This window comes from Vicia villosa, unplaced genomic scaffold, assembly GCF_029867415.1.
Source record: "Vicia villosa cultivar HV-30 ecotype Madison, WI unplaced genomic scaffold, Vvil1.0 ctg.000881F_1_1, whole genome shotgun sequence".
NCBI classification, from domain to species: Eukaryota; Viridiplantae; Streptophyta; class Magnoliopsida; order Fabales; family Fabaceae; genus Vicia; species Vicia villosa.
This window is the reverse complement of record NW_026705397.1, coordinates 135,610-207,698: the sequence shown is the minus strand read 5'-3', so window position 1 is coordinate 207,698 and position 72,089 is coordinate 135,610. Positions and strand designations below refer to the sequence as shown.

General features: G+C 35.1%; 3 protein-coding genes across 5 annotated transcripts; 2 read left to right on the top strand and 1 right to left on the bottom strand.

Moving 5' to 3' along the window:
- The first annotated feature begins 20,734 nt into the window (after positions 1-20,734).
- LOC131631908 (uncharacterized) lies at positions 20,735-21,496 on the top strand. The gene has a single exon (XM_058902667.1). It carries the CDS (start codon positions 20,735-20,737, stop codon positions 21,494-21,496), a length of 762 nt encoding a protein of 253 aa, XP_058758650.1.
- Positions 21,497-44,825: 23,329 nt separating this feature from the next.
- LOC131631892 (DEAD-box ATP-dependent RNA helicase 10) lies at positions 44,826-52,791 on the top strand. Of its 2 annotated transcripts, none has more exons than XM_058902653.1 (14): positions 44,826-44,987; positions 45,748-45,892; positions 46,088-46,217; positions 46,328-46,397; positions 46,538-46,600; positions 47,443-47,517; positions 47,808-47,927; positions 50,469-50,510; positions 50,605-50,679; positions 51,576-51,722; positions 51,807-51,944; positions 52,092-52,203; positions 52,292-52,380; positions 52,465-52,791. In XM_058902653.1, the coding sequence occupies exons 2-14, from the start codon at positions 45,757-45,759 to the stop codon at positions 52,588-52,590; spliced, it is 1,323 nt and encodes a 440-aa protein (XP_058758636.1). In that variant the 5' UTR covers positions 44,826-44,987; positions 45,748-45,756; the 3' UTR covers positions 52,591-52,791. The 2 variants fall into 2 exon arrangements, with proteins under 2 accessions (XP_058758636.1, XP_058758635.1); XM_058902652.1 differs by having other exon boundaries at positions 44,831-44,987; positions 45,743-45,892.
- A 12,257-nt stretch (positions 52,792-65,048) lies between these two features.
- On the bottom strand, positions 65,049-67,661 carry LOC131631927 (calmodulin binding protein PICBP). Of its 2 annotated transcripts, none has more exons than XM_058902687.1 (2): positions 65,414-67,661; positions 65,049-65,249 (listed from the first exon to the last, which is right to left on the bottom strand). In XM_058902687.1, the coding sequence occupies exon 1, from the start codon at positions 67,467-67,469 to the stop codon at positions 65,439-65,441; it is 2,031 nt and encodes a 676-aa protein (XP_058758670.1). In that variant the 5' UTR covers positions 67,470-67,661; the 3' UTR covers positions 65,049-65,249; positions 65,414-65,438. The 2 variants fall into 2 exon arrangements, with proteins under 2 accessions (XP_058758670.1, XP_058758671.1); XM_058902688.1 differs by having other exon boundaries at positions 65,049-65,241.
- Between the last annotated feature and the right edge of the window lie 4,428 nt (positions 67,662-72,089).

Here is a 72,089-nt window from a genome sequence, read left to right as displayed (position 1 = left end):
TTAGGATGTTAGAGCAAGAATTAGAGAAAACAGAGTGGATATTCGGAATCTACGCGAAATTTAGAGAGGAGAGGTGGTCTTGCTTTTCGTTTTTGAAGCATAGCCGTTACCGGCGCCGCCGTGCACTCGTCGGAAGAGACGATGAATAGTACCACCGGGTACTATTCACGTGAGCTGCATGAGCTCTTTCATTTTTATGGATGGATGAAGCCCTCGACGTGGCTCTTTGTCGTTCGCTGAGTCCTTTTTGTCTTCATTCCTATTTCGTCCTTATTCTAATGATTGAGAGTAGCCGTGGCGGTGTGTGATTGGTTGCAAGAGTTTTTGTCTCCTTCTCACTTAAATGAGAGTTGTCCCATTGATATCATGTGTAGCATTTCAAGGTCACGTTTTTTTTCTTTCTTTTCTTTACATGAAAAACCACCATATAATTGATAACATGTCATTGGAAGGAAATAAGAGATATTGGAGGATAAAATGTGATTGGCCTTTGTTCTAGCTATTGGGCCTGGTATTTTCGTTTTCCCCACCCCCAGTAACAGGCCCAGACGCGCCTTTTGACTAAAATATAGTGCATCAAGCTTTTGCTAATGCACCCCTGGCTCTTAGGCAGATTTACATTTTATTCGAAACTTGTTTCTCTCCTAACTTTTAATTCGTAAACCAGTTTTCCTTCAAATAAAAAATAAGTAAAAATATGTTTTAAATAGAATAATGTGTGTAGAAATTTTTGATATTTTTGTTAGATTTTTAGAACTTAGTTTGTTGTTTTTTAATAAATCATTTCCTTTAGTATGTTCATTGTGTTTTTAGTTTGATCGGTTTTGCAAATTAATTTTGTTTAACACCTTAGGAGTAGAATTTAATTGCCATTTTTTGTGTGATATCAGTAGACTCATATACCATATTGTGTAAAAAAAATAAAAGTTTAATTCTATGTTTTGGTTAGGTTTTCATTAGATTTTCTATACCCAATTTGTGTGCGTTCCTAAACGGATAACCATGTGAATTTGACCTATAATTTGCTTTACCTTTATGCAATTGACTTAGTTTCTTTTTGTACATATAAGTAGGGAGGTTTAGAGGTCCTAAGACCTGGAGTTGAATTTTTCAAGTCATGTTTTCTTATTTTACTTGATTTTTCTTTTTCACTTGTAAATAACTCACCTTTGGTTAACGATTGCACTATAACTTGTCCGAATGACCTATAATTTTGTGTGAAACTTCTTGACTTGTTTTGTGATTGCTTAGACACCTTTTAGAGGTCATTAGCTACTGACTTCCATCATTTGATTGCATTCTTCTAACTTCACTCCTAATTTGAATTCTATTAACTAGTTTTGACCTAGTTTTGTATAGTTTTGTTAGAACTTTGTTTGTTTCAAGTTAATTGACTAACATAGATTGGTACAAGGTCTTGGACCTATAAATGAACTAATTGCTACTGACCTTAAGCTTTGTTCATGTTTTCATTCGCTTTTTGTTTCGATTAATGGATGTTTGTTCGCTAATTGTTAAGTGACGATTTATGCGATACTTTGGTAACTCTTTGTGAATATTTTCGTGTAATGCCATATGGCTTTTGTGTTTGATTTAGGACACTTATTTCCTTGATTTGCTACTGCCCTAGGGCTCTCTTCTCATCTTGTTGGAGTTGTAACTCCATTCTTTTGCCATGTTCCCTTAGATTCTTCCTTCTTTGTTAAGAGGAATTGAGATAGGTTAGGATAGTTATCCTTGACCTTAGGGCCATTAGACTTAGATTAGAATAATTTAGATTAGAGAATAGGTTAGTTCCCTTTGTTCATTCTTTTTCTTTTCAACTTTAAAACATTAATAAAATAAAGAGGCGAATCACATTAATAAAGTGATAGAGAAATGAGTGGGATTCATTCCCTAATCTGTTTCTCAATCACTTAGTGGCATAGAAATGAGTGGGATTTATTCCCTAATCTGTTTCTCGGTCACTACTTAATGGGAGAGAAGTGAGTGGGATTCATTCCCTAATCTGTTTCTCAAACATTAACTAATGGGATAGAAATGAGTGGGATTCATTCCCTAATCTGTTTCTTGAACATTATATAATGGGATAGAAGTGAGTGGGATTCATTCCCTAATCCGCTTCTCGATCATTATACATTGTATGTGATTCTAATCGCAAAGTAATTTCCCTTAAAAAATACCCAACCAAAAACATTTAAAACACTTAATAAAGGCTCGAATTAAAACAAAGTGACGAAGTGGTGCGAAACCTTGTATTGGGTTTTGTTCATCATGTAGTTACATAAAAAACACAAACCCAAGTTCATTCTTTTGCCTTGTTAGGCGCTTAAGAACAAGTTAAGTCCTTTCCAAAAGTAGGCGTATAAGTCTCCAAAGGTCGAGCATCGTGGATTGTGACCTTAACCGCTGTTCAACTAAAAAACACAAAACAAATGGAAAATATGGAGCCGAACTACGGTCGTTCTGATTCCTGAAAAGGATACGTAGGCATTGGGTCGCGGGGCCTAAGCGAACACACTTGTAAATAATTCCTTCTTTTCCCCGTATTTCTTTTGCATGCATTCGCATTTAGGTTTAGACATAGATACACCCTTTAGATAGAAACAAACATAGGTGGATACCATCGAGTACGATGGGCGTGAGGGGTGCTAGCACCTTCCCCTTGCGTAACCGACTCCCGTGCCCTATTCTCTGGTCGAAAGACCTTGTTCTTGTTCTGAGTTAGGTTTCTGATATTCCTTTCCCGCGATGGGATGAATATATTAGTGGCGACTCTGATTCCATTTTTCGCGGTAGCGACACACGCACCATCGTTTGGGAGTTTTTTTTTGTCGTCGTTCAAAATACAGATCTCTTCTTGACTCAGTGTGTATGCTGGTTTGTGGTTTCGATTTGCAGAAAAACGGGTGAAACAGAGAGAAGCCCACGCGACGGAGAAGAGAAAGGCGAGAGTCTGGAGAAACAGCAACAGCGACACCCCTCTCTTTCCATTTGTATGGTGGAGCGCGTGCCAAGGGGGACCCGTTGCTTGACTAATTCTATGATTGATTCTTTTATATTTATTGTTTCTTTCCATTGTTTAACAGAGAAAAAGCGCAGCACGACTGGTTGAGGGAGAAATTGGTTATCTTCAAAATCCTGGGTTCGAACCCAGGCTTTTGCAATTTATTTCTTTAAATTTCATGGCTAACGGATCAGACGCTTTTCAAACGTGTGCGCACACGATAGACCTTCAATCCACCACCATCAGATCAAGCCAGCATAAGATCCAACATTCAAGGATTGGAGGCTGTACCATAGACCTCACAGGAGGTGCCGCACATGATCCTGCCCAGGTTTCTATACATTTTGTTATTTATTTTATTATTTTAATATTTAGATTAAATGTTAAATTAATTATTAAATTAATTATGTTTAGTTTAATTAGCTCATTCAAATAGGGTTAGGATAATAAATTAGGACTAGGGTTTAGAATTATATTTTCCCGATTATTTTGATTACTCGATTATTCGATTAATTAATTTAATTAATTTTAACTATAAAAATCACAAGAACCCTAGAAAGGTTTATTCGTCCATTAGGGTTCGCCCAATCCCATTTGGGTAAAATTTTCAATTGATTCTTGATTAATTTTAAATTTTCTCCTCGAACCGACTATACCTATTAGTCGCATTAGACGAGAAATAATTTTGATCAATTCAATTTATTTGTTAATATTAATTTAATTACTATAAAAACCACAAACACCCTATAAAGGTGTAAGTATTAGGGTTTGCCCGATCCCATCGCCCATTTGGCGAAACACTAACTTTCGATAAATTTTCTCCTCGACCCGACTAAATCTATTAGTCGCATTAGACGAGAGATAAAAAATACATAAAATTTAAAACATATTTAATTTGTTGTCCGCGACGATCAATCTATCGATATGAGTAACCAGCAATGCCCCACTAATCCGTTAGCTATACTGACCAAATCTATTGGTCATCGCATCTAACGGTGACAAATCAAATCAAGGTTGTACGCCCAAATCTAAAACATTCTAAACACTTCAAATCAAACTACGGATTTTCATCCTTTTCGATCAGGAAACTCAAAATGCCTTTCAAATCAAATTCAAAACTACGATAGGCCATTCAAAAAGCCTTCAAACACCTCCATAATCAATTCTAAGGCGTACAACCCTGTGCCCGAACTACGTTGACTCTGATTCTCCCTAAGAAGATACGTAGGCACTTGGATAACCAATGCGAGTCCCCCTCCCTAAAATCTCAATTTTTACCCTTTTCACTTCTTTAGCTATTAACCTTAACTTTTAGCCATAAAACTTGACCATTAGATTCAAAGCCATAAGAAAGGGTCGAGGGTGCCTAACACCTTCCCTCAACCTGATTATAATAACTTACCCCGATCTCTAAACTGTGTAGGGTTTCCTATTCGCCCTTCAGAATAGGTGGCGACTCTAAGTCTTAATTTTTAGGGCAGGTTGCTACAGCTGGCGACTCTGCTGGGGATACACTTAATGGTGAACTATTATGCTCCTATAGGTTTTGGCAGGGTTTAGGTTTGACAAATTATTTAGGTTTGTGGTTAGCTATTAGGGTTTGGCTAGTTTGTCTAAATTAGGGTTTGGTTTAGGATTTAGGTTTTAGGTTTTCCTTTTTTTTAATTAAATATTTAAATTTTTATTTATTTATTTATTCATCTGCAATCTATTCATTCATTTACCGCAACCTCATTCATTTACGTTCAATTTAATTAAATATTTTTATATTTGTTATTTTATTGTATTCTGTTGGGATATATAAATTGCAGTTAAACCTAAGCGTGGGAATTATACTTAAGACCAGAGGGGAAATACATCGCCTACGAGTCTTATTATAATTCCACTCAGAGTGGGTTGAATATCCGGAAAGGTCTGATACGAGGCTTGACCTTGTTGAGGGCTGGACTTGGTGTTTGGCTGATCTCTCTGGGAACCTACCCCTAAAATTCGAACCTCATGGATAAAATGAGTTGTTCTAAAATCCAAAGAGACAAAAAGTCTCGGCGGCTACGAACGACCCCATGAGACCTTCTAGAACATACAATGGGAAGGGTAGGCACCCTAAGCCGTTACGTCGGACCTATGAACCTAGGGCTTATGTGCTTATGTGCAATTTATATACTGCGAATGTCTTGCGTTTTAATTTTTGCAGGTATTCCTACGTGTTCCCTGGCCTGCAGGGACTCTATTTCCAAGACCATGTCCTTCCCATGAAGGGCATCTACATTTATGCACGTTGATTGGCCTCCCGATGGCCATGGGACTTAGTGACTGTCATGAACGGTCACTCCGTGCCTACGTCTACGCATCCCTAACTTGTAGGGAGTTTCTTCTTAAATCTTTGTATTTTAACAACTATGTGTCCTTCCCACGAAGGACATCTTCGTTTACGCACGTCAATTGGCCTCTCGATGGCCATGCGATCTAGTGACTGTCTTGAACGGTCACCCCGTGCTTACTCCTACGTACTCCCTAGCCTGTAGGGATTTTCTTTTACGTCCATGTGTTTTTACAATGACGCTTCTTTCCCCTGAAGGACAACTTCATTAGCATGAGCTTGATTGACCTCTCGATGGCTATGAGATCTAGTGACTGTCCTGAACGGTCACTCCATGCTTGTTTCCGTGCACCCTCTAACTTGTAGGGTTTTTACATCTTTCATCCCTAGCCTGTAGGGATTTCACTTCATTCGATATCGTCCTTATATAGGTTGTGTTCCGCATAGAGAACCTTCCCACCAAGGACAACTTCATTGGTACACGTCGAACGGCCTCTCGATGGCCATGAGATTTGGTGACTGTCATGAACGGTCACCAGCCGCTACCTTCTGCATACTCCCTAATCTAAGGGATTTCCATTGGCGTGTGATAACATCTATCTTGTAAGGATTTCACTAGGGTCCAATGTCGCCTTTAAGGCTATCCCTAGGATTATACGTCACACGTCTGCATTGCATACACGGAGTTATAATACAAGGAGTCTCTCGCATACGCATGCATTTGCATTTTCATGCAGTCATACATTTGCATCTACATTTACGTTCGCATCTTCGCCCGCATCCACACTTACCGTGCTAGCCGATTTCCCGAGACTTACAAAGAAAAATCCAAAGGATCGTAGACTATGGAGAAAGGAGGATAAAATATCGAGAATGATCTTGGTCTGACTAAGGATAAAGACGTCTTTCACCATGCCAGCCGCATGTCCATGCCTTATCGTAACAGGATTATAAATACAACAAAGGTCATCGTCGAGCAAGGGTTAGTTCAACAAAAGAGTTCCCTCATAGATACACACAAGGGGTATCTAGTCATAAGGGGGTTCATCTATGAACATAGCAAAACTTACGTGGACGCTCTACAATAACCTAGGGGCAAGGATCAGTCCAACTGGGGCAATACCCTAGACGAAGATGCATAAATACGATGGAGGAAAGGCGACGTATGTTAACTCCACACCAAGGGGCAAAAGGGTCATAGGTGTTCTCTATCAATCTAAGAACTCTGAAGGTTGCATTGGTGTGATACTAACCTCAGAAAAAGCAAAAGAGGTTCAGTCAAAGGAAACTCATGAAGTTCCGATACGACGAAAACCCATCGCTAACAATTTATTCTCGACAAGTTTGACGTGCCCAAGGAAAATTTGAGGTTACCCTTACTTCCACAAGTCCATGAACTAAGGAGTAAAACAAGGTCAACGGATTTACAAAGGAGATTACCCCTAGGATCAATAGGTTTTGCCACGCTCAGAATTTCAATCCCTACGATCGCTAACTGTTACTCGAGATAAAAGTGGTACCTTCAGATTAGAAATTCTAATGGGATGACTACACAGGTTTTGGAATCGATTCACTCACACGCTTCTATTCTATTCTATTTCAAATTTAAGGTTATTAACAAACTTAAGGGAGAATGACGAATACAAATAACTAAGTCTCGCTAAACATATGCTTTCAAGGTAAGACCGAGCCGAGGATGTACATGCATTGTTTCAATTCCCAAACAATGGAGATATAAGGATGTTAATCCCTCGTTACCCCCTTGAGCCAGGAGTTGGAGTTTGTTTCTACTTTTCAAAAAAACCTTGATTTCAACCAGGGGCAGGGTAGATTTCGATTAATTCAATGACGTATTTTGGTTGTCAAGAGAATCAGTCAATCCAAGCATAAGGATCAGGCAAAGCAAAGGTTCAAGCATATTTTCTTCCTCGCGTTCATCCAAGATTGAGGAAGCAATAGAGATAACATTCCCAACATCTTCTTTCTCAATACATCATTCAAGATCGAGGAAGTATCAAAGTCAAAGCTTACAAATCAAAATCAACATGGCAGTCGCAACATTCAATATCCAAGGATCAATATTTCCAAAGGGGTATTCAAAAAAAAAAAGAAAACGCCCGCTAAGTCAAAATGGAAAATTCCATGAAAACAAATCAAAAGACTTAGGAAAAATTAGGGCATCCCGATGGATCAAATTCAAGAGAATTGGTTCATGCAAAAATAAGGGATAAAAATAAAACAAAGGCAAAATACAAAGTACGATCTTGTGACTGCTAAATCATCGAAGCTTCTCGTCTATGCTTGGATCTTTACAAATTTTTTTCACCAATGCTTGGATCTCTACTAAGGCTTCTGGGCAACATTAAAACTGAAACGATTCTCTTGCAAACAAAGCACATTCATTGGCTTAAGCGAATTTTTAGGAGTTGGAGAACATCAAGGAGAAATGGGTGGGCTAAATAAATTTTGAGCCTTATATCCGTTGTTTCTTAAACCTTGAACCAAGCCAAGTTACAACATTCAAAAGACCTAATTGAGGCAAGGTTAACTATGAAAGCATATTAAGTAGGATTTGTTATACTGACTCCTGAGTTTGTTGAAACCATTTCTAATCACTACGCTCTTTCAAACATTCATTTCTAATCATCCACTCCTTCGATTTCAAAACTTGCATTTTCATCACATTAGAGTTACTTCCCAAAGGGTACAACGCCATCTACGAATATACACTTAGCACAAAGGCGATCATTTCTGATAAAGACTCTTGAATGGGGAAACCACGTCCAGAGGGTTTTCCTGAACAGGGGCATACAACCAAACATCCTATTAACTAGGGGCATTCTTCCTAAGGTTCAATTGACTTGGGTCACATCTCGAAGCAATCTCAATCAGGGGCATGTCAAATATGGGAAGAATTCAAACCAAAAGGATAAAACACTATGGATAATCCTTCATATCCTGGAGGTCAGGGGCACACCCTTCAATCTAAACATCGAAGCATATGACAAGGCTATTTCTTGGGGCACTTCCCTCATAAGCATCTTTTTCCACGAAAATATTGGGGCAATGGATACCAAACCCATAAGACGCACAACAAAAGGAAAAGGCGTCTTCATGCTTTACAACCTCGTATCAATCTTTCTCCTAACTACAAAGTTCAAAAAACAGGTATTGGGAAGTCGCGCTAGCATCACATCCCACCGCCTCCAACAACCTTTCAACATCAACGAACTATACACGCTTTGGTTATCAACAACCTATCATTGGAGCATCATGCAAGTACACATAAATCATGCATTACATACATTGGTTGATACATGACATTACACCACACCTTTTTAGGCAGTCTTCTTTAAGACAAATCCTACGATCCTTTCTAGGAACCTTTTCAAGTAGTCTTTTCTAAGGCGTTCATCATCCTTTCTAGGAACCTCTTCAGGCAGTCTTATTTAAGATAAATCATCGTCATTCCCAAGAACCTTTTTAGGTAGTCTTCTGTAAGACATTCTCTTTCCAAGAACCTTTTTAGGTATTCTTCTTTAAGACAATCTTCGTTATTTCCCAGTACCTTTTAGGGTAGTCTTCTCCAAGACATTCTTTTTCTAAGTACCTTTTCAGATAGTCTTCTTTAAGACAATTTGTCATCCTTTTCGGGAACCTCTCTAGGTAGTCTTCTTTAAGACATTCTAAGAACCTTTTTAGGTGGCCCTTTTTCTAAGACATCCATTATCCTTTCCAAGAACCTTTTTAGGTAGTCTTTTTAAGACATATCTTTCAGCCTTTCCAGGCAGTCTTCTTTAAGACATTCCTCATCCTTTGCTAAGAATCTTTTCAGGTAGTCTTCTTAAGACAAATGCTCATATCCTTTGTAGAAACCTTTTTAGGTAGTTTTGTTTAAAACATATCATGTCCTTTCTAGGAACCTTTCTAGGTAAGTCTTGTTTAAGGTATCCCGTATCCTGTCTAAGAGCCTTTCCAGGTGAGTCTTGTGTAAGACGTATCACATCCTTTCCAAAGACTTTTCTAGGTTAGTCTTGTTTAAGACATATCATACCTTTCTAGGTAATCTTTTTAAAACATGTATCCAATCCCTCCTCATCCTCTCTAGGAGCCTTTCTAGGTCAGTCTTGTTTGAGACATATCTAAGTTAACCTTATAGTCTTGTTTAAGGCATATTGTATCATTCTCAGGAACCTTTCTAGGTTAGTCTTATGTAAGACGTATCCTAACCTTTCTAGGACAGTCTTGTTTAAGACGTATCATATCCTTTCTAGGAAGCCTTGTTTAAGACGTATCATAACTTTTCTAAGCAATCTTGTTTAAGACGTATCATAACCTGTCTAGGTAGTCCTGTTTAAGACGTCTCATATCCTTTATAGGAACCACTCTAGGTAGTCTTGTTTAAGACGTTTCATACCCTTTCTAGGAACCTTTCTAGGCAATCTTGTTTAAGACGTATCATAGGAAGTCTTGTTTAAGACGTATCATAACCTTTCTAGACAATCTTGTTTAAGACGTGTCGTAACCTGTCTAGGTAATCTTGTTTAAAACATTCTGTATCCTTTCTAAAAGCCTATCTAGGTCAGTCTTGTTTAAGGCATATCATGCCTTTCTAGGTAGCCTTCTTAAAATATTTATCCAATCTTTTCTAAGACAAAACCTGTTTCCCAACTCCTATTATCCCAATCCTATTCCAATCCTATCTCAATCCTATTTCAAACCCTATTTCAAATCCCATTCCAATCCTATCTCAATCCTATTTCAAATCCTATTCCAATTTCAATTTCAATCCAAATCGTGACCTATTGCGTTACGTCTTATCACGCTAGTCCTTTAGCGATGATATGGCACCGAGTTCTTTGGTACGTTAGTAACCGAGACTCATTTCAATTTAAATTTCAATTTCAATCCAAATCGTGACCTATTGCGTTACGTCTTATCACGTTATTCCTTTAGCGATGATATGGCACCGAGTTCTTTGGTACGTTAGTACCAAGACTCATTTCAATTTCAATTTCAATTTCAACTCAAAATCATCACTTATTGCGTTAGTCCCCGAGCAGCAATAAGTTATGTCTTATCACGTTAGTCCCTTGGCAGTGATACAAAATTACGTCTCTTTGCAAATAGGGATTTATTTTCCTTGTTTTTCAAACAGTTCTTCAATTGGGTTTATCACGTTAGTCCCTCGGCAGTGATCTTCTTCAAGATTTCAACAATAACAAACAAGGTTCTATTTTTCTTTTCCAAAGTTACTAACTTCAACTAACATAACTAACAATCATGCATCATTCAATTAACAAACCTCATTCATGCAAAATGCATATGCATACATCGCTCTCATTTATTTTGAGAAGCTCACTGCATCATACATCGCATGCATCATAACATTGCATAAAAAAAGGTTGCCTTTCTAGGCCGTACTACAATCGAATCACCTGGTTCCTTCCAAAAGGCGCTTGCTTCACGCTCTGAAAAATGGTATTTACCTTGGGTGGCATCGTTAAGCCCATCTCCCACGGAACTTCTTCCCAACAAACGCAAATTTTGGGATACTTCAGTGTTCAATCATCTTCTACCTTTAGATCACGATAGGCAGACGTGCCTATCCGACTCTTCAGGTTTAAGAAGATTAAACAGGGGCAGCTGTCATACCCCAAAATTTGCCCTCTTATAATTGTCTATGTCGTTTTATTTCGGATAATTGATATGGTGCAGTCGGTAAGAATTTAAGGATAAGAGTGCACGATCGAGAGGTCCCGGGTTCGAATCCCACTTCTAACTTTTCTTCTTTTTATATAATGTTTCTAACCTCTTTTTATTTATTTAGTTATTCAGAAAAGTCACAAAAAAAATATAGTTCTTTATATTTTTATTTTTTAAGTTTATATTAATATTAGTTTATAGTTTTATTTATTTGTAGATTTATTAGATTTATAGTTTGATTTAAAATAGGGAAAATATAATAGGTCCAAGCCCGCTTCTTACCCTAATTTTTTATTTATAAATACACAACTAACAACCCTATTTTGGGGGGCCAAATTCTATTTCACACATATTTTTCACGGAGGCCACGGTGTTACACAAACCTTAATAGCCCCCACCCTTAGTAGCACGTTCTTCACGTTTTTCTGCCGGTAACAAAAGAAAACTAAGACTTACTAACCATGATCCATTAACGGTTCCAGAAAATTGTATACAAAATTTTCACATTACCAATCTAAGAATTCTAATATTTTTTTAGTGTCGACATAAAAACATATCATTGAGAAACAACATCAATTCCAAATCGTTTAAACCAGCTGATACCATAATTTTTACAACTTTTGAAGAATTTGTAAATAGCAGTAATTTCTACATTTTACCCTATTGGTATGTCTGTTACTCTTTGTTTTATTTGCAGGTACAAGTAAGAAAATTAACAAGCTTCATTACAACATCAAACCCACAGCAACAGATGCCTAAATCGGAAAAAAAAAGGGCAAGGAGAAATATAATTGAACCTCGTCAATATCGGTTGTGTTTTTTCGTTTACTCTTGTTTGGTTGTTTTTCCAGATTTTGTGATAAAGAAGAGAAGAACATAGTTGTTGCTTGATACCGATGCACAACCTCCGCGCGACAGCCACGAGCGCCACTGATCACATCCCCAACGAGACACCGGCCCCCTTACACACCGCCATTCCGATTCAAACCCAGCCCAGCTTCGGATGCCACGCCCCATCGCGGATCACGCACCATCATTTGGGAGTTTTTTCTGTCGTCGTTCAAAATACAGATCTCTTCTTGACTCAGTGTGTATGCTGGTTTGTGGTTTTGATTTGCAGAAAAACGGGTGAAACAGAGAGAAGCCCACGCGACGGAGAAGAGAAAGGCGAGAGTCTGGAGAAACAGCAACAGCGACACCCCTCTCTTTCCATTTGTATGGTGGAGCGCGTGCCAAGGGGGACCCATTTCTTGACTAATTCTATGATTGATTCTTTTATATTTATTGTTTCTTTCCATTTGTTTAACAGAGAAAAAGCGCAGCACGACTGGTTGAGGGAGAAATTGGTTATCTTCAAAGTCCTGGGTTCGAACCCAGGCTTTTGCAATTTATTTCTTTAAATTTCATGGCTAACGGATCAGACGCTTTTCAAACGTGTGCACACACGATAGACCTTCAATCCACCACCATCAGATCAAGCTAGCATAAGATCCAACATTCAAGGATTGGAGGTTGTACCATAGACCTCACAGGAGGTGCCGCACATGATCCTGCCCAGGTTTCTATACATTTTGTTATTTATTTTATTATTTTAATATTTAGATTAAATGTTAAATTAATTATTAAATTAATTATGTTTAGTTTAATTAGCTCATTCAAATAGGGTTAGGATAATAAATTAGGACTAGGGTTTAGAGTTATATTTTCCCGATTATTTTAATTACTCGATTATTCGATTAATTAATTTAATTAATTTTAACTATAAAAATCACAAGAACCCTAGAAAGGTTTATTCTTCCATTAGGGTTCGCCCAATCCCATTTGGGTAAAATTTTCAATTGAATCTTGATTAATTTTAAATTTTCTCCTCGAACCGACTATACCTATTAGTCGCATTAGACGAGAAATAATTTTGATCAATTCAATTTATTTTTTAATATTAATTTAATTACTATAAAAACCACAAACACCCTATAAAGGTGTAAGTATTAGGGTTTGCCCGATCCCATCGCCCATTTGGCGAACCACTAACTTTCGATAAAGTTTCTCCTCGACCCGACTAAATCTATTAGTCGCATTAGATGAGAGATAAAAAATACATAAAATTTAAAACATATTTAATTTGCTGTCCGCGACGATCAATCTATCGATTTGAGTAACCAGCAATGCCCCACTAATCCGTTAGCTATACTGACCAAATCTATTGGTCATCGCATCTAACGGTGACAAATCAAATCAGGGTTGTACGCCCAAATTTAAAACATTCAAAACACTTCAAATCAAACTACGGATTTTCATCCTTTTCGATCAGGCAACTCAAAATGCCTTTCAAATCAAATTCAAAACTACGATAGGCCATTCAAAAAGCCTTCAAACACCTCCATAATCAATTCTAAGGCGTACAACCCTGTGCCCGAACTACGTTGACTCTGATTCTCCCTAAGGAGATACGTAGGCACTTGGATAACCAAGGCGAGTCCCCCTCCCTAAAATCTCAATTTTTACCCTTTTCACTTCTTTAGCTATTAACCTTAACTTTTAGCCATAAAACTTGACCATTAGATTCAAAGCCATAGGAAAGGGTCGAGGGTGCCTAACACCTTCCCTCAACCTGATTATAATAACTTACCCCGATCTCTAAACTGTGTAGGGGTTCCTATTCGCCCTTCAGAATAGGTGGCGACTCTAAGTCTTAATTTTTAGGGCAGGTTGCTACACGTCTCATGCAGGTGATGATTATTAGAAGAAATGCAGTGCCTTAATATGAGTGTTCGAATGAAAGAGGAGGAAAATCGGAAAGAGACTTAAGTGCAAAGCATAGTTGGAGAGGTATCCGAAACGGGAGATTGAGGTTTAAAGTGGTAATAGAAACTCGTCGCGTCATGTGAATGCCGAACCAACTGTTTCTTGATCAATACAGACGGATATCTCACGTATGAACACCGTGTATTTTAAAGGTCATTAACTTTTGTAATTGTCGCTTGAGATCAAGCAACGGTTTAAGTTTGGGGAAGTTTGATCGGTGGTTTTCACACATATATTTTCCGTTGTTTTTAAGTATTTTTAAGTTATGTTATTGAGTGTTTTATTTCTTTATTCGTCATTTTATGCTTTGGTTGTATGTTTTAATGTTTTCAGACTGATATGGAGAAATCAGAGTAAATCAGTGCAAAACTCGGAGTTTCGAAGGAATTTCAAAAACATGCTATAGGAGGCCTGACACGGGTGGCCGTGTTGCACAACACGGGCCGTGTCAGGAAGAGGGCGCAAGAAGAATGGAAAAACAATGAAGCAACACGTGTGCCCGTGTTGCACAACACGGCCCGTGTTGCATGTCCTGGGGCTTAATAAGAAAAAGAAATATGACAGGGGACCAACACGGGTGCCCGTGTTGCTCAACACGGCCCGTGTTGGGTGATGACGCTGATTTCAATGATTTTTATTATTTAGTTCAGTGGTTGGCCTGCAGGGGTGTTTTTGGGATTTCCAACCAACTTAAGTGAGTCTGCACTATTTAGGAGAGTTTTTAAGATGAATTAGGGATCTTTTTTGGCCACACGAAGAATTGGAGGATTGAGAAAAGAAGCCTATGCAATTGGAGAAGAACAGAGAACTCTCATGAGCGGAAGCCATTGAAGATCAAAGTTCATCATCTCTATTGTAATGTCTTTATTTGATATCTTTGTAATTTCTTTGGATGATATGAGTAGTTAAACCCCCCAATGCAAGGGGGTGTCCCTGATTAACATTTGTGATGATTTTGAATTCCGAATTTCAATAACATATTTCTCTTTCATGTTCAATTTAATGGTATAAGGTTTTTAATGCTTTTCTCATCGGACCAACTGGATTGATTTATGACTGACAATTAGGATTGACATCCATTGTTAGGGTTTTTATACCATTATACTATAGTAGATATCACCTAGGACTAGGGATACCGTATAGTAACCGGATTGTTCTTGATTATAATAATACTTGATTTGATCACTAATTTCGAAGGACTTTGGGGTTAGGATTTCAATGTTCAAAGGTTTGCCCACTAAGGACTTAGGAACAAATACCCTTAAGAACCGGTAATTGATAAGTTGAATTTTGTTCATGAAACAAGGGTTCAAAAGTGTTACATGTTAATGCACACACCTACCCTGGCATGTTACTCATATTTGGCTAAATCAACCTTTTTAAGTTTATTTGCAATTTAATTCGTACTCATAAAAACCAAAACCCCAAGGCTTTTTGTTTAATTGAATTCCTACTAACTCTATACTATCACGCATCCTTGAGATCGATATTCGGGGAATTTTCCCTTTATTACTACAGAGGCAAAATAGTACACTTGCTATTTTACCGATCAAAAGGATATTTACTTTTTTCATTCTAAATTGCTTTAATACAAAGAGAATGATGTGAAAACCTAAAGAAATAGAAACTTGGGATAAAAAAGTGAGTGAGAAACTTGTTTAGCTCATCAAAAGCTTTCATCTCTACTTATTCATCCTTTTGTAAGTTTTTTTTTCTTTCTTTTTATGCTTATAAATAACATGGTTTGTAGTTAGTTTGTTATAAGTTTGTATGCAAAGATGCTTTAGTTTTAAAATGTCAAATAAGACAATTTTTTATCTTTTTTTCCTATTCCTTAAATAATCTTTTTTATTTTATATTTTTCTTTAGAATTATTAATTATATATAATTTTGTGTAACATCTTTTATTTACTTATCTTGTTAAAAGTTGTTATATGTATTGATGGATAATTTAAATTTTGACATCAAGCTTAAAGAAGAACTCTGATGGATGGAAGAGGAAAGAAGAAATCTTTATTCCGAAAAATAAAGCGAATATGTTCAAAAAAAGGTGGAAAAAAGAAAGAGAGAACATGGGACGAGATAGAGCAAAGGTGGGATGAGATGGAGCATGAGATGAACGAGATGGAGCAAGAGCTGAATGAGATGGAACAATCTTCAGAGCAATCTTCGGAGAAATCTTCAGAGCATATAGAGGAGGAAGAGGAGGAGAAGGAGGTAGAACCAATACCTTCATCTAACTCTACACAACATTATTATTATCCTCCACAAACTCAACAAGTAATTCAAGGAAATACACAACCGTGGTACCCTTCATACTCTTCACAATATAGTGGGAACCATTCACAATTTAGTGATGGAAATACACAATCATGGTACCCTTCACACTCTTCCCAATATAGTGGGATCCCTTCACAATATCGTGATGGAAATACACAACCATGGAACCCCTCATACTCCTCACAATATTATGGGAACCCTTATACTCTTCACAATATAGTGATGGAAATACACAACCATGGAACCCTTCATACTCCAATTCACGTGATGGAAATGCACAACATGGATTTACAGAGAACACCTCGTCATATTCTTCACACTTCAGCGGTGGAGATACACAACCAAGTAACTCTTCCTATTCTTCAGAGTATCCTCAACCAAACTATTATCCTAATAATCGACAAAACATCCAAGGGGAGAATGAGTACGTTAGTGATGAAAACACAGAAGGATGTTCTATGATGTAAACCTATATAGTTGCTAATTAACTACTTATAAACATTTGTTTCTCTTTATATTTTGTTGATTTTATAGAATATTTTTCGATTTTTATTTAATGAGATAATAAGTGAATTTATAAAGAGGATATTCTACGTTCCGAATATTAAAAAAATAATATAATTTAGAAAATAATAATAAAAATAATTTTTGCATATTTATATTTTTATATACGAAATTAAAAATAGTCAACAAAATATATAAATTATTGATTTTATTCTTTGAATAACTAAGAAACTTCTTTTAGAATTTGATTATAAAATATTTTTGAGTTATTTTTAAGCGATTATTTTATATGAGTTTGCAAATCCATATGAAAATAAATAGAATTTAAGACTAATATGTAGGAATTTTAAATGGATTTTAAATAATTATAATATGCACACAAAAAAAAGAGGAAAAAAAGAATTAGATATCTGCTATGACTTTTATAAAACTTAATAAAAATATTTTTTGTCAATTATATTAATATAATCAGACTCGTAGAAACTTGTAAATTATCTTTAGATGCATAAAATTTGTAAATAATATGGAATATTATTAAAGGAATTAATGTTTTTTAAATATAAAATAAATTAGTTTGTTAGAATTAAATGATTATAATAGAATTAGGGTTGACTCTATATTATTATCAATTTCACATGCCCGCATAGAGTTAGAGTTAGAGGTTAGGGTTGCTATCATGATAACCTTATATTTATAGTAAGTAGATATGTTATCATCTAAAAAGATATGTCATATAAGAATTATTGTCTTATCAAAAATATAATTATCAACATTTTTTCTACAAATTTTTTAGTTAAATACAAGTATAAAATAAAAGAATGTATTGCCCAACATGGGAACACACTAGAAATATGTGATTGATTTGATATTTGATAATATTTTTCTTTGTCATTATATTGATTACATATTTTTTTATTGTGATTATATATTGTTATTTAAGATAATTTATTGTAAATTAGATATAAAATATAATAAATTAATATTCAAGCACTAATAGTTTAAAACTATTTTAGACATGCATCCAGTCAAATCAATTGGTACTATCACTTTTTTGGTAAACTTTAAAAATAACTCAATAAATATATATTTACAGAAATTTGATTAGATGCAATTGAAAAAAATACTTTGAGAATATTGATGTCTAGATACAAATCAGTATTATATGAGAAATCAATTATGATCATGATTTTTATTATATTTACAATTCTTGATTAGTTAAATAAGAGCAAATTGGTATATTTTGTTTCCTTTAAAAGAATATTTATTTTTTTCACTATAAATTGCTTTAATACAAAGAGAATGATGTGAAAACCTAAAGAAATAGAAACTTGGGATAAAAAAGTGATTGAGAAAATTGTTTGGCTCATCAAAAGCTTTCATCTCTACTTATTCTTTCTTTTGTAAGTTATTTTTTCTTTCTTTTTATGCTTATAAATAACATGGTTTGTAGTTAGTTTGTTATAAGTTTGTATGCAAAGATGCTTTAGTTTTAAAATGTCAAATAAGACAATTTTGTATATTTTTTTCCTATTCGTTAAATAATCTTTTGTATTTTATATTTTTCTTTGGAATTATTAATTATATAAAATTATGTGTAACATCTTTTATTTACTGATCTTGTTAAAAGTTGTTATATGTATTGATGGATAATTTAAATTTTGACATCAAGCTTAAAGAAGAATTTTGATGGAAGGAAGAGGAAAGAAGAAATCTTTATTCGGAAAAATAAAGCAAATATGTTCAAAAAAGGTGGAAAAAAGAAAGGGAGAACATGGGACGACATAGAGCAAAGGTGGGATGAGATGGAGCATGAGATGAACGAGATGGAGCAAGAGCTGAATGAGATGGAACAATCTTCAGAGCAATCATCGGAGAAATCTTTAGAACATATAGAGGAGGAAGAGGAGGAGAAGAAGGTAGAATCAATACCTTCATCTAACTCTACACAACATTATTATTATCCTCCACAAAGTCAACAAGTAATTCAAGGAAATACACAACCGTGGTACCCTTCATACTCTTCACAATATAGTGGGAACCATTCACAATTTAGTGATGGAAATACACAACCATGGTACCCTTCACACTCTTCCCAATATAGTGGGAACCCTTCACAATATAGTGATGGAAATACACAACCATGGAACCCCTCACACTCCTCACAATATTATGGGAACCCTTCATACTCTTCACAGTATAGTGATGGAAATACACAACCATGGAACCCTTCATTCTCCAATTCACGTGATGGAAATGCACAACATGGATATACAGAGAACACCTTGTCATATTCTTCACACTTCAGCGGTGGAGATACACAACCAAGTAACTCTTCCTATTCTTCAAAGGATGTTCTATGATGTGAACCTATTGAGTTGCTAATTAACTGCTTAGTAACATTTCTTTCTCTTTATATTTTGTTGATTTTATAGAATATTTTTCGATTTTTATTTAACGAGATAATAAGTGAACTTATAAAGAGGATATTCTACGTTCCAAATATAAAGAAATAATATAATTTAGAAAATAATAATAAAAATAATTTTTGGATATTTATATTTTTATATACGAAATTAGAAATAGTCAACAAAATATATAAATTATTGATTTTATTCTTTGAATGACTAAGAAACTTCTTTTAGAATTTGATTATAAAATATTTTTGAGTTATTTTTAAGTGATTATTTTATATGAGTTTGCAAATCCATATGAAAATAGATAGAATTTAAGACTAATATGTAGGAATTTTAAATGGATTTTAGATAATTATAATATGCACACAAAAAAAGAGGGAAAAAAGAATTAGATATCTACTATGACTTTTATAAAACTTAATAAAAATATTTTTTGTCAATTACATTAATATAGTCAGACTCGTAGAAACTTGTAAATTATATTTAGATGCATAAAATTTGTAAATAATATGGAATAATATTAAAGGAAATAATGTTTTTTAAATATAAAATAAATTAGTTTGTTAGAATTAAATGGTTATAATAGAATTAGGGTTGACTCTATATTATTATCAATTTCACATGCCCGCATAGAGTTAGAGTTAGAGGTTAGGGCTGCTATCATGATAACTTTATATTTATAATCAGTAGATATGTTGTCATCTGAAAAGATAGGCCATATAAAAATTATTGTCTTATTAAAAATATAATTATCAACATTTTTTCTACAATCTTTTTAGTTAAATACAAGTATAAAATCAAAGAATGTTATGCCCAACATGAGCAAACACTAGAAATATGTGATTGATTTTATTAAATGGTGATATTTGATTTGATATTTGATAATATTTGTCCTTGTCATTATATTGATGACATATTTTTTTATTGTGATTATATATTATTATTTGAGATAATTTGTTGTAAATATGATATAAAATATAATAGATTAATATTCCAGCACTAATAATTTAAAACTATTTTAGACATGCATCCAATCAAATCAATTTGTACTATCACTTTTTTGGTAAACTTTAAAAATAACTCAATAAATATATATCTACAGAATTTTGATTAGATGCAATTGAAAAAAATACTTTGAGAATATTGATGTCTAGATACAAATCAATATTATATAACAAATCAATTATCATCATGATTTTTATTATATTTACAATTCCTGATTGGTTGAATAAGAGCAAATTGGTATATTTTGTTTCCTTTAAAAGGATATTTATTTATTTTTCACTATAAATTGCTTTAATAAAAAGAGAATGATGTGAAAACCAAAAGAAATACAGACTTGGGATAAAAAAGTGAGTGAGAAAATTGTTTTGACTCATCAAAAGCTTTCATCTCTACTTATTCTTCCTTTTGTAAGTTTTTTTTTCTTTCTTTTTATGTTTAAAAATAACATGGTTTGTAGTTAGTTTGTTATAAGTTTGTATGCAAAGATGCTTTAGTTTTAAAATGTCAAATAAGACAATTTTGTATATTTTTTTCCTATTCGTTAAATAATCTTTTGTATTTTATATTTTTCTTCAGAATTATTAATTATATAAAATTTTGTGTAACATCTTTTATTTACTTATCTTGTTAAAAGTTGTTATATGTATTGATGGATAATTTAAATTTTGACGTCAAGCTTAAAGAAGTACTTTGATGGAAGGAAGAGGAAAGAAGAAATCTTTATTTGGAAAAATAAAGCGAATATGTTCAAAAAAAGGTGGAAAAAAGAAAGAGAGAACATGGGACGAGATAGAGCAAAGGTGGGATGAGATGGAGCATGAGATGAACGAGATGGAGCAAGAGCTGAATGAGATGGAACAATCTTCAGAGCAATCTTCGGAGAAATCTTCAAAGCATATAGAGGAGGAAGAGGAGGAGAAGGAGGTAGAACCAATACCTTCATCTAACTCTACACAACATTATTATTATCCTCCACAAACTCAACAAGCAACTCAAGGAAATACACAACCGTGGTACCCTTCATACTCTTCACAATATAGTGGGAACCATTCACACTTTAGTGATGGAAATACACAACCATGGTACCCTTCACACTCTTCCCAATATAGTGGGAACCCTTCACAATATAGTGATGGAAATACACAACCATGGAACCCCTCATACTCCTCACAATATTATGGGAACCCTTCATACTCTTCACAATATAGTGATGGAAATACACAACCATGGAACCCTTCATACTCCAGTTCACTTGATGGAAATGCACAACATGGATATACAGAGAACACCTCGTCATATTCTTCACACTTCAGCGGTGGAGATACACAACCAAGTAACTCTTCCTATTCTTCAGAGTATCCTCAACCAAACTATTATCCTAATAATCGACAAAACATCCAAGGGGAGAATGAGTACGTTAGTGATGAAAACACAGAATGGTGTTCTATGATGTAAACCTATTGAGTTGCTAATTAACTGCTTAGTAGCATTTGTTTCTCTTTATATTTTGTTGATTTTATAGAATATTTTTCGATTTTTATTTAATGAGATAATAAGTGAATTTATAAAGAGGATATTCTACGTTCCAAATATAAAGAAATAATATAATTTAGAGAATAATAATAAAAATAATTTTTGCATATTTATATTTTTATATACGAAATATATAAATAATTGATTTTATTATTTGAATAATTAAGAAACTTCTTTTAGAATTTGATTATAAAATATTTTTTAGTTATTTTTAAGTGATTATTTTATATGAGTTTGCAAATCCATATGAAAATAAATAGAATTTAAGACTAATAGGGAGGAATTTTAAATGGATTTTTAATTATAATATGCACACAAAAAAAGAGGAAAAAAAGAATTAGATATCTACTATGACTTTTATAAAACTTAATAAAAATATTTTTGGTCAATTATATTAATATTATCAGTCTCGTAGAAACTTGTAAATTATATTTAGATGCATAAAATTTGTAAATAATATGGAATGTTATTGAAGGAAATAATGTTTTTTAAATATAAAATAAATTAGTTTGATAGAATTAAATGGTTATAATAGAATTAGGGTTGACTCTATATTATTATCAATTTCACATGCCCGCGTAGAGTTAGAGTTAGAGGTTAGGGTTGCTATCATGATAACCTTATATTTATAATAAGTAGATATGTTGTCATCAGAAAAGATATGCCATATAAAAATTATTGTCTTATTAAAAATATAATCATCAACATTTTTTCTACAACTTTTTTAGTTAAATACAAGTATAAAATTAAAGAATGTTATGCCCAACATGAGCACACACTAGAAATATGTGATTGATTTTATTAAATGGTGATACTTGATTTGATATTTGATAATATTTTTCCTTGTCATTATATTGATGACATATTTTTTTATTGTGATTATATATTATTATTTAAGATAATTTGTTGTAAATATGATATAAAATATAATAGATTAATATTCCAGCACTAATAGTTTAAAACTATTTTAGACATGCATCCAATCAAATCAATTTTTACTATCACTTTTTTGGTAAATTTTAAAAATAACTCAATAAATATATATCTACAGAAATTTGATTAGATGCAATTGAAAAAAATACTTTGAGAATATTGATGTCTAGATACAAGTTAATATTATATTGCAAATCAATTATCATCATGATTTTTATTATATTTACAATTCATGATTGGTTGAATAAGAGCAAATTGGTATATTTTGTTTCCTTTAAAAGGATATTTATTTTTTTCACTATTGTGAGATATTGGATCGAACGCTAGTATGGTCGAATGGTAGCTTCTTGGTTCGACAAGATTAAGCATGAAGTCGAAGATTGTTCACATGCTTGTGTCGAAGATGCTAGGGTTGTTAGCATGTTAAATTAGGTTTTAGTGTTTAAACCCTAATTTGTTAAGTTAGCTTGTTTATTAAGTTGGCTTGTGTAATGGGCCTTGTGGAAAAAGCCCATTAGTTAGTATGTTAGGTTTTATTATAAATTGCATACTAGTCTCTCATAATTGCTAAGCTGCAAATCCTAATTTAGGGTGAGAGAGGTTATTTGTTATTCTTGTAAACTTGTAATCTTGTTTTAAGAGAAAGTAAAAGAATAGCAGTTATAACCAATTCTTGTGTTCTTCTTATCTTCCCTAATTCCTATTATATTTTGTTCTTGACATCGTTTTTTCACAACAAATTGGTGCGGTGAGCGTGGAGCATGTTGATGCTGAATTGCATATCCCTGATGAAGTCGAAGAAGAAGCAGAAGATGCTGAGGAAATATAGGAAACTATCGATGACTACCTATTGTCAAGAGATAGGTCGAGAAGAGCCATCAAGCCACCTCAGAGACTTGAATATGAAGATCTTATAACTTATGCCTTAATCTCTGCAAGTGTGGTTCTAGACGAAGAACCTAGAGACTACAAGGGAGTTATGAGGAGTCAAAATAAGACTGAATGGCTGAAGGCCATGGATGATGAGATGAAATCTCTTCATGATAATCATACTTGGGAACTGATCAAGAAACCTGTTGGGGCAAGGTTAGTCAGCTGTAAATGGATTTTCAAAGTTAAGGAAGGAATTGAAGGAGTGACGTCGAAAAGATACAAGGCAAGGTTAGTTGCAAGGGGTTTCACTCAGAAATAAGGTGTCGACTTCAATGATGTATTTTCTCCTGTTGTGAAACATAGGTCGAATCGAATGTTGCTTGCAATGGTGGCACAGTTCGATCTTGAACTAGAACAGATGGATGTGAAGACTGCGTTCTTGTATGGTGATCTAGATGAAACGATCCTGATGAGGCAACCTGAAGGGTATGTCGAAAAGGGGAAGGAAGATTATGTGTGCAAGTTAAAGAGATCTTTGTATGGGCTGAAACAATCTCCTCGATAGTGGAATAGGAGATTCGACAAGTTCATGGCACGCATAAGTTTCATTAGAAATCAGTTCGACCACTGCGTTTACTTCAGATTTCGACCTGGTAATTCATTTGTTATTTTGTTGCTTTATGTGGATGATATTCTCATAGCAAGCAACAATGTTGAAGATGTGGCGAGGGTGAAGGCTGAACTCAATAAGGAGTTCGATATGAAGGATCTAAGAGCTGTTTCCAGGATTCTTGGAATTGACATTCGAAGAGATAGAAAGAAGTCGAAGCTATGCTTATCTCAAGAGGCATATCTACGAAAGATTCTCGAAAAGTTTGGTATGTCGAATTCAAAGCCAGTTGTGACTCCAACAAACCCTCAATTCAAGATGAGTATTGATCAGTGTTCCATTACTGATGTCGAAAGAGCCTATATGAATAGCATCCCATATGCTAATATAGTTGGTTCTTTGATGTATGTTATGGTCTGTACTAGACCCGACATAGCATATGCAGTAAGTCTTGTAAGCAGGTACATGGCGAACCCTGGAAAAGCTCACTGGCAAGCATTGAAGTGGATTTTAGGTACATAAATGGGTCTCTAAATAGAGTCCTAATTTATGGTGGAGCCTTGGGTAAAGATAGTAAAGTAGTAATAGAAGGATATGTCGACTCTGATTATGCAGGTTGTATGGATTCCAGAAAATCTATTTCTGGATATGTTTTCACTATGTTTGGCACTGCAATTAGTTGGAAAGCAACACTTCAGAAGGTTGTTGCTCTATCAACCACTGAAGCGGAGTATATTTCCCTAACGGAAGCTGTGAAAGAAGCATTGTGGCTTGAAGGTTTTGCGAAGGAGCTGAAACTTCAAGGTCGAGGTATCACTGTTAAATGTGATAATCAAAGTGCAATACACTTGTCGAAGAATTCAGCCTATCATGAGCGAACTAAGCACATTGATGTGAGGCTGCATTTCGTCAGAGGAGTAATCGAGCATGGAGAAGTCCAAGTACTGAAGTGTTCAACTGAAGACAATGCTGCTGATATGATCACCAAGACAATGTCGAGTTGCAAGTTTTTCCACTGTATGCAGTTGATAAAGCTGCATGAAGAAAGCTACTTTGTTCCCTTGATGTTGTAGAGTTAGATCCAAGGTGGAGATTTGTGAGATATTGGATCGAACTCTAGTATGGTCGAAGGGTAGCTTCTTGGTTCGACAGGATTAAGCATGAAGTCGAAGATTATTCACATGCTTGTGTCGAAGATGCTAAGGTTGTTAGCATGTTAAATTAGGTTTTAGTGTTTAAACTCTAATTTGTTAAGTTAGCTTGTTTATTAAGTTGGCTTGTGTAATGGGCCTTGTGGAAAAAGCCCATTAGTTAGTATGTTAGGTTTTATTATAAATAGCATACTAGTCTCTCATAATTGCTAAGCTGCAAATCCTAATTTAGGGTGAGAGAGGTTATTTGTTATTCTTGTAAACTTGTAATCTTGTTTTAAGAGATAGTAAAAGAATAGCAGTTATAACCAATTCTTGTGTTCTTCTTATCTTCCCTAATTCCTATTATATTTTGTTCTTGACATCGTTTTTTCACAACAACTATAAATTGCTTTAATACAAAGAGAATGATGTGAAAACCTAAAGAAATAGAAACTTGGGATAAAAAAGTGAGTGAGAAAATTGTTTGGCTCATCAAAAGCTTTCATCTCTACTTATTCTTCCTTTTGTAAGTTTTTTTTCTTTCTTTTTTTGCTTATAAATAACATGGTTTGAAGTTAGTTTGTTATAAGTTTGTATGCAAAGATGCTTTAGTTTTAAAATATCAAATAAGACAATTTTGTATATTTTTTTCCTATTCGTTAAATAATCTTTTGTATTTTATATTTTTCTTTAGAAATATTAATTATATAAAATTTTGTGTAACATATTTTATTTACTTATCTTGTTAAAAGTTGTTATATGTATTGATGGATAATTTAATTTTTGACATCAAGCTTAAAGAATAACTTTGATGGAAGGAAGAGGAAAGAAGAAATCTTTATTTGGAAAAATAAAGCGAATATGTTCAAAAAAAGGTGGAAAAAAGAAAGAGAGAACATGGGCCGAGATAGAGCAAAGGTGGGATGAGATGGAGCATGAGATAAACGAGATGGAGCAAGAGCTGAATGAGATGGAACAATCTTCAGAGCAATCTTCAGATAAATCTTCAGAGCATATAGAGGAGGAAGAGAAGGAGAAGGAGGTAGAACCGATACCTTCATCTAACTCTGCACAACATTATTATTATGCTCCACAAACTCAACAAGTAATTCAAGGAAATACACAACAGTGGTACCCTTCATACTCTTCACAATATAGTGGGAACCATTGAAAATTTAGTGATGGAAATACACAACCATGGTACCCTTCACACTCTTCCCAATATAGTGGGAACCCTTCACAATATAGTGATGGAAATACACAACCATGGAACCCCTCATACTCCTCACAATATTATGGGAACCCTTCATACTCTTCACAATATAGTGATGGAAATACACAACCATGGAACCCTTCATACTCCAATTAACGTGATGGAAATGCACAACATAGATATACAGAGAACACCTCGTCATATTCTCCACACTTCAGCGGTGGAGATACACAACCAAGTAACTCTTCCTATTGTTCAGAGTATCCTCAACCAAACTGTTATCCTAATAATCGACAAAACATCCAAGGGGAGAATGAGTACGTTAGAGATGAAAACACGGAAGGATGTTCTATGATGTAAACCTATTTAGTTGCTAATTAACTACTTAGTAACATTTGTTTCTCTTTATATTTTGTTGATTTTATAGAATATTTTTCGATTTTTATTTAATGAGATAATAAGTGAATTTATAAAGAGGATATTCTACGTTCCAAATATAAAGAAATAATATAATTTAGAGAATAATAATAAAAATAATTTTTGCATATTTATATTTTTATATACGAAATATATAAATTATTGATTTTATTATTTGAATAATTAAGAAACTTCTTTTAGAATTTGATTATAAAATATTTTTGAGTTATTTTTAAGTGATTATTTTATATGAGTTTGCAAATCCATATGAAAATAAATAGAATTTAAGACTAATAGGGAGGAATTTAAAATGGATTTTTAATTATAATATGCACACAAAAAAAGAGGAAAAAAAGAATTAGATATCTACTATGACTTTTATAGAACTTAATAAAAATATTTTTTGTCAATTATATTAATATAATCAGACTCGTAGAAACTAGTAAATTATATTTAGATGCATAAAATTTGTAAATGATATGGAATAATATTAAAGGAAATAATGTTTTTTAAATTTAAAATAAATTAGTTTGTTAGGATTAAATGGTTATAATAGAATTAGGGTTGACTCTATATTATTATCAATTTCACATGCCCGCATAGAGTTAGAGTTAGAGGTTAGGGTTGATATCATGATAACCTTATATTTATAATAAGTAGATATGTTGTCATCTGAAAAGATATACCATATAAAAATTATTGTCTTATCAATCATATAATTATCAACATTTTTTCTACAATTTTTTTAGTTAAATACAAGTATAAAATAAAAGTATGTTATGCCCTACGTGAGCACACACTAGCAATATGTGATTGATTTTATTAAATGGTGATATTTGATTTGATATTTGATAATATTTTTCCTTGTCATTATATTGATTACATTTTTTTTATTGTGATTATATATTATTATTTAAGATAATTTGTTGTAAATATGATATAAAATATAATAGATTAATATTCAAGCACTAATAGTTTAAAACTATTTTAGACATGCATCCAATCAAATCAATTTGTACTATCAATTTTTTGGTACACTTTAAAAAGTAACTCAATAAATATATATTTACAGAAGTTTGATTAGATGCAATTGAAAAAAATACTTTAAGAATATTAATGTCTAGATACAAATCAATATTATATGACAAATCAATTATCATCATGATTTTTATCATATTTACAATTCCTGATTGGTTGAAGAAGAGCAAATTGGTATATTTTGTTTCCTTTAAAAGGATATTTATTTTTTTCACTATAAGTTGCTTTAATACAAAGAGAATGATGTGAAAACCTAAAGAAATAGAAACTTGGGATAAAAAAGTGAGTGGGAAAATTGTTTTGGCTCATCAAAAGCTTTCATCTCTACTTATTCTTCCTTTTGTAAGTTTTTTTTCTTTCTTTTTATGTTTATAAATAACATGGTTTGTAGTTAGTTTGTTATAAGTTTGTATGCAAAGATGCTTTAGTTTTAAAATGTCAAATAAGACAATTTTGTATATTTTTTCCCTATTCATTAAATAATCTTTTGTATTTTATATTTTTCTTTTGAATTATTAATTATATAAAATTTTGTGTAACATCGTTTATTTACTTATCTTGTTAAAAGTTGTTATATGTATTGATGGATAATTTAAATTTTGACATCAAGCTTAAATGAGAACTTTGATGGAAGGAAGACGACAGAAGAAATCTTTATTTGGAAAAATAAAGCGAATATGTTCAAAAAAAGGTGGAAAAAAGAAAGAGAGAACATGGGACGAGATAGAGCAAAGGTGGGATGAGATGGAGCATGAGATGAACGAGATGGAGCAAGAGCTGAATGAGATGGAACAATCTTCAGAGCAATCTTCAGAGAAATCTTCAGAGCATATAGAGGAGGAAGAGGAAGAGAAGGAGGTAGAACCAATACCTTCATCTAACTCTACACGATATTATTGTTATCCTCCACAAACTCAAGAAGTAATTCAAAGAAATACACAATTGTGGTACCCTTCATACTCTTCACAATATAGTGGGAATCATTCACAATTTAGTGATGGAAATACACAACCATGGTACCCTTCACACTCTTCCCAATATAGTGGGAACCCTTCACAATATAGTGATGGAAATACACAACCATGGAACCCCTCATACTCCTCACAATATTATGGGAACCCTTCATACTCTTCACAATATAGTGATGGAAATACACAACCATGGAACCCTTCATACTCCAATTCACGTGATGGAAATGCACAACATGGATATACAGAGAACACCTCGTCATATTCTTCACACTTCAGCGGTGGAGATACACAACCAAGTAACTCTTCCTATTGTTCAGAGTATCCTCAACCAAACTATTATCCTAATAATCGACAAAACATCCAAGGGGAGAATGAGTACGTTAGTGATGAAAACACAGAAGGATGTTCTATGATGTAAACCTATTTAGTTGCTAATTAACTACTTAGTAACATTTGTTTCTCTTTATATTTTGTTGATTTATAGAATATTTTCGATTTTTATTTAATGAGATAATAAGTGAATTTATAAAGAGGATATTCTACGTTCCAAATATATAGAAATAATACAATTTAGAGAATAATAATTAAATTTTTTTTTGCATATTTTTATTTTAATATACGAAATTAAAATTAGTCAACAAAATATATAAATTATTGATTTTATTCTTTGAATAACTAAGAAACTTCTTTTCGAATTTGATTATAAAATATTTTTGAGTTATTTTTAAGTGATTATTTTGTATGAGTTTGCAAATCCATATGAAAATAAATAGAATTTAAGACTAATATGGAGGAATTTTAAATGGATTTTAAATAATTATAATATGCACACAAAAAAAAGAGGAAAAAAAGAATTAAATATCTAGTCGTAATGTGTCTTGGTCTTAGTTGTTTTCTTGTTTTCTTGCATCTGTTTCTTGCATATGCTTCTATCCTTTTGTATCTTCTGATATTTTGTTGAATCAATGAAATATTATCTTCTTCACTTTATGTTGTTTTATCATCTGAATCTTTTAAATGCTTTTTGATGTTATGACAAAAAGGGGGAGAAACATGATAATTGATTTGGTTTATTATATCAGTTGCTGGGATTAAGTCTCAACATTCCTAACATTATTTGCAAGTTCTATGTCTTGGAGAATTTTTTGCAGGATTGAAGATATTCTGAAAAAGCTCAACATGAGAAGCAAATACATAGGGAAATGCAATTCTATAAAGAAGCATGCTCTTGGAAAATTGAAGCAAGCTTAGTGCTGTGAAGCTTCAAGATCAGAAGCAGGAAGAATGTTCTAATATTCTCGTGGCAGAATATGCTCTGATACATTTTCTTCTCTCATATGCTCTGATACATATTCTTGTTAAGAATCTATCAAAGCTTGCTCTGATACAAGTTCTTTCTTAAAAGAATGTTCTGAATCCATTCATGCTCTGATTATTTTTATCTAGTTGGCTCTGAAACATTTCAGGATGTAAAGATGCTCTGATGATGCTCTGATACATTCAAGAATGTTCTGATACAATCAAGCATGCTATGATTCAAGAAGAAATTCAAAGCTCCGAAGCAGTCCTATGGAAGCAAGAAGCAGAAGCTCTGAATGTTCTGAAGTTCTAGGCAAAGTGAACGTCTCTACCGAAATGGAAAATACTCAGGGAAGTCTTTTATTCTTCTAGTATTTAGTTCAGGGGGAGATTGTTAATCTCAGGGAGAGACATATTCATACACTCTGATTATATGCTTATGCTATAACTGTGTAATTGTCTTTGGTCATCTGATATTCTGATTGCAAATTCATATCAATTATATATGTTTTTGTCATCATCAAAAAGGGGGATATTGTTAGAACAAGATTTGTTCTGATCAATATTCTTGTTTTGATGATAACAATGTATATGAATTTTGTATAAGATAATGTGGTACTCTAATCCTTTACATTTTCCAATTCAGGAATTATATAAGGAGTACGCACAATTCAGCGCAAGAAGCACTGACTCAGAAGGTTCAAGTATGCAATATCAGAACATGCTCTCGCAAGACATCAGAAGATGGTCTAGCAGAATCAGAACATGGTCTATGAAGCATCAGAAGAACATGAGATCAGAAGCAGAAGCACTAAAGTTCTTATGGTATCACGCTAAAGCATTTCAAAGTCAGAAGACAAGAAGATGCTCTGCACCAAGCTGTTTGACTCTGATTATTCAAACGTTGTATTTACAAACATCATATCAGAAGCAAGTACAAGATGACAGGCTACGTTGACTGACAAAAGGAACGTTAGAAGCTACAAAAGGCAAAGTCAGTAGAAGCAGTAAAAGCAAGGCTCGAGGTAGTTGACAAAAGAGTGAAACATTAAATGCAGAGCTGTACGGAACACGCAACACATTAAATTCTCCTAACGGTCATCTTCTCAAACGCCTATAAATAGAAGTTCTGATGAGAAGCTGAATACACAACTCTTGCGCAAAAATACAGAAACGTTGTCAAATTCAAAAGCTCTCAAACTTCACCTTCAACCTCACTTCACTTGTAATATCTTAGTGAGATTTAAGCTTAGAACTTAAGAGAAATATCACAGTTGTGATTATAGCTTTCTAAGAAGCATTTGAATACTCTTGTAAACATTTATTTTACATTGATTTGTAAAAGGTTCCTAGAGTGATCAAGTTGTGATCAAGAGACTCTATAAGACTTAGAAGTTTCTAAGTGGTGTATTTCCTAGAGTGATCAAGGTGTGACCAGTATACTCTAGAAGACTTAGAGTGTTTCTAAGTTGAAAACCATTGTAATCAAGATTGATTAGTGGATTAAATCCTCAGTTGAGGTAAATCACTCTAAGGGGGTGGACTGGAGTAGTTTCGTTAATAATGAAGTAGGATAAAAATATTGTGTTCATTGTTTTTATCTTAAGAGTTTTTAAAGTCAAACTTATTCAAACCCCCCCTTTCTAAGTGTTTTTCTATCCTTCAATTGGCATCAGAGCGCCGGTTCTAGGTGCAAGCACTTAACCATGTTAGAAAAAGATTCAGGAAGAGAAAAACGCTATGGCTGATATTGTTACATCCACTTTTACTTCAAATGATCAACACAACAATGGAAATGGATATTCTAGACCACTAGTATTTGATGGTGAAAACTTTGAATACTGGAAAGATAGATTGGAAAGTTACTTCCTTGGTCTAGATGGTGACTTATGCGATCTTCTTGTGGATGGTTACAGACATCCTCTAAATGCTAGAAGAGTAAAGATGTCAAGACAAGAAATGAGTGATGATCAAAAGAAACAATTCAAAAATCATCACAAGTCTAGGACTATTCTACTGAATGCTATTTCTCATGCTGAATATGAGAAGATATCAAACATAGAAACTGCCCATGACATCTTTGAATCCTTGAAGATGACTCACGAAGGAAATGCCCAAGTCAAGGAGACTAAAGCTCTTGCACTAATCCAGAAGTATGAAGCCTTCAAGATGGAGGATGATGAAAACATTGAAACAATGTTCTCAATATTTCAAATTCTAACTGCTGGATTAAGAGTACTTGACAAGGGATATACAAAGGCTGATCATGTCAAGAAGATCATCAAAAGCTTGCCCAGAAGATGAGGCCCAATGGTGACTGTATTCAAGATAGCAAAGAATTTGAATGAAGTCTCTTTGGAAGAGCTAATCAGCGCCTTGAGGAGTCATGAAATAGAGCTGGATGCTAATGAACCTCAGAAGAAAGGTAAATCTAATGCATTAAAATCTTTAAATAAAAAATGCACTAACGCTTTTCAGGCTGAAGAAGAAGATTCTGAAGAATCAGAATCAGAAGAAGAAGATGATGAACTGTCCATGATCTCCAGAAGGGTAAACCAACTCTGGAAGAGCAAACAAAGGAAGTTCAAGAAATTCAGAAGTTCCAAAAAGCCTAAAAGAGGAGAATCTTCTGGAATCAGAAGATCTGACAAAAAGAAGGTCACGTGCTTTGAGTGCAAGGAGCCAGGTCACTACAAGAGTGAGTGTCCAAAGCTTCAGAGGGAGAAGCCCAAGAAGAAGTTCTAGAAGAAGAAAGGTCTTATGGCAACTTGGGATGATTCAGATTCATCAGAATCAGACTCTGAAGATGAGCAGGCAAACATTGCGCTCATGGCCACTGTTGATGATGGATCAGAATCTACATCAGAATCAGATTCAGACTCTAAAGAGGTATTTTCTGAACTATCTAGAGATGAGCTAGTTTTCAGTCTAACTGAAATTCTGGAACTCAAGGCTCAACTTAGTATCAAATACAAAAAGCTAAAGAAGCTATTTGAATCTGAAACTAAGAAGCTCGAAGTAGAAAATTCTGAACTGAAGGAAAAAGTTTTAAAATTATCCAAAGATGCTGAATCATCTTCTAGTTTAGAAAAATATATTCCTAGCTTGAACAATATTCTTAAATAATATGACTTGAGTTTTAGGAAGTTCTTATCTAGAGGTATTGGAAGAAGTCAACTTGCCTCTATGATATATGCTGTTAGCGGAAACAAGAGAGTTGGCATAGGTTATGAGGGTGATACCCCATACAAACTTGAACCTGTAGATGATATGAAAATCACATACAAGCCCTTGTATGATCAGTTCAAGTATGGCCACTCCCATGATATTAGGCTCACATCACATGCTAAGAGTTTTCACATTACACACACTAAGAAGCATGCGACACAAAATAGAAAATATCATGTTGCTCAACCTAAGAAATATCATGATGTACCTCATGTTGTTTATCATGCTAAACCCATGTTCAATCACAACTTGAGGAGAACTAACAAGAAAGGACCCAAGAAAATGTGGGTACCTAAGGAGAAGATAATTTCTGTTGCAGATATCCTTGGCAGCAAAGAAGACAAAGCAAAACATATCATGGTACCTTGACACTGGGTGCTCAAGGCACATGACGGGAAAAAGGTCTATGTTCCAAGACCTGGTGCTTAAGTCTGCTGGAGAAGTCAAGTTTGGAGGAGATCAGAAGGGAAAAATCATTGGCTTAGGAACCATAAGTATTGGTAACTCTCCTTCCATAACTAATGTACTGCTTGTAGATGGATTAGCTCATAACTTATTGTCCATAAGTCAATTAAGTGACAATGGTTATGACATAATCTTCAATCAAAAGTCTTGCAAAGTTGTGAGTAAGAAGGATGGCTCAATCCTATTTACAAGCAAGAGAAAGAACAACATTTACAAGATTGATCTTCAAGATCTTAAAAATCAGAAGGTAACTTGTCTTATGTCTGTTAGCGAAGAGCAATGGGTCTGGCACAGAAGATTAGGCCATGCTAGTTTGAGAAAGATTTCTCAGATTAATAAACAAAATCTGGTCAGAGGACTCCCTAATTTGAAATATAAATCAGATGCTCTTTGCGAAGCATGTCAGAAAGGGAAGTTTTCCAAACCTGCATTCAAGTCTAAGAATGTTGTCTCTTCCTCTAGGCCGTTAGAACTTCTGCACATTGATCTGTTTGGCCCAGTCAAAATAGCATCTATTAGAGGGAAGAAATATGGATTAGTCATCGTAGATGATTATAGCCGATGGACATGGGTAAAGTTCTTGAAACACAAGGATGAGTCTCATACAGTATTCTTTGACTTTTGCACTCAGAATCAATCTGAGAAAGAATGTAAAATCATAAAGGTCAGAAGTGATCATGGTGGCGAATTTGAGAACAAATTCTTTGAGATTTATTTCAAAGAAAATGGTATTGCCCATGATTTCTGTTGCCCTAGAACTCCACAGCAAAATGGAGTCGTAGAGCGAAAGAATAGGACTCTACAAGAAATGGCCAGAACCATGATCAATGAAACCAATATGCCTAAGCATTTCTGGGCAGAAGCAATAAGTACTGCATGTTATATTCAGAATAGAATCTCTATAAGACCTATTCTCAATAAGACTCCTCATGAATTGTGGAAGAACAGTAAGCCCAACATTTCTTATTTTCATCCATTTGGATGTATATGTTAAATTCTGAACACTAAAGATCATCTGAGTAAGTTTGATTCTAAGGCTCAGAAGTGTTTCCTTCTTGGATATTTTGAACGCTCAAAAGGCTACATAGTATACAATACTGAAACATTGGTTGTTGAAGAATCAATCAATATCAGATTTGATGATAAGTTTGGTCTTGAAAAGCCAAAGCAGTTTGAGAATTTTGTAGATATTGAAATCTCTAACTCAGAAGCTGAAGAACCCAGAAGCAAAGTGTCAGAAGATCAAGTTGCTGATTCACTAGAGAATCTCAGAATTTTTGAAGAGCCAACTATCATAAGATCTTCTAGACTCAACTCTGCTCACTCAGAAGATGTTATCATTGGGAAGAGAGAAGATCCTATCAGATCAAGAGCATTCCTTAAGAACAATGCAGAATGTCAATTTGGTCTTGTATCTCTTATTGAGCCAACTTCTGTTGATCAAGCTCTGGAGGATGCTGACTGGATAATTGCCATGCAAGAAGAACTAAATCAATTTACAAGGAATGATGTGTGGGATCTTGTTCCACGACCAAAAAGATTTAACATCATTGGTACTAAGTGGGTCATCAGAAACAAGCTAAGCGAAAAAGGAGAAGTTGTAAGAAACAAAGCCAGACTGGTTGCTCAGGGCTATAGTCAGCAAGAAGGTATTGACTATACAGAAATCTTTGCACCAGTGGCCAGGTTAGAATCTATTCGCTTATTGATTTCTTTTGCCACTCAACATAACATCACTCTGTATCAGATGGATGTTAAGAGTGCCTTCTTAAATGGTTATATAGATGAGGAAGTCTATGTCCACCAACCTCCTGGTTTTGAAGACTCTAAGTCTCCAGAACATGTTTTTAAACTAATCATTATACGGATTGAAGCAAGCTCCTAGAGCTTGGTATGAAAGATTAAGTTATTTCCTTCTGGATAATGGATTCACTAGAGGAAAAGTGGATACTACTCTCTTTTGTAAAACCTTTAAAAAGGATATTTTAATTTGCCAAATTTATGTTGATGATATTATCTTTGGAACCTCTAATGCTACACTTGGAAAGGAGTTTGCTAAGTCTATGCAGGCTGAGTTTGAAATAAGCATGATGGGAGAACTCAAGTATTTCCTTGGGATCCAGATCAATCAAACTTCTGATGGAACTTATGTTCATCAAACCAAGTATGTGAAAGAACTTCTGAAGAAGTTTAATCTTTCAGAAAGCAAAGAAGCAAAAACTCTTATGCATCCAACATGTGTCCTAGGTAAGGATGAGGTAAGTAAGAAGATAGATCAGAAGCTCTACAGAGGTATGATTGGATCTCTTCTATATCTTACTACTTCTAGACCTGATATTTTATTCAATGTTTGTCTATGTGCAAGATTCCAATCAGATCCTAGAGAATCTCACTTAACAGTTGTTAAGAGAATTCTGAGGTATCTGAAAGGTACTACTAATGTTGGTTTAGTCTACAGAAGATCTGAAGAATACAACTTAGTAGGATTTTGTGATGCTGATTACGCTGGAGATAGAGTTGAAAGGAAAAGTACTTCTGGTAGTTGTCAATTTCTTTGAAGTCACCTAATCTCCTGGTACAGCAAGAAGCAAGCTACAATTGCCCTCTCTACAACAGAAGCAGAATATGTTGCTGCTGCTGGATGTAGTACACAGATGCTCTGGATGAAGAGTCAGCTAGAAGATTATCAGATATATGAGAGTAACATTCCTATCTTCTGTGATAATACTTCTGCTATTTGTTTATCTAAGAATCCAATCTTACATTCCAAAGCTAAACATATTGAGATTAAACATCATTTCATTAGGGACTATGTTCAGAAGGGTGTTCTTTCCTTAAACTTTGTTGATACAGACCATCAATGGGCTGATATCTTTACAAAACCCCTTTTTGAAGATAGGTTTAAGTTCATTCTGAAGAATATCAGTATGGATTTATGCCCAGAATGAAAGGATGAGAAGTTCTGATATATGGAATAGATTTGAAATGATCAGTTTTTAGTTTTCTTATAAGAAGTTCTGATGTTGTTCAATTAGATATTCTGATTCTGTTATTGCTAACGTTTCATATGTCTAAGTTGATTCAGAATCTCTTTTAAAGCAAAATAGTTGTCACCAGCTATTCCAGAAGTTGAACATGTGTTCACTCTAGTTGGAAAAGCATGCGTGCAGTTGATGAGACGCCGCCCTAGGTAACTGTGCAAATCATTTCAAATATCACGTTTTACCCTAACGTCACTATACATTAAATGCATTTGATTTTATGTTTTTTTGGTAATCCTGTTCATTCAAAAACATATTGCATTTCATTTCAAATCCGTGCCTATATAAACTCATTCCCATAACATTTCATCTCTTTACCTTCTCTCTCCTTGTTCGTTGTTATTTTTGTGTTCATCTCTCTCTTGTCTTTGCATAAACCCTGGTTACTAAACCGAATCTCAGTGTGAATCCATGGCTTCATCTTCAAATGTTCAACGCAAGGTATCATCGCAACATCAAGTTCATCAAAAGAGATCTACATTTACTCCTTTGAAGACTTGTTTGATTCCGGTTAATGAACTGGAAGTTCACTACGAAACCATGGTGGATTTCGAAAGTCTTATGGCACATGATTTCAAAACCAAAACTCCAGTGCTGGTACAAGAATGGTCTAACTACTTTGAGAGATTGATTGGACCAGTTTATCCTTTGCTGGTTAAGGATTTCTGGACACATGCTACGGTTACTTCAACTGCCATTATCTCGTTCGTGCTAGGGCATGAAGTTGTTGTGACTGAGAAGTTATTAAGGAAGTTGTATGGTCTTGATGGTTTGGATGGAGTCACTGGTGCTCTTCATGGAAGAACTGGTTGGGAGAAAGTTGATCGTGAGTTGTTCTCTTCTGGTATTGCATCTCCGTTCAACACTGCCTTGAAGCCTTCCTACAGAGTATGGGATGAGATCATTCTGGGATCTCTCTATCATAGGAAACAATCAAGCGTTGCTACCTATGTCAATCAGGATCAGAAGTACATAATATTCTGCATTGAAAAAGGAATGAAAGTCAATTTACCACACATTCTGTTTCAACATCTGAAGACCAACATTGAAGAATCAAGAGATGAAGAACGTCAGAAGAATACCAACCTCAAAAGAAATTATATCCCTCTTGGAAGGATGATTTCAGATATTCTGATTGAGAGCGGGTTGATAGAAGTTCTGAGAACAGCTGGTCCCTCTAAGCTCTTGACTACTATTCAAGGAGTCATTCTGAATGCTCATTCTCTAAAAAGCATGCAGCTGATTGAAGAAGTGACTACTTCTCCAACAATGTTTCTAGATATTCTGACGAGAAGAACTCATGTTGTGAGTTTCTATCACATGTTCAAAGATGAGCTAGACAAGTCTGTCAAACGCTATATGAAGTCATGCGTTAAAGCTCAAACTTCTGTTGATCCTGCATGGATTCGAGGAAGAACTCTTCCATCTCTGGATGAGTTAAGAAAGAAGGAAAAGAAGAAGAAAGAAAAGAAACTGAAGAGAAAGGCCACAAAAGCAGGACCTAATGCTAAGCCAGCAAAGAAGCAGAAGAACCCCATAGATTCTCTCAAAGTACAATCTGATGAATACCTTGAAAAGCGCATTCATAAAGCTTTTCTTGCAGACTCTTCTGCCCGTCCCCCTCAGAAAAAGCCTCCTCCTTCTGTCACTCCATTTTCTTCCATAACCACAAACAGAAACCAACCACTTCCTTCTACACCTATTCTGAACCCTCAACCACTAAATGCTATCCCCCAAACTCCTTCTGAAAATTTTCTTTCATCCACCTCCACCACAGATTCTTCATCTTCTTTAACCTCTTCCATCACCCTTACTTTGCTATCCAGAAAATCTAAACCTTACTGTCTTCTGTACCCTGACTAACGTTTCACTTTCAATCCTCCTGAACCATCGATTGGTGTTAGTTATTAAATGCTAATGGATAAGGTAAGAATAGGGTTGGATACTCTGAGAGCTACTTATGACTCCAATTCGGATCATGTTGCTTCTAGAGCTTTGTGGAGAATCTTTGAGAAGGACATTCAGAATGATATTCTGGATATTCAGGAGAGATTCTTGGCTGCTGCACCTGAATCTTCTGGTTACTTTTTGGATTTAGATGATGGTAAGTATTATCATCCTATCAGAAACTGGATACCTCTTGAGGAGAAGAAGTTTGTTGATGAGCTCGAGGAAGTGCATCCACTTGCTATGGTTGTGTGGAAGCCCCATTAAAGTGTTCTAACTGGAGACTTTCAGTCAATATTCAACTGGTTAAGGGATAATCCCTCTACTAAGGTACCAGATATGGTATATCCAGAAGTTGAATACCCTTCAGAACCTTCTGCTCCTACACCTCCAAAGAATTTGGTTGAAATTCTTAAGGCTCTTAAGAATTCAGAAGCTGCACTCCCTGCTCCTGTCTATGCTGAAGCTGATGCTGAGAATCAAGTTGCTGAGAATTATTCTGCTGAGAAACTTCCTGTTTAGGAAAATCAAGATGATGTTCTCATGATTGATGCTGCTATTGAGAATCTTACTCCTCTTCTGGATAATAGTTGTGACGCTTCTTCTACTGAACCTTCTGTTCTTGTGAACACCATGAGGGCTCTTCAACAGAATCAAGCTGATCTTGCTTCTCGTCTGGATAAGCATGAGGATAATCACAATGAGTTTCGATCGTTTATGAAGACGCATACTAAAAGCACTACTGAGATTCAAAACCTTCTGGCCAAGATAGTTTCTAAGCTAGGCTAGTCATAATGTGTCTTGGTCTTAGTTGTTTTCTTGTTTTCTTGCATCTGTTTCTTGCATCTGCTTCTATCCTTTTGTATATTCTGATATTTTGTTGAATCAATGAAATATTATCTTCTTCACTTTATGTTGTTTTATCATCTGAATCTTTTAAATGCTTTTTGATGTTATGACAAAAAGGGGGGAAAACATGATAATTGATTTGGTTTATTATATCAGTTGTTGGGATTAAGTCTCAACATTCCTAACATTATTTGCAAGTTCTATGTCTTTGAGAATTTTTTGCAGGATTGAAGATATTCTGAAAAAGCTCAACATGAGAAGCAAATACATGGGGAAATGCTATTCTATAAAGAAGCATGCTCTTGGAAAATTGAAGCAAGCTTAGTGCTGTGAAGCTTCAAGATCAGAAGCAAGAAGAATGTTCTAATATTCTCGTGGCAGAATATGCTCTGATACATTTTCTTCTCTCATATGCTCTGATACATATTCTTGTTAAGAATCTATCAAAGCTTGCTCTGATACATGTTCTTTCTTAAAAGAATGTTCTGAATCTATTCATGCTCTGATTATTTTTATCTAGTTGGCTCTGAAACATTTCAGGATGTAAAGATGCTCTGATACATTCAAGATTGTTCTGATACAATCAAGCATGCTATGATTCAAGAAGAAATTCAAAGCTCTGAAGCTGTCCTATGGAAGCAAGAAGCAGAAGCTCTGAATGTTCTGAAGTTCTAGGCAAAGTGAACGTCTCTACCGAAATGGAAAATACTCAGGGAAGTCTTTTATTCTTCCAGTATTTATTTCAGGGGGAGATTGTTAATCTCAAGGAGAGACATATTCACACACTCTGATTATATGCTTATGCTATAACTGTGTAATTGTCTTTGGTCATCTGATATTCTGATTGCAAATTCATATCAATTATATATGTTTTTGTCATCATCAAAAAGGGGGAGATTGTTAGAACAAGATTTGTTCTGATCAATATTCTTGTTTTGATGATAACAATGTATATGAATTATGTATAAGATAATGTGGTGCTCTAATCCTTTACATTTTCCAATTCAGGAATTATATAAGGAGTACGCACAATTCAGCGCAAGAAGCACTGACTCAGAAGGTTCAAGTATGCAACATCAGAACATGCTCTCGCAAGACATCAGAAGATGGTCTAGCAGAATCAGAACATGGTCTATGAAGCATCAGAAGAACATGAGATCAGAAGCAGAAGCACTGAAGTTCTTATGGTATCACGCTAAAGCACTTCAAAGTCAGAAGACAAGAAGATGCTCTGCACCAAGCTGTTTGACTCTGATTATTCAAGCGTTGTATCTACAAACATCAGATCAGAAGCAAGTACAAGATGACAGGCTACGCTGACTAACAAAAGGAACGTTAGAAGTTACAAAAGGCAAAGTCAGTAGAAGTAGTAAAAGCAAGGCTCGAGGTAGTGGACAAAAGAGTGAAACATTAAATGTAGAGCTGTACGGAACACGCAACGCATTAAATTCTCCCAACGGTCATCTTCTCAAACGCCTATAAATAGAAGTTCTGATGAGAAGCTGAATACACAACTCTTGCGCAAAAATACAGAAACGCTGTCAAATTCAAAAGCTCTCAAACTTCATCTTCAACCTCACTTCACTTGTAATATCTTAGTGAGATTTAAGCTTAGAACTTAAGAGAAATATCACAGTTGTGATTATAGCTTTCTAAGAAGCATTTGAATACTCTTGTAAACATTTATTTTACATTGATTTGTAAAAGGTTCCTAGAGTGATCAAGTTGTGATAAGTAGACTCTATAAGACTTAGAAGTTTCTATTCCTAGAGTGATCAAGGTGTGATCAGTATACTCTAGAAGACTTAGAGTGTTTCTAAGTGGACAACCATTGTAATCAAAATTGATTAGTGGATTAAATCCTTAGTTGAGGTAAATCACTCTAAGGGGGTGGACTGGAGTAGTTTCGTTAACAACGAAGCAGGATAAAAATATTGTGTTCATTGTTTTTATCTTAAGAGTTTTTAAAGTCACACTTATTCAAACCCCCCCCCCCTTTCTAAGTGTTTTTCTATCCTTCAATTGGCATCAGAGCGCCGGTTCTAGGTGCAAGCACTTAACCGTGTTAGAAAAAGATTCAGGAAGAGAAAAACGCTGTGGCTGATATTGTTACATCCACTTCTACTTCAAATGATCAACACAACAATGGAAATGGATATTCTAGACCACCAGTATTTGATGGTGAAAACTTTGAATACTGGAAAGATAGATTGGAAAGTTACTTCCTTGGTCTAGATGGTGACTTATGGGATCTTCTTGTGGATGGTTACAGACATCCTCTAAATTTTAGAAGAGTAAAGATGTCAAGACAAGAAATGAGTGATGATCAAAAGAAACAATTCAAAAATCATCACAAGTCTAGGACTATTCTACTGAATGCTATTTCTCATGCTGAATATGAGAAGATATCAAACAGAGAAACTGCCCATGACATCTTTGAATCCTTGAAGATGACTCACGAAGGAAATGCCCAAGTCAAGGAGACTAAAGCTCTTGCACTAATCCATAAGTATGAAGCCTTCAAGATGGAGGATGATGAAAACATTGAAACAATGTTCTCAAAATTTCAAACTCTAATTGCTGGATTAAGAGTACTTGACAAGGGATATACAAAGGCTGATCATGTCAAGAAGATCATCAGAAGCTTGCCCAGAAGATGGGGCCCAATGGTGACTGCATTCAAGATAGCAAAGAATTTGAATGAAGTCTCTTTGGAAGAGCTAATCAGCGCCTTGAGGAGTCATGAAATAGAGCTGGATGCTAATGAACCTCAGAAGAAAGGTAAGTCTATTGCATTAAAATCTTTAAATAAAAAATGCACTAACGCTTTTCAGGCTGAAGAAGAAGATTCTGAAGAATAAGAATTAGAAGAAGAAGATGAACTGTCCATGATTTCCAGAAGGGTAACCCATCTCTGGAAGAGCAAACAAAGGAAGTTCAAGAACTTCAGAAGTTCCAAAAAGCCTGAAAGAGGAGAATCTTCTGGAATCAGAAGATCTGACAAAAAGAAGGTCACGTGCTTTGAGTGCAAGGAGCCAGGTCACTACAAGAGTGAGTGTCCAAAGCTTCAGAGGGAGAAGCCCAAGAAGAAGTTCCAGAAGAAGAAAGGTCTTATGGCAACATGGGATGATTCAGATTCATCAGAATCAGAATCAGACTCTGAAGATGAGCAGACAAACATTGCGCTCATGGCCACTGTTGATGATGGATCAGAATCTACATCAGAATCAGACTTAGACTCTGAAGAGGTATTTTCTGAACTATCTAGAGATGAACTAGTTTTCAGTCTAACTGAAATTCTGGAACTCAAGGCTCAACTTAGTATCAAATACAAAAAGCTAAAGAAGCTATTTGAATCTGAAACTAAGAAGCTCGAAGTAGAAAATTCTGAACTGAAGGAAAAAGTTTTAAAATTATCCAAAGATGCTGAATTATCTTCTGGTTCAGAAAAATCTATTCCTAGCTTGAACAATATTCTTAAAGAATATGACTTGAGTTTTAGGAAGTTCTTATCTAGAGGTATTGGAAGAAGTCAACTTGCCTCTATGATATATGCTGTTAGCGGAAACAAGAGAGTTGGCATAGGTTATGAGGGTGATACCCCATACAAACTTGAACCTGTAGATGATATGAAAATCACATACAAGCCCTTGTATGATCAGTTCAAGTATGGCCACTCCCATGATATTAGGCTCACATCACATGCTAAGAGTTTTCACATTACACACACTAAGAAGCATGTGACACAAAAGAGAAAATATCATGTTGCTCAACCTAAGGAATATCATGCTGTACCTCCTGTTGTTATCATGCTAAACTCAAGTTCAATCAGAACTTGAGGAGAACTAACAAGAAAGAACCCAAGAAAATGTGGGTACCTAAGGAGAAGATAATTTTTGTTGCAGATACCCTTGGCAGCAAAGAAGACAAAGCAAAACATGTCATGGTACCTGGACTCTGGGTGCTCGCGGCATATGACGGGAAAAAGGTCTATGTTCCAAGACCTGGTGCTTAAGTCTGCTGGAGAAGTCAAGTTTGGAGGAGATCAGAAGGGAAAAATAATGGATATACAGAGAACACCTCGTCATATTCTTCACACTTCAGCGGTGGAGATACATAACCAAGTAACTCTTCCTATTCTTTAGAGTATCTTCAACCAAACTATTATCCTAATAATCGAAAAAACATCCAAGGGGTGAATGAGATTGTTAGTGATGAAAACACAGAAGGATGTTCTATGATGTAAACCTATTTAGTTACTAATTAACTACTTAGTAACATTTGTTTCTCTTTATATTTTGTTGATTTTATAGAATATTTTCTATTTTTATTTAATGAGATAATAAATGAATTTATAAAGGGGATATTCTACGTTCCAAATATAAAGAAATAATATAATTTAGAGAATAATAATAAAAATAACTTTTGCATATTTATATTTTTATATACGAAATTAAAAATAGTCAACAAAATATATAAATTATTGATTTTATTCTTTGAATAACTAAGAAACTTCTTTTAGAATTTGATTATAAAATATTTTTGAGTTATTTTTAAGTGATTATTTTGTATGAGTTTGCAAATCCATATGAAAATAAGTAGAATTTAAGACTAATATGGAAGAATTTTAAATGGATTTTAAATAATTATAATATGCAAAAAAAAAGAGGAAATAAAAGAATTAGATATCTACTATGACTTTTATAAAACTTAATAAAAATAATTTTTGTCAATTATATTAATATAATCAGACTCGTAGAAACTTGTAAATTATATTTAGATGCATAAAATTTGTAAATAATATGGAATATTATTAAAGGAAATAATGTTTTTTAAATATAAAATAAATTAGTTTGGTAGAATTAAATGGTTATAATAGAATTAGGCTTGAATCTATATTATTATCAATTTCACATGCCCGCATAGAGTTAGAGTTAGAGGTTAGGGTGCTATCATGATAACCTTATATGATAATAAGTAGATATGTTGTCAGATACTTTGAGAATATTGATGTCTAGATAGAAATCAATATTATATAACAAATCAATTATCATCATGATTTTTATTATATTTACAATATCATCATGCTCTTATGGTTTTTTGGGAGTTGAAAGTTTATGTGGGATGTGCATTTAGAAAAAAAATTCAAAAGCCCGTTTATAACTAACCCGACCCGTTTAGACAAATATGTTAACCTTTTGGTCCATTTGATAAAGCATTAGGTTTTATTTTTCCCTCTATTTCCGTCGTCGCTCTTTCCGGTCACTTGTTCCGTCGTCGCTCCGCCGGCTCCACTTGCTCCGTCGGCGCTCTTACCGGTCTACTTGCTCCGTCTGCGCTCTTACCGGTCTACTTGCTCCGTCGTTCCAGTTCCTCTGTTGCACTGTACTGTACACGTGAGTATTATTTTTGACTTTCATGATTGGGAATCATGGAATCAAAGAATTCTTAATTTGTCATGCTTTCTTTCTGAAATATTCCTCTCTAAAATTTACTGCATTATTATAGGTTAATTTTTTACTGCATTATTATAGGTTAATTTCTGTTGTGATTTTTGAAGGTGTGATATAAATTTTTGAAATATGAAGTATACATGTTAGTATGATTTTTTGTTTTGAATTTGTTATGAGACCGGTTAACTATGAAGCACGGACACCTCGAAGACGACCTAGACACCGACACTGCGACGCTGATAATAATTTGAAAAAAATGAATAAATTAAATGTAATCACAAGTGTCGGTGCAGGTGTCGGAGTACTGATAATAATTTGAAAAAAATGAATAAATTAAATGTAATCATAAGTGTCAGTGCAGGTGTCTGACTTCGACACTGACACGGACACCCTTTTTTCAGAGGTGTCGGTGCTACATAGCTGGTTAATATGGTTCAGATTGTGGTTCAACTAGTTTGCTTGGTGACCTAATGACTAGTTTTCCATGATTGAGTCGATGTTAGGTTTGAGTTTTGGAAAATTGATGTAGATATATGAAAGTTCAAGCTTTTTTTGAAGCTTCATGTAATGATGGAAAATATTAGAAAGCATTTTTCATACCATATGGGAAACACATTTGCTATTTTTATTGTTCAGATACTGATATGTATTAGTCCTTTGTTTAATTGCTTTTGACGGTTTTGACTTTTTATTCATAGGTTAGAAACTGAGAATGGAGGAAGAGAATAATGAAATGAAATCGTTTAAAGATTTGGGCTTACCTGAGCAATTGGTGGAAGCTTGTGACAAATTGGGTTGGAAGGCACCACTAAAGATTCAAATTGAAGCAATTCCGCTTGCGCTAGAAGGTTGGATGTTATCTTTGCTTCAAATATAGCTTTTTTTTTTGTAAAATATAAATTGACAGGATGAAAGATCCCAGAATGATGATCGTATTGTGAACCTGAAACTTTACTTATCAATATTATAGTTTTTATATTTTCAAAGCTATTGCATTATTATTTTCATTAATATTCTATTTGTAATAATATTCTATTTTTCAGGAAAAGATGTGATTGGACTTGCTCAAACGGGTTCGGGTAAGACGGGGGCTTTTGCTCTTCCTATATTGCATGCACTCTTAGAAGCGCCACAGCCAAACCATTATTTTGCTTGTGTATTGTCTCCTACAAGGTTAGATACTTTGATAACTGATCATGAATTTGATTATTCATATAATTACGATTCTCATTGATATTTAACTAGTATAATGCTTCTGTTATTACCTTTTTCTTAAAAACTAGGGAGCTTGCTATACAAATTTCTGAACAGTTTGAAGCTTTGGGATCTGAAATCGGTGTCAAATGTGCTGCGGTGCGTTCTAATATGTTTTTCTGACATGATTCGTTATGCATGAATTTGATGTCTTCCTGATCACTACACATCTTAAGTTCATTTTGTTCTGTCATATGGTGGTTCGATTGGTAATTTGTTCTCTTTTTCTTTTTCCATAGCTTGTTGGAGGCATTGACATGGTACAACAAACCCTCAAGCTAGCAAAGAAGCCTCATATTATTGTAAGTGTTACTAATGCTGTAGGCATGATTTGATTTGATTTGATTTGATTTGTTTCTTGTACGCCGTGAACATTAGGGTAATAGGTGAGTGTCTGAGTGATACCCAAAATTTCTATCTTGTTCATCTTATGAAAGATTAACTTTAAAATTTGGGAACCTCTTAACACCTGGATCTTTTCACAGTCCCTACACCTTTTCCTTGGCCTTTTTTTTTAATTTTTGTGAATCTTGGAATTCAATTTAGTTTATATCAGTTGGAAGATAAATGGATTCAGCAATTGATTTCAGACTAAAAAACATGTGTACAGTAACTGACTGGGTGAGACTGCACCCAAGTTATTGTTGTTAGTAACTTAGTACTATTGGTTCATAATAGTTGCAAAAGAAACAAGAGAAGAAAATATCATCTATAATCTTGAGCAACTGCAAAGTAAGCACTCACAGCCTCTCTAATCTCTAAAGCACCATAATCACTATTTCATTCCCTTCAGCTAAATGTAGAGAGACACACAATAGTACTTGTCTTTCCTCTAGCTGTGATGCAAAGCTAAGAATTTGAGAAGCTTGGCTCTCTCCCTCTCCTTTCTGTTAACCGAAAAATTTCAGACCCCTTCTTTGGTACTCCTCTTCCATTTAGTTAACCGCCTAACTATATAATTAAGATTCAGTCCCTCCCAGACTCTCGTTTTTATTCTCCATACATAACCCACATGCTCTTCTATCAACATGTACAAGATTGACTATTGAGATTGTGTGTTGATTTAGTGCTTCTTTTAGTTTGCTACTTCATTAGTCTTGTATTTTGTTTATCATTTATTTATATTGATTTCTTGCTCTTGAAGGTTGGGACTCCTGGACGTGTCTTGGATCACCTAAAAAACACTAAAGGATTCTCTCTTAGTAAATTAAAATACTTGGTATGATTTATTCATTATTTTGTTTTCAGCATTAGTTTTATTTTATTACATCCAAAGGTATAAGTCTAGTTTATTTTCTCATATATTAATGTGAATCATTTTTATGGTCATAAATTCTATTGTTTTGCATGCAAAACTAAAAATTTCTCATGGACCAGTGTTTCCTCAATGAATTAAATATATTTGTTTTTGTGAGAAATGAATGAGAACATGTTACTAGAAATACTATATATACTTCAAGTATATTCCTATGTGTATTTGAATTTTTAATTTCTCTTCCTTTTGAGCAGGTCTTAGATGAGGCAGATAGGCTGTTGAATGAGGATTTCGAAGAATCACTTAATGAGATTTTAGGAATGATCCCTCGCGAGCGAAGGACATTCCTTTTTTCTGCTACAATGACAAAGAAGGTAAATATGTATCCCCTTTCCCTTGGCATTAGCCAGACATCATATCTTAATATACAAAAAAAGGTTTTTTTCGTTTCATTTATTGAGATCATTAGATATAGGTTCTTCAGGAATGCTTTTTTTTGCATCAAACATTATAAAAGTAACAACTTTGTGAGTAGTATTTATTTGTATGCTTAAATTCTAGTTGAACGTAAATTAACATTATTCACATTCACAGTTGTTGGTTTATATATTTTTAAACTTTTGAATATATTTTAGAAAGTAAGTAGTCCTACTATTCTATGTTTTTTTTTATCACAACAAATTCAATGTAATTCATTTATCAAAAGATGTTCAATACAACGAGGAGACGAAAATAACCCACTACGTTGAGCCCAAGAATTGGCCGCCCTCGCAAGAGAGTGAGCAACCATATTCGCTTGTCGCCTAACAAACTTCACCTCAAAGTTTGGAAAGGAATGCAATAAACTACTAATGGACTTAATAATAAGACTAAACTCGGAATCGCCCTTCCTATTGGACTGGATAGCTTGTGTCACTATTTGGGAATCACTTTCAAAAGTCACAAACTCCAAGTGCGAAGATACAGCTCCAAGAATAGCCTCTTTAAGCGCCATGGCTTCAGCTTCAAAGACGGGAAGAGTTCCTGGGTCCCAAGCAACACATGCATAAATAAAATGGCCAAGGTGGTTGCGCACACACCACCCCCTGTTAGTAGTGCCGTTGTTTTTATTAAATGCCGCGTCCACATTACATTTCAGCCGGCCCACAGAAGGTGGACTCCAATCCAACGCATACTGGGGTCGAATAATACTTACTGAATCTTCCTGAGCTTGAAACCAATCATTCCATCTATGAACCGCACGTAAGCCTAATTTAACCCCTTCTTGTTCATTATTCCAAACAAAGTCATTCCTGTTTTTCCAAATAACATCTAACATAACCGCAAATTTCCCTGCTAGTCTTTTATCTTCCTTTGAGCAGATATCAAAGATAAGGGACTTCATGTCCTGAAAGGAATGTAAGCGAGATTCAATAAGACTAGACAAACCTGCTTCCTTCCAACATTGATTAGTAACATTACAACCCAGAAACAGTTGCCACTCATCCTCGGTTGTGTGCTCACACATCTGGCAGGTTAACGGACACATAACAAGACGTTGTCTGAGTCTCATACGGGTAGGAAGATAGCCCCTGCAAATACGCCAAAGAAGGTGCTTGACTCTAGGCGGCGCCTTGATATTCCAAAGACTACTCCAATCCTCTGCCCCTCCCACATCCTCTCTACCTCTAACGGCATGATACCATAGTTTGTACCCCGTTCTCACACTATATATGCCATCCTGTTCTGCCTTCCAAATCATTATATCCTGTTTAACTTCTTCCAACAACGGTACCTGCAGAATTCTCTCTGTGTCCTCTGCGTCGAAAAGACTTCTTATGACACCAGTATCCCATTGTTTCATAGAAGACATCATAAGATTTTTAACAGAAATATGGTACACCTCTTGTTGTTGTGGGCCTCCTAAACAACCTTCACCACTCCCACGAAGCTAAGGTTCCTGCATAATTCTGATATGGCTTCCATTCCCAATACTCCACCTGCATCCTAGTGTTAGAACCTCTCGAGCTTTCCAAATACTTCTCCAAACAAAACTCGGATTATAACCAAGAGAAGAGTCAAAGAAGGAATTATTAGGGAAGTACCTTGCTTTGAAAATTCTAGAGACAAGCGCATCTGGTTTGGAGAGTAAGGACCAACCTTGTTTTGCAACCATGGTCGTGTTAAAAGCTTTAAAGTCCCGAAATCCTAAACCTCCATCCTCCTTAGGGCACGCTAACCTTTCCCATGCCATCCACCGAATTCCTCCACCATCTTTCCCTCCTCCCCACCAAAACGCATTCAACATTCTTTCAATGTCATTGATAACAGTCTCTGGTAGAATAAAGATACTCATAATGTATGAAGGAATAGCCTGCAGGACAGATTTGGTCATAACTTCTTTACCCGCTTTAGATAGAGTCCTTCCTTTTCAAGAATTAATCCTATTCCAAATTCGATCCTTAATGTAAGAGAATGTAGCCTTCTTACTTCTACCAATCATAGAAGGTAATCCCAGATACTTTCCTGTTCCTAGCACATGCCGAACTCCCATAATACTCGCTAGATCCTCCTGAGCTGGCTTGGATAAATTATGACTAAAAAACACCTCCGATTTGGTTAGGTTAATCTCCTGACCTGAAGCCTCCGCATACAAATTAATCACCTTCATAAGATTTCTCACTTCGGTTAAGTTTGCCCTGCAAAACAAAAAACAATCGTCAACAAAAAGGAGATGGGACACCTTCATAAGATTTGTATTCTATGTTAAGTCTTTTATATTTTGTTATAATAACAAACAACTAACCCCTTTTGGGTCTTGAGGTGTAAATGATATTGAATTTATGCAATGCTTATACACTGCAGATGCTTGATTGTGTAATTTATTCATTTTTAATGTTTCTGTCTTAATAGAAGTTGCACTCTTGCTATTTCAGGTCGAGAAGCTCCAAAGGGTTTGTTTAAGAAATCCTGTGAAGGTAATTTAGAATGTAATTTAAGAATCTTTATTGGGATGGAACTGTGGTTTACTGGTATATACATAGGTTTTTCACAATTTTATATTCGCTTTAGATCGAAGCATCAACCAAGTATTCTACCGTCGACACACTGAAGCAACAATTCTGCCTCTTGCCAGCAAAACAAAAGGTATCCCCTTATCCAAAAAAGGTTGGATTTTAATTATTTCGGCTACCAATTTTTCATTGAATTTCTTACTATTAGATTGTTTAAAATCTATTTCATAGTACTCCCGTTTTAGGGAAAATTTTGAATGCCATGCCACTTACATTTATGTTTTTTCTTAAAACATGTATCAGTACCCTGTATCAATCGAGGGTCTAGTAAATGAATTTGTTTGCTTTTTGGCATTTATGTTCTTAGAATTGGATGGGAGTTAACTCAACGTTACTAAACTGGTTTGTAAGGTGAGGGCTATTTAAGATTTATAAGCACTATATAGGCCACAGCTCTAGGCAATGAGAAACTAAACCCACCCCTTCATAGTTCACTCCCAACACAATGAAGGTTTTGTAGGTTGCAATGAAGGCAATCCAAATGCTGCAAATATGCGACTATAGTCAAACCACAATGATGTTGGACTTTCCAACATATATTAAAAGTAGATCAGATCAGAAGAGAACATATACAGCAGTACCTTTGGTTTATGCTATCTAGTTTCATTACCTGTGTGCCGAATGCTATCTAAGTTAGAATGTCATAAGTTGGCATCTGTTCCCTTTCAAAAATATTCACTGCTTTTCATTGTTTTTGATTGGTGACATATAGTCAAGTCAAGGTTACATAGACACATACAACAGAATTAGCAAAGTAGCAGTAATTTCTAACACAAAGTAAGATTGAGTTATGGTGTTAGATGCAGACAAGAGAGCATTCAGCTTATGAAGGAACTGTCTTTTTTCTATTACAAATTGCCTATTTGGAGTGAAACTAAGAAAATTTAATTCATTTTTGTTTTATGAATCACAACTATTATTTTTATGCTTTTGATGATTGTGTTCATCAATTTCTTGCTTCTTTCCTAGGATTGCTACCTTGTGTACATTCTCACAGAAATGGCCGGAAGTACATCAATGGTGTTCACTCGGACATGTGACGCCACTCGGCTTCTTGCTTTGGTTCTTAGAAATCTCGGTTTGAAAGCCATCCCAATTAATGGTCATATGAGTCAGGTAATTGTACCTGATATCCAGCATCATAATTGTAATTTGTTCTAAACTTACCTTCTTGTAATTTTACCTAATATCTTTCAACAGCCCAAGCGACTCGGAGCCTTGAATAAGTTCAAGTCCGGAGATTGCAATATTCTTCTTTGTACCGACGTAGCTAGCAGGGGACTCGATATTCCAGCAGTGGATATGGTGATTAACTATGACATTCCCTCAAACTCCAAAGTAAGATGTGTTCCGTAATACTTTTTTGACATGTTTAACGCATTAGTAATTTCAAGGCTATTTTAGGATTATGTATCTAAATTAACAGAAAACGTGGAAATATAATTTTTGTTTTCACTGGATAAGTCCTGACTTTGTTAACTATAGGATTACATACATCGTGTGGGAAGGACTGCTCGTGCAGGACGCTCTGGTGTTGCCATTTCCCTTGTGAACCAATACGAGCTGGAATGGTTCATTCAGATAGAGAAGCTTATAGGTGGGGAGCATATTCTCAGTCTTTGCTTTGACATTTGAAGGAGTAAAATATAAAATTCTTATTCTTAACAACTACAAGTGTTTTTCAGGCAAAAAGCTACCAAAGTATCCTGCACTACCAGAGGAAGTTTTGCTTTTGGAAGAGCGTGTTGGTGAAGCCAAAAGATTAGCAGCAACGGTAAATTTTGCATTCATCTTTTAGTCTTTCTATCCGTTTCTGTTTCAAAATAGAATGATTAATATGTATATTATATTTGTATAGAAAATGAAGGAATCTGGAGGGAAGAAGAAACGGAGGGGCGATGATTCAGGAGAAGACGAGGATATTGACAAATACTTTGGTCTCAAAGATAGAAGAAAATCGTCGATTAAGAAGTTTAGAAGATAAATATATACTGTCTCCTTAAAAAAATGTATGCTCTTGGTCTAAGAGTTTTTTTTTCTCATTTAGTTTTGTCTTAGCTGAGATTTTCATAACAAAGTACTGAGAAAGTTAAACTATTATTTGGTTATAGGGAAAAAATTTAAATTAGGATTTGTATACCTCGTCTTAAGTTATAAATACAAAAAAAACTTTTGTTTCACATTATTTGTTTGATTACATGATTTCAAATTTTACATTTATTTTATTAAGAGTGTAGAAAATAATATATGACCTGGTGTGAAGGTAACATAAGAGTATTATTAAGTAGTAACAAAATGAAAACCCAGACAATTATTAACAATTTGGGTCATTTATGCAGTTTAAGTGAATTATATGCAAAGAGTTAAATGTTTTTTTTTTTTTTTTTTTTTTAAATTTTGGTATCCGGCTTAAAATTCAAGAGGGACCAACCTCACTGTCCACTAGCGGGGTTCCGTTTAAAGTCAGATCAAAGTTCTATATGGACTGACCCATCTAGCAGGATTCGAACTTAAAATCTTGAGAGGAGCACACTCTCAAGACTCAAGCCTCCATTGCTATGCACAAAACTCTTGAAAAGGTTACAATGGGGAAACAATAAAATAAGTAAGAAGCTATGTAGTTTCAAAACTAAATTTAAGGTTACAATGGGGAAACAATAAAACTCTTGAAAAGGTTACAATGGGGAAACAATAAAATAAGTAAGAAGCTATGTAGTTTCAAAACTAAATTTAAGGTTACAATGGGGAAACAATAAAATAAGTAAGAAGCTATGTAGTTTCAAAACTAAATTTAATTTAATTAGAACCTTACATTTAATCTAATCAATATCATTTGTTTTTCTCATCTCACTATAATATACTTCTCTCACTTACTATGTCTCCAAATAGATTTCAGAATTCATTTTCAACCTTAATTTTAAGCCTTGATAACTAGGTTTTTTTTCTTCAATCACAAATGCCATTTCCGGCGCAGCTTGGTTACAAGAAAGAAATCTACACCACACACACATTTAAAACGAGAAAAGAACAACCAGCCTGAAACTAATACACCACGACCAAAACCAACCAGCAATTTGAATTATTTTTAAAGCGCAAGCACACCGAACGTCCGAAGAGAGTAAACTAGAGGAAGGAAAACCTAAACGCCCGTAGAAAAGCAAAAGGCGAGTAATTGTCCTCCCAACACAACCCTAAATACCCAATCCACTCAAATCAATCCTAAATACCCAATCCAATTACTTGAGCGGGTTCAACTCCCAATCTAATAAAGAAACATTAAAACATTTGAGCGGGTTCTACTCCCAATCTAATAAAGAAACATTAAAACTCAGAGTGTCAGCATGAATCCACTTCCAAGTCAGACTAATAATTCTTGAGATCCAGAGGTTAAACGTCGAGCATTCTTATCTAAAAATAAAGTTATTATGCAATTTTCAAGTAATTCAAATCACAAAATGCTAGCTCGAGACCTAACTAAAAAATGCCACATTTCACTTCCTTAGACCCCAAAATAGGTCAAACACTCATAAAACCGAATTCGGCAACAGACCATGACGAATCCAGCAACAGACCGTGATGCCTCAACCACCTAAACCCACCATACCATATAGGGTGTTAGCAGTGCAGTTTGGATCGATTTTGAGGGAAAAATTCATTTAATCCAAAGATAAAATTATTCGCGATTCGGTTTTGGATATTACAAATAATAAATTGACATAATATATCTGTAACACCCCTAATATTTATTTCACTAAGTTAGTGGAGTAGTTGGATTACAATGGTATTGGTTAGAAACTAACAAGATGGCAAACTAGTAATTAAGGTTTAGTTGAAGGGCATTTTAGTCATGGGCCAAAGTTTGCATGTGGACTTAAGGTTGTGTTTGGTTATAACACCATAAAAATCAGATTTTTATATAGACAATAGAGAGAATAGAGATGGTAAGCCATTTTCTTCACTTTCAAACACCAATCCCGTATTTCTTGAGCAGCCTGCACTAAAACCATCATAACCTTCTGCTCGTAACTCGGAATGAGACAAGGCCGGACTTTTCGGAAAGCTCACGAAATTCTCTACAACCTACATATATGGTTCGCTTCTTGCATGTTCTTGAGGAGGGAGATAATCAAGTTTGAAGTTAGGGGTCTGAAGCTGAAAGTTTTACACGAATTCCATGGACAGTTTTCATTCAACAAGCAATACCTTTTTACTTGAAGCTCTGATTTAGGTAATTCTTGCATTTCTGGATTCTACACAAAATTACCTTCAATTTAGTATATTGGTTCATGTTTATAGCTTCTATATTGAAGGAGAAAAGTGAGTTTGAAACTTGGATGTTCATGCTGAAAATTGGAGAAAAGGGGTTACGGATTTGTTGTTGATGGAGGTGAAACTTTGGCCATGGTGGGAGTTCTATTGATGCATGGATGATGTCCTAACCTCCTTTTGGTCAAGGTGAGTTCCATTAGTTAGAAACTTTGGTAGGAATTGGGGGAAATTGTATGATCAAGGGTTTAGATTGAGATTATATGATGCATGTTTGATTTCATGATGAAACATGAGTGATTGTTATGCTAATTAATGTCTTGTGTTGTTATTACATGATGAGATTTGAATTTGGTCAATTGGGGAACCTTAGGGATGTATTAGAATGCTTTGGGACTGAATTATGCAGGAAAATATGTCATTTTTGACTCTGCTTCAGGTGCAAATCGATTTGCATATACTGTAAATCGATTGCTCACTGAAAGAAAAATGACTTTTATTGTTTTGATCATATCTTGAGTTTCGTAACTCGAAATGAAGCCCGGTCGGAAGCGTTGGAAAGGTCTTTTAATGATATTTATGAATATGCTTAGATATAATGCTTTTAATTGATTTAAAAGTTATGGCAAATGGACTTTTAGTTACATTATGTTGGATTAACATTTATAGAATCAAGAATGATATGTTTAATTCCCCGAGTGCGGTTCCGTTCCATGTCGGGAATCGGAAGCCTCTTTGTTATGAGACTAATGTGTGTCCATGTACGTTCTAAATAATTATATGGTTTGATTATGTTTAATATATTCCATGATCGAAACGTATTTAACTCACATGTGACGAGTATGTACAAATGACATGATGTTTATGCGATGGATTTTGTCTAATATTATGTGCATATAATACAATGTAAATTGTTTTCCCGTCGTTCCGGTTGGACGTTCGGATGCTTGATTTTTGTGAACTTGCCTTGGTTGAATATGCGTGAATCGGAGTATAACCGTACTACTAGGATAGTAAATCCTGTTTACCCACTATGTGGATGCCCATTGGTAGCCCGTGTGGTGTTTGTGATATGTATTATATACCATGGATGATTTGGCTTTTATGCCTGTTGTATATACGTGTCTATATCCGTATATTTTGCGTTACCTAAGCTACTATTGCGGTGGAAGCAAGTGAGGGTCTTTAATGGCGTTTCCCACTTGGTAACTCACCTGCGTGATTAGTATGGTAAGTGGGTGATGCCACGTAGGCAATCACTGAATTACTTGCCTCTAGTAACGTCAATTAGACAATGTTACTAGGCTTTCGCCCGATGGGCTTGTACGTCGAAAAGGACATATTGCACCTGTTTACTCACCTGCGTACAGAGGATGAATACCATTGCAGTGGAAGCAAGACCGGGGTCTTTAATGGCGTTTCCCACTTGGTAACTCACTGGCGTGCTTGGTGATGAGGTTGTAAATGCCACGTAGGCAATGGTACAACTTAACTCATCTCGGGTGGAATTCCGTATAGGAATGACCCGAATTCATCGTGCGGTGTGCTTGTGCAAGTCTTTCGACATATATGTACTTGGATACTCACCGAGGGTACGTGGCAGAGGTAGCCTAGTCAGATGGGTATAACTCCTTGATTCCTCACATAAGGATGGGAGTTTGCATATTGTGAATTGTTATTTTATTGAACGCCTCATTGGATAGTTAAGGGACTTCCAATTGTGGTGATACCCTTGTTTGTATTTGCACCTAAACGTGAGGCATAACCCCGGATTTTAGGTGAATCTGTTTATGATGCATGCACCCTGTAGAACCGAGTGAACCCGTAAGATAGGGGAACTCACTGAGATTTAGTAATCTCACCCCATTCCAATTTTTTTTTTCAGGAACAGGTTATAAGTGTTAGATTTGCTAGATGATCGGTTTCGAAGCTGCAGATGTGCAGAAGGCAGGAAGACCTCAGTAGAAGTTACCTTTCCGCTGTGCAATGATGAGGACAAGCTTCTTGGATACTCTATAATTAAGATTTATGTTGTATTCAGTTTTTTTTCAATTCTTGTCTTTCACCTAGTTTGTATGTTTCTTGTACCATAAATAACATTACCGCATATTATTCTAGACATATATGTACGGGGTGTTACAGTTGGTATCAGAGCAGGTCGATTCTTGTCCCTGCCATGAGACATCACTAAAAATTCTCTTCTCCCTCACATGTGTGTGTTGCTCGCCCGATTCTTACTATCGTAGTATCCACTCATTGAGCCTGGCCAGCTCACTGGTTGTATATGCGATAGATGAGATCGTGGTGGAGCCACCACGAGGACGTGTAAGATCCAAAGCAACTTAAGCCGAAGTAGTTGACGACCTGTTCATGTTAGAGATCTAAGACGTCAGGAGTTTCTGAGATCCGATGGGGCGAAGTGAGACCTCATCTGGATCCAAATAGTATTGGAGTAAATTTCGTGAAGAACTTGAGTAGGATTATAATAAGGAATTCTGAGATGGAATGAAGTCTGGGGCTATTAGAAATTTGTTGTCCGATCGTGATGCTAGTGGCAGATATGTTTTGAGAACCTGTCAGATGTAAGACTTTTGGGAATTTTAGCGAAGTAGTCTAAATCTCCTGGTTATTGTGATGTGGGCAGTACTTGGATGAGCGCGATGTTTCACTCCAAGTCATTTCGGTAAGCCGTAAGTTGTGTGTGAATTACCCAATAAAGAATCGTTGGAAGAGTAAAGATGTCAGTCTCTAGTTGGAAAAAGTTGGATACCCGATTAGGGGAAGAGCTACTATACTCCCGTTTTTGCTAACCTGTGAATGAGTCCTAGAACTACGCTAGGCGACAGTTGAAGCAAGTGAAACCGAGATGTGTTGTAGCCTAAGGTTCGTACTAGTTATGATTCGTCTAACCCCGAGAGATACCACAGAACTACGCTTGGTGTTGGGTATTTAGATGAATGGAAACTAGTGTCATTCCGAAGTATTCGTAGGATGATTGAAGTCGTATTGACTGTTTGAACCTTAGTATTCCTATGCAAAGAGCTATTCATAGAATTTCTTATGCATGCACTGTGCAAGTGAGTACGCGCATGACATAACAATTCGAACCGAAATCTTATCCATTCTGATCTAGCTTATTGTTCATAGTAAGTGAACCCTGAGCGCGAAGCACTCCTAGGTTTTAGCTTTCTGAGGAGTGTGGTTGGAAGGCTTTGAATAGCAATGACCTTAACAGATCCCTGTCCAAACATTGTCGACCGTGACTAGAGGATATGAGTGAAGATCGTTATACGCTGTAGAGTAGGTTGCGTGACTACATGGCTTCGGAGTGGGACCACCATGATTAGTACTACCAGACAAGTATAACGCCACAATATCAGTATCGTACACGAGATCTGACAGATGTAGGACAATGTTGAACCAGAGCTTAAGGCAAGTTTCTGATTGGTAATCGTAAGACGCGAACTCGAATTCTCTTAAGGTAGGCGTTACGAGGACCCATGTGTCGTACTAGGTAGTAGTTAACTATCAGGCAATAGTGGGACAGACCAAGTTATAGTACTATGCTTATGGGGGTTCTAAGTGGCCGTAACCGCGAGGATGATGTCAGATGATCCCTTGTAGATGTTTCTTCTTTCATAAAGTGGCAAGTGGTGAGGGTGCATGCATTCCAATGGTGGGACTTATGTGAAGTTGTTATCTCTTGGCCGACGTATTGTTTGGATAGCATCTACCATTGGTGAGCAGTGTTGGAATAGGTAGAGTGTATTCTAAGTTAGCCAATATGTGATGAGTCTAGGAGAGTATCTGTAGACTCTCAGAGGCAAGCAATGTCAGTATCAATAAGCAGAAGCGCGAAGTATGATTTCTTGTATCGTGGTCAAACTCAAGACATTAGAAACGTTGCATTTGGGAGCACGATTGAGATAGTTTGTTAGAGAGCAGCTTCAGAAACAGTGAAGCACGGTGATGAGGCAGTGTTAGTGGATTAAGTGGGAATTATGAATCCGTCGGGTACGAGGAGAATCCCGATGCTGTGCAGGTATGGGAGTGCATGGTTAAAAGAGATCGCATAAGGATTAGTATTGATATATGGAGTGAGTCAGTGGTACCAAAGGAAATTTGAAGTGTTATAAGTAGTGTTAGTTGACTGCTTGAGCGCAATGTAATTGTGAAAGGATTATTACGCCAGTTGAATTTGAGGATGTTATCAATGGTGTGACCATGCTAGCAATGTGATGTTGTATGGTTAAGGAAGAACTATGGAAAATTTGTCAGTGTTATCGTAATAGTCGCACGACGTGGAAGTCACCAGTTGCGATGAACTTGTATCTAGTGAGTGTTTGACGTTATATATTCTGGAATCGAAGAGTGTAACTAAGTTGTACTCATGGACCTAACCAAGGCTGATGAAGTCAGTGGTGATCTTGTTTTGGAATTACTCAACTTTGAGGAGCGACCGTATTAAGTGTTTTTGAGACTCTAGCGAGTATTGTGATTTGCAAATTCTGAGGAAGAGTTGTTGTTTTCGAGCAAAGAGTAATAGGGTAATGGAATCAATGTAGGAAGAAGTGGAAGTATAATTTGGTTTTGAGATCAGAGTAGCGCAACGGATAAAAGAAGGACCGGATAAACTTGTAGTAGTTGCGAGTAGAATACCTACCATAAGTTTTGAGCGGAATAACCTTCTTGAGGTGAAACTCTTGGAGAAATGTTTTGTTCATCCCAGTATTCAAAAATCCATTGAGATATTGTTGATGGATTGACATAAAGCTGAATGTGTGATTCATTTGTGATGAGGTATCCTGAAGACAGTGGTGGTACGATTGAGTATTGAGAATTAATGTAAAAAGGGTTTTCTCTCAAAGCGGATACTCGTTGTTTCTCGCGAAATTTTGGCCGTACACGAAGAATTGGACGATGGTTATAGAACAACTGTTAGAAATGGATTATGTCGACAGGACGTTGTGGGTAGTTGTGGAATGCCAAAGTTATGGTTGTAAGATTTTATATTCTTGTGATTTCCGTAGATATTTTTCGTCAAGGGCTGAAGTAGGAGTGGAAGTAAAGGATTGCGTAGTACAAAGAAGGTGACTTGAAGCAAGACTTTTGGGGCATTAGAGATTTAGAGGTCAGAATTGAAGAACTGACGAGTAGTTATGTGACCTTACTCAGACGTGTGTGGAAATGAATTTGAATGTCATCAGTAAAGAGGCAATGTAGTGGATATGTATGGATTCAAAGGGGTGCAAGTAGTCAATGGAAAGGAGGTGAAGTTCAGCTTCATAAGTCAAGCAAGGATGAGCTTGGAAAACTTTGAGAACGAGAATTGTCTGACTAAAATGGATTGTTAGAGATCCTTGAGCTATGCAAGCTCGATGTGAGGGGATCTAGGTTGGAAACCTCGAGAGAGTTAATTTGCAAGTAAGATTGAACGAAATATTGAAGCATGTGTTGCAAAGCGACTGAGGCTTCTAGTCAGGATTGTTAACGGCGCGAGCGTAGCAGGGAGCGATGTTTTCTGGGATAGGACGACTTTTGGATAAAGTCGTATGGTTTAACTAAAGGAGGAACGTAAGAAGCATTCGTCCCCTAGATGGAAAGGATGTCAGGAACCTATTCTTGTGGTGATTGTAAGGAATTTGAGGGCGAATTCTATTTAAGAGGGGGAGAATGTAACACCCCTAATATTTATTTCACTAAGTTAGTGGAGTAGTTGGATTACAATGGTATTGGTTAGAAACTAACAAGATGGCAAACTAGTAATTAAGGTTTAGTTGAAGGGCATTTTAGTCATGGGCCAAAGTTTGCATGTGGACTTAAGGTTGTGTTTGGTTATAACACCATAAAAATCAGATTTTTATATAGAGAATAGAGAGAATAGAGATGGTAAGCCATTTTCTTCACTTTCAAACACCAATCCCGTATTCCTTGAGCAGCCTGCACTAAAACCATCATAACCTTCTACTCGTAACTCGGAATGAGGCAAGGCCGGACTTTTCAGAAAGCTCACGAAATTCTCTACAACCTACATATATGGTTCGCTTCTTGCATGTTCTTGAGGAGGGAGATAATCAAGTTTGAAGTTAGGGGTCTGAAGCTGAAAGTTTTACACGAATTCCATGGACAGTTTTCATTCAACAAGCAATACCTTTTTACTTGAAGCTCTGATTTAGGTAATTCTTGCATTTCTGGATTCTACACAAAATTACCTTCAATTTAGTATATTGGTTCATGTTTATAGCTTCTATATTGAAGGAGAAAAGTGAGTTTGAAACTTGGATGTTCATGCTGAAAATTGGAGAAAAGGGGTTACGGATTTGTTGTTGATGGAGGTGAAACTTTGGCCATGGTGGGAGTTCTATTGATGCATGGATGATGTCCTAACCTCCTTTTGGTCAAGGTGAGTTCCATTAGTTAGAAACTTTGGTAGGAATTGGGGGAAATTGTATGATCAAGGGTTTAGATTGAGATTATATGATGCATGTTTGATTTCATGATGAAACATGAGTGATTGTTATGCTAATTAATGTCTTGTGTTGTTATTACATGATGAGATTCGAATTTGGTCAATTGGGGAACCTTAGGGATGTATTAGAATGCTTTGGGACTGAATTATGCAGGAAAATATGTCATTTTTGACTCTGCTTCAGGTGCAAATCGATTTGCATATACTGTAAATCGATTGCTCACTGAAAGAAAAATGACTTTTATTGTTTTGATCATATCTTGAGTTTCGTAACTCGAAATGAAGCCCGGTCGGAAGCGTTGGAAAGGTCTTTTAATGATCTTTATGAATATGCTTAGATATAATGCTTTTAATTGATTTAAAAGTTATGGCAAATGGACTTTTAGTTACATTATGTTGGATTAACATTTATAGAATCAAGAATGATATGTTTAATTCCCCGAGTGCGGTTCCGTTCCATGTCGGGAATCGGAAGCCTCTTTGTTATGAGACTAATGTGTGTCCATGTACGTTCTAAATAATTATATGGTTTGATTATGTTTAATATATTCCATGATCGAAACGTATTTAACTCACATGTGACGAGTATGTACAAATGACATGATGTTTATGCGATGGATTTTGTCTAATATTATGTGCATATAATACAATGTAAATTGTTTTCCCGTCGTTCCGGTTGGACGTTCGGATGCTTGATTTTTGTGAACTTGCCTTGGTTGAATATGCGTGAATCGGAGTATAACCGTACTACTAGGATAGTAAATCCTGTTTACCCACTATGTGGATGCCCATTGGTAGCCCGTGTGGTGTTTGTGATATGTATTATATACCATGGATGATTTGGCTTTTATGCCTGTTGTATATACGTGTCTATATCCGTATATTTTGCGTTACCTAAGCTACTATTGCGGTGGAAGCAAGTGAGGGTCTTTAATGGCGTTTCCCACTTGGTAACTCACCTGCGTGATTAGTATGGTAAGTGGGTGATGCCACGTAGGCAATCACTGAATTACTTGCCTCTAGTAACGTCAATTAGACAATGTTACTAGGCTTTCGCCCGATGGGCTTGTACGTCGAAAAGGACATATTGCACCTGTTTACTCACCTGCGTACAGAGGATGAATACCATTGCAGTGGAAGCAAGACCGGGGTCTTTAATGGCGTTTCCCACTTGGTAACTCACTGGCGTGCTTGGTGATGAGGTTGTAAATGCCACGTAGGCAATGGTACAACTTAACTCATCTCGGGTGGAATTCCGTATAGGAATGACCCGAATTCATCGTGCGGTGTGCTTGTGCAAGTCTTTCGACATATATGTACTTGGATACTCACCGAGGGTACGTGGCAGAGGTAGCCTAGTCAGATGGGTATAACTCCTTGATTCCTCACATAAGGATGTGAGTTTGCATATTGTGAATTGTTATTTTATTGAACGCCTCATTGGATAGTTAAGGGACTTCCAATTGTGGTGATACCCTTGTTTGTATTTGCACCTAAACGTGAGGCATAACCCCGGATTTTAGGTGAATCTGTTTATGATGCATGCACCCTGTAGAACCGAGTGAACCCGTAAGATAGGGGAACTCACTGAGATTTAGTAATCTCACCCCATTCCAATTTTTTTTTTTCAGGAACAGGTTATAAGTGTTAGATTTGCTAGATGATCGGTTTCGAAGCTGCAGATGTGCAGAAGGCAGGAAGACCTCAGTAGAAGTTACCTTTCCGCTGTGCAATGATGAGGACAAGCTTCTTGGATACTCTATAATTAAGATTTATGTTGTATTCAGTTTTTTTTCAATTCTTGTCTTTCACCTAGTTTGTATGTTTCTTGTACCATAAATAACATTACCGCATATTATTCTAGACATATATGTACGGGGTGTTACAATATCATATTAATATGAAATAAATAGGTATTAAATATATGAATGCAGTTCGAGGTTGGATCGATTTTGAAAAATCAATTCGAAATTTGACCCGATATTAACAATTTTCATGAAAGAGAATTAAAACACAAAGAATTATTAGTTTATGATTTTTGACTTTTTTCGATCAATTTATGGATTTTATTTGGATCGATTTGGATTTGAACAACCCTAATACCAAGTAGTAAAGGTAGTCTCGCACACGATCCAACACACTCCACCAATCCAACACACACTGCACGCGATACATCCACTACTAGACATAACCCTCCACCTCAAGAGGTTATGCCTAGTCGTGAGCCTATTCTGGAGCAGCTACTAAGAGAACGCAATGATTTTAGAAGGCGCCGAATTCTTCCAGACCCTAGCAAGTCCACTAAGCACCAACTCATACATAATACTTGGCATCCCGAAAGGGAAACAAGCGAATCGTAGACAAACCTCACAAAGAACCCAAAAACCTAGTCCAAGTTTCAAATCCAAACATCATCCCGACCTAATCTCACCACCCCAAAGATAATCCTTATAAAAGACTTCAGAAGCTCCTCTTTCCAAACACGGAGATGACACATCTACTTAAAATCTCAAGCCCAAACTTTCCCCTCCCAGGCTCCCATAGAGTCCACCACCAAATCTTTCTGCTCCAAAATAAGAAATAACCTCTCATAGGGGACACACATAAGGGTGTTGAGTCAACCCAACATCATGCCAAAATTGAGTTAATCAACCGTCTCAAACCCTCTTGACACAGGAAGAGGCAAACCAACCTGCCTCCAAATCAAAAGGAAACTCAAGAAGTGAAACCACTCGCCTCCTAACCTACCCCCCGACGGGGACCTAAACCCTTGAGAACCATACCTTGCAACACATATATCTCTCCACAATGAAAGCAAATTCAGAAGAATCCTCCACATTTACTTAGTTAACAAAGGTAAATTGACGAGTCTGAGATCCTTAACCACTAAACCACCCACACTTTTGGTCTTGCATACATCCACCCATTTCACCACTAAATCACCCACACTTTTGGTCTTGCATACATCCACCCATTTCACCCCAGCAACCTTAACTCCTCCTTTTCGCTACCAATTTTTTCCAAACTGAAACCAACATCTTCATGAAGAACATAAAAAACATCAAAATGAGTTCAATACCGAATTCAACAGGAGTATCTTCATTCCAGACTCATAAACCTATTTCTCAAGAAAGTCAACCTCTTAAAAACTAACGAGGCAGAGGTAAGTTCAATTTATTGTGAAATGTGAAATGATTGTTATATATGCAAGAACGTGGTTCACATATGCCAGCTTACAAACAAAAATGTCTAATTCCTCTTAGTCAAAAGTTGGTCAAATGTAAAACTCTAATTAATAAATTTTTATTAGTTTAGTGGATAATTCTCTCATGGCGGAAATAACAAAGATAACACTAAAGAGATTATATAAAACTTTTATTCTCCATCAATAATATACAAATCTTTTATTCAACTTTCGTTATAACATCATTCACTATATTTATCAAAAATGCATAAAAAATTATTCTGTTAGCTATAACTGCATTTTTTAATATTCCTGATTATAAAAATAAGATCATATAAAACTAACAATAATTAGTACATTGATTGATACATAATACAAACAATTATAATAATAAGTTAACATAATTAAGGATAACCTTCTCACACAAAGTATTAGTATATCAAATACAATTACAAACATCAACAAAATAAACACATAATTAAAGTTACACACTAAACAATTATTATAAAGCAAACCCCATATATAATCATATAAAGTTGGAACCATTAATTCCTTTTCTTGAGCTTCATTTTCCATCTTAGAAGTTTCAACTTTTAAGTGCTTAAAAGCTCCAAGCTGCATAATTGCTTCCAGGCTTCAGAATTGATCATGAAGATCACTCCTTGAGACTGGTCATCCTTCAAGTGCCATATATAACACTTCGCGTATTTTTGATTCTTTGATTCTGCAGTGAAAAAATTTGATTTAGTAAATTGATTACGTAAAATTGACTCTGATCAAAAGTGAGTTGAATGGAAAGTAATTTATGTTTGGACTCAAAAGCTATAAATTTTAACTTCAAATTAGAATCAATTCTAAAAAAAACCAATTATATTCGAGAGTATTTACCTTAACAGGATTTATCGGCTGCAATCTAGCATGCATGAACAAACCTTGAATTGTTTCTCAAATGTGATTCACATTTAGGTATAACAGTTTCAAAGGCTTCAACTAGCAATGCAACTTTCTTCTTCCTAGCAGGAGCAAGCTTGTTAACAACTTGCCTTAGTGCACAATCAACCATCCAATCCTCCGCATTCTTTCGCTCGTCCATCATTTGATGCCTCAAATCGACTTTTTCCTTTTCTTTTTCAGGAACCAGTGGAAGGAAATTCGGATCTCTTGGATTGAATTTTCTCATTTCATCATCGTCGTCAACACACATCTTTCTTCTAATCACACCTTTCCGACTCTCTCTCACGTTTTCCTCTTCGTGAACTATGCAACTTGCTCTTTTATTACCTCTTCCTTGATTTTGAATATCTTTGATGCTTTCTTCAACAACATCGACTAATGGAATATGGTCCTCCTGTCCATGAGTTATCACATCAACGTTAAGAGTTTCGTCTGTCACCGTTAGCTTCAACGGACAAAGTTCAAATTCATTCGGAGACGATTGAATTTGGTTTTTCTCCCCTCTCTTGAAATCTTCGTTCTCTTGAACTTTCTCTTCAGAATTTGTTAGGTACTCAAATGTTTCATCTGCCAAAGAAGATCGGTCACATTCGACGTCAGTGGTAGGATAACCGATTTCTTGAGTCTCGTTGCTTCCAATTTTGTCGTCAAGGACAAAACTAATCATGCCATCATGAGATTCTTCTTCAAGATAGATGATTTCTTCAGATTTGGATTCTTTGAGTGATCCATCAAGCAGAATAATGTCATCGTAATAGCTGCTAATGATATCGTCTAACCATGTCACCGATACATCATGAGAACTCTGGGACAAAGATTCATCTTTCGAGTCATTTTCCTCATCCGCGTAAACAGAAGAATCCGCATCATGTTCCTGATCAAATCCATAGAACCGTTCGGAATCAGAATCATCCGTGTTATTGTCAACATCTTCCATACTCATTTCTTCATGAGACCAACTAGATTGCTCTTCTTCATCAGCATCTTCGCGTTTCTCTTGATCCTTAACCTCTTTCATAAAATCTGCTTCTACACCATCATCTTCAATTGTAGACTTGATGATATCTTCACAACCCTCAACCTCTTCCAAAAACTCGACTTTTCCAATTTCTTCTTCCCCTTCCGATTTCTCATCTTTTCTTTCACTAGCATAGATTTCAAGGAAGAAATCCATATCAATTTCATCACATTCAGGTTTTTCATCAAACACATTCTGCTCAACATCACAGTCCTTCTTTCCCACCTCACACATCGCCTTCAATCTTCGACTTCGAGGGCTTCGAGGACTAAGCGCTTCGAGCTTCACACGCTTCAAAACGCGCCTCCTCGACGCCACAAAAGTCTTCAAAGGAGGCAAATTATCACCATGATGATGATGATGCCCATTAAGAGAACAATAACTATAAGAACAAACCCTCATAACTGAACTTCCCTCTAACTCAGTTCCACCATGATTCAGCTCAAGATATGAAGGAAAGTTTGAATCTTTCAAAGTGGAAGAACAAGTAGCCCTTGTTGATTTTCTAGGAGAATTTCTAGAACCCTTAAAACTAGTTGTTTTTGTTAATGTTCTAACCAAACTCAAACTAGGTTTTTTACATGAATAATCACTTGAAAATTTTGTAGCAAGATTCTTAGAAACAGAACAAGATTGAGTTTTTCTAAGACTTACATGAAAAAGTTCCTTTTTTGATTGAGAACTACTTGTGGGCTTCATGTAATTTGGTGAAACATCTTTTGTTGTTGTTGTTGTTTTTCTTGAAAGTGGTGTTGTTTGAAGTTGAAGAGTCTCAAGATGAGAGAGTTTGGTTGAGTTTGATTTCTTCATTTTCTTGGAAAGTTTAGTTTTTTCATCATGGTTTTGATGATGAGAAGAAGATGATGATGAAGATGATGATGAAGATAGTTTCATGTTTGTTGAGAATTTGTCTGATTTGATAACATGTTGTGTTTGGATACTAGGCTTGTTTGGGACCTTTCTTTGAACCATTTTTCAAGAAAGGGAGGAAGGTTTTGTTGTGGTTTTGGTTTTCATGTGAGGGAGTTTGGGAAGAAAAGGTTTTGAAAGCTTGAAACACAAACAAAGAGAGAGAGAAGGGGAGAGAGAGAGAGAGAGAGATTCTCTTCTTCTTTTGGTTTTGGTTTGGTTTTTCTTTTTGTATATTTTCAATAGTGGTGTGGAAGATGATCAAGTTTGAATATAGCATAAGATAGTGTTTGTTTGATGTTGACTTGCACTAATAGGTGGTTTTGGGGACCTACTACTGTGTGCTTGAGTATTTTTTAACATGAGTTATTAGTAATTTTGTAATGGGTTTTTCTAACCTATGCAACCTTGCATAGGATAAGAGACAATTAATACACCACTTTTTAAATATAAATTACCATATTTATATTTATTTATGTTCATCCATTAATTGGTTATGAGAGAGAAAATATAAAAGATTATTTTTCAACAGAAAGATAATTAATATGATAATTTATATGGAAAGAAATAGTTTATTAATTGCCCTTATCCTATGCAATGTTGCATAGGTTAGAAAAACCCTTTTGTCATTAGTATAAAAAATCTATAAATAATACTTAAATTTATTAATATTTATCTCGATAAGTGAATTTAGTTGGTAGTTGCGCATAGATATTAAATGTAAGAACGCAGGTGTTCGTATTGACGACATCTCACTTGTTCATTTTTAAGAATGAATTCTAATCATTAGACCACTTAACAAAAAAAGAAGTGTTAGTATTTAGGTATAAATCAATTATTCTGATATTACTAGGGATGAAAAAACATATCTCATTTGTCAAACATATCTATTCTTTTGTATTTTTTCGTTGAACAGATCAAAATTTTATGTCTGCACCCTTTAATATATCTCAACTGTACCACTCTAATTTTTTTAGCATACGTGAATATTTACAATTTTTATTTTGTATTTTTAGTTTTTAAAAATGCAAAAATCGGATGCCTCTTTGTCCCACTCTTATTTTTCTGTGAGGCAGAACAAAATTTTAAACTCACATATTTTTACAGACTTTTACGAGACGGATCTAAACGAAACGAAGGTATGGATCTGATAGTTTGCCACCCCACTCCAACACTTATTATGCCAAAAACTGATATTATATTATGTGCGATGTAGTTTCTAAGGATGAAGATAGAAGTATTTATATAATGAGGATTTTCTTATTGACTTGTGACTTAATTTTAAATTTCAAAGCATATAAATATTGATGCGGATTTGATCCTATAACTGATTTATTAAAAAATGTCTAAATTACCCTTCTCTTATCATGGAAAAGGAAAGCTTTTGTTTTGTGTAAGTGATAAGATATGTACAAAAGAAGCAAATTGCATTTGTTTTTCTAATTTTTCATAATTGTGAATTTGGCTCTACTAAGGAAAGTAGTTTGATATCAATAACAATCATTATGGTTTCTCCTTATCAATCAATTGCTTTATAATGGTAATTCATAAAATATATTTGTAGTATTTCTATTATATGATAGCTATTTAATTTAATGTAAAAGATGTTCTATCAATTATAGCTTTTTCAACTTTGTGGTAGGGTTGAGTTTATCTTTCATTGAGAAGAATAACAATTGGAAGTTAGTAGATATGTTAGATCAATATTAAGAATATATTCTCAAATTAGAAAGACTTTATAGATTCAATTCTTGGCATCTTGGTTGTGTGTGTCTCAACATTATCTTTCTTAAATATGAGGCTTTTGTTTCAACAATATTTCCTTACTAGAAAGGACTCTCTCATTTTCAGTATTTAATGTTAATTACATATGAAAGGACCACAAATAACTTAAAGCACTATATATATGATATGATTTTAGCTTAGCCTATTTTTTTCTATATAAAAAAATATTTTTATTTGAATTTTTTACGTGTAGAATTTTAATTACTAATACTAAATGATTCTTTTTATTGAAAAATTTATAATTGATTTGTTTAAATGAGTGTATTTATAAACTTTTTTCAGAATTCACAAATAAAATTGAAAAAACATTTATAATATGGTAGTGTAATAAAAAAGAGAAATTTGATATGGAAGTTCACATTTAAACTTTAAAATAAATAATTTTATTTATTAATAAAAATATATTGAAAACAAGAGACAAACTCAATTAAGCATTGTGTATACTCAAAGAAAATTCCAAACATATGTTTGTTGAGGTAAAAATAGAGATTAAAGGTTGTGCAGTGTTATTGTAAACTAGTTTTACACCATCATTTATTAGAATTATAACATTCAGTCATATCATATCAGTATTTTAAAATTAAAAGTGTGACTTAGCTGCATACACATCCGTAATTAGTTGATAGTGTAAAAATACTTTACACAATCAGTGCATACTTTTTATTCTCGTAAAAATAAAGGAAAATATAACTACACGAGTATTAATGGATGATTTAGTCCATAAAAAACCTAAACCCATAATACATTTTTGATTTTTTTCCTTCGTCAACCACAAAGAACCACACATGCATCCTCTCCTCCTTCCAAGAAAAAGTCACTCATGTGATCTCCAACCTAGATCTGAAACTCTCACCTAATCTTCTCATATTTACGATTGGAATATTTTCATCTACCGCCAAATCATAAAGTTGATGGAACTTAGAGCAAATACTTCTTTCCTCAAGTTGAGGGTCCTTCCAAAACGATGCCCCTTCTCCATTCCTCTCCGAATGAGACATACGATTATCAAGCAACAAACATGAAATCATCCAAACACCTTATTTGAACCTATACATGTCTTTCAGCCACATTGACGCCCTGCTGCCTCCACTTTCAATAAGACCACCTTCTACCCCATATTTTACTACTTAAACCCTATACCGCAAACTACCCTTATTGACATGTAACCTCTTTCACCATTTAGTTATTAAGGTTAAATTAAACTTCTTTATCTTCCGCACCACCAACCAACCTAGTTTCCTATCTGAGCATACTTTATCCCAATTAATCTAATAGATTTTACGCACATCATCAACTCCCCCTCCTCCCCACCACACACGCAAAAGTATCAAAACGTATTTCATACAAGGCAAACCCATGGACATGTTTTTTTCTTTTCCACTTTGATAATCTGTTTTATACTTTTTCCACTATAAGATTCTAAAACAAGCACTAACGCGAATTCCCCTCAATCACGAGATTAGGGTATAGGAATGAAGTTTGGTCGATTTTACAATTTAACGTTACTGAAGCCTTCATCAACCACAAATCCTTAAGATTTTCATCGACCAAAAATTCTTATGAAAAATCACCATCAAACCCGATATTATTTCAAAGAGTATCAAAATTACCTTTAATGATCTATTTTTTTTAACTCTTTTCACACGAAGTCAAATTGTCATCATCAAATTATAAGTAGGAGATCTTGAAATCAGAGTATGTGCCTCTCCTATAACTAGAAAAAATGTCAATGTTGACTGTAGTATTCAAAATAATGTGCAGATCTTCTACCACGACCGAGAACAAAAATAATGATAAAGATCTTGGAATCAGAGCGATGAAGGTGCAATTAGATCCTTTTACCAACTTGCCATTTTAAAAGAAGTATGACACAAATATCATGAAATCTAATTTAAGATACAACCAAAAATCTTTAATAGATATACAATTAATTTCATCAGCTCTTATACTTTTGAAGCTTTTACAATCCCAAACTATCTTCTTCATGTTGGGGGAAGTCACTAGGAGCATTGATACATAGTGTAGGAATGAGCATCTTTGTGAGAGGAACATCACTTCTCCACCTAAAACCTTAAGGTGATAGGTGAGTGGGTTCTCCCACTTATATATGCTCAAGTCTCCACATTCCTATCCATTGTGGGACTAATTCCCCACTTACTCACACTTGCTATATTATTCCAACACTCCCCCTCAAGTGTGAGTCCACAATGCTCCCTCACTTTCACTTGTACCGCCGTTGACACCTTGCAATGGGACACCACTTTCTTGGGTGCCGTTTCGATACAAGTCCCTTCCGGTCCCTTTCTTGAACCAAAGGCTCTAGATACCATGTTGGGGTTAATCACTAGGAGCATTGATACATAGTGTAGGAATGAGCACCTTTGTGAGAGGAACACCACTTCTCCACCTAAAACCTTATGGTGATAGGTGAGTAGGTTCTCCCACTTATATATGCTCAAGTCTCCACATTCCTATCCAATGTGGGACTAATTCCTCACTTACTCACACTTGCTATATTATTCCAACACTTCACCTCTTCCTCGTAGAACATACTAACTAGCTAAGCCACCTCTCTGCTTCTGAGAGTCTTAAATTGAAATTTATTCACTTATGGTGTATCAAAATTAATCAACTTGAAATGGTTAAACACCACCTCTCTCACTCTCATGACTCATTCCATTCCAATGTTATTGGCTATAATGATAGAACCCACTAACCAATCCAAGTTGTCAATAATTTGACCAATGTTTTCTGACACGAAAAATATATCCAACATGCTCATAGATCGTCCATCGCCACAAACTCACATGAATCATCTCCTAGATAGTGGCAGATCGGTCAACGAGAAAATTTTAATGAATTGATTGAAAGGACTAAAATCTTCACTTCTTACACCTA

Bases quoted from the DNA above. Each gene is read 5' to 3' on its own strand.
- LOC131631927 (XM_058902687.1), bottom strand. From the start codon at position 67,469: ATGGTTCAAAGAAAGGTCCCAAACAAGCCTAGTATCCAAACACAACAT.
- LOC131631892 (XM_058902653.1), top strand. From the start codon at position 45,757: ATGGAGGAAGAGAATAATGAAATGAAATCGTTTAAAGATTTGGGCTTA. The intron at 46,601-47,442 runs GTAAGTGTTACT...TTGCTCTTGAAG, and splicing joins CAAAGAAGCCTCATATTATT to GTTGGGACTCCTGGACGTGT. The intron at 51,723-51,806 runs GTAATTGTACCT...ATCTTTCAACAG, and splicing joins TTAATGGTCATATGAGTCAG to CCCAAGCGACTCGGAGCCTT.
- LOC131631908 (XM_058902667.1), top strand. From the start codon at position 20,735: ATGGAAGGAAGAGGAAAGAAGAAATCTTTATTTGGAAAAATAAAGCGA.